Source organism: Pseudophryne corroboree, unplaced genomic scaffold (genome assembly GCF_028390025.1).
Source record: "Pseudophryne corroboree isolate aPseCor3 unplaced genomic scaffold, aPseCor3.hap2 scaffold_909, whole genome shotgun sequence".
Classification (NCBI taxonomy): Eukaryota; Metazoa; Chordata; class Amphibia; order Anura; family Myobatrachidae; genus Pseudophryne; species Pseudophryne corroboree.
Genome location: NW_026970489.1, coordinates 140063 through 211387, shown reverse-complemented (window position 1 = coordinate 211387; position 71325 = coordinate 140063). Strand labels below are relative to the sequence as shown.

Below are 71325 nucleotides of genomic sequence, written 5' to 3'. Positions count from 1 at the left end.
CTTTCGTTTGGGAGAAAAATGCAAAGGTACAACACAGCATTTCCTTGCCGATATCTCTCTTTTGCAAAGAGATAGGCATTGGAAAATTCAGGGCTATTACGTGTAGATGAAGCACTAAAAGGAGGCTTTAAAATTTTCATTCTAGTGTCTTTCGTTTGGGAGAAAAATGTAAAAGTACAAATGCAGCTTTTCCTTGCCGATATCTCTCTTTTGCAAAGAGATAGGCATTGGAAAATTCAGGGCTATAACGTGTAGATGAAGCACTAACAGGAGGCTTTAAAATTTTCATTCTAGTGTCTTTCGTTTGGGAGAAAAATGTAAAAGTACAATGCAGCTTTTCCTTGCCGATATCTCTCTTTTGCAAAGAGATAGGCATTGGAAAATTCAGGGCTATAACGTGTATATGAAGCACTAACAGGAGGCTTTAAAATTTTCATTCTAGTGTCTTTCGTTTGGGAGAAAAATGCAAAGGTACAATACAGCTTTTCCTTGCCGATATCTCTCTTTTGCAAAGAGATAGGCATTGGAAAATTCAGGGCTATAACGTGTAGATGAAGCACTTAACAGGAGGCTTTAAAATTTTCATTCTAGTGTCTTTCGTTTGGGAGAAAAATGCAAAGGTACAATACAGCTTTTCCTTGCCGATATCTCTCTTTTGCAAAGAGCTAGGCATTTGAAAATTCAGGGCTATAACGTGTAGATGAAGCACTAACAGTAGACTTTAAAATTTTCATTCTAGTGTCTTTCGTTTGGGAGAAAAATGCAAAGGTACAATACAGCTTTTCCTTGCCGATATCTCTCTTTTGCTAAGAGATAGGCATTGGAAAATTCAGGGCTATAACGTGTAGATGAAGCACTAAAAGGAGGCTTTAAAATTTTCATTCTAGTGTCCTTCGTTTGGGAGAAAAATGCAAAGGTACAATACAGCTTTTCCTTGCCGATATCTCTCTTTTGCAAAGAGATAGGCATTGGAAAATTCAGGGCTATAACGTGTAGATGAAGCACTAACAGGAGGCTTTAAAATTTTCATTCTAGTGTCCTTCGTTTGGGAGAAAAATGCAAAGGTACAATACAGCTTTTCCTTGCCAATATCTCTCTGTTGCAAAGAGCTAGGCATTGGAAAATTCAGGGCTATAACGTGTAGATGAAGCACTAACAGGAGGCTTTAAAATTTTCATTCTAGTGTCTTTCGTTTGGGAGAAAAATGCAAAGGTACAATACAGCATTTCCTTGCCGATATCTCTCTTTTGCAAAGAGATAGGCATTGGAAAATTCAGGGCTATTACGTGTAGATGAAGCACTAAAAGGAGGCTTTAAAATTTTCATTCTAGTGTCTTTCGTTTGGGAGAAAAATGCAAAGGTACAATACAGCATTTCCTTGCCGATATCTCTCTTTTGCAAAGAGATAGGCATTGGAAAATTCAGGGCTATTACGTGTAGATGAAGCACTAAAAGGAGGCTTTAAAATTTTCATTCTAGTGTCTTTCGTTTGGGAGAAAAATGTAAAAGTACAATGCAGCTTTTCCTTGCCGATATCTCTCTTTTGCAAAGAGATAGGCATTGGAAAATTCAGGGCTATAACGTGTAGATGAAGCACTAACAGGAGGCTTTAAAATTTTCATTCTAGTGTCTTTCGTTTGGGAGAAAAATGCAAAGGTACAATACAGTTTTTCCTTGCCGATATCTCTCTTTTGCAAAGAGATAGGCATTGGAAAATTCAGGGCTATAACGTGTAGATGAAGCACTAACAGGAGGCTTTAAAATTTTCATTCTAGTGTCTTTCGTTTGGGAGAAAAATGTAAAAGTACAATGCAGCTTTTCCTTGCCGATATCTCTCTTTTGCAAAGAGATAGGCATGAGAAAATTCAGGGCTATAACGTGTATATGAAGCACTAACAGGAGGCTTTAAAATTTTCATTCTAGTGTCTTTCGTTTGGGAGAAAAATGCAAAGGTACAATACAGCTTTTCCTTGCCGATATCTCTCTTTTGCTAAGAGATAGGCATTGGAAAATTCAGGGCTATAACGTGTAGATGAAGCACTAACAGGAGGCTTTAAAATTTTCATTCTAGTGTCCTTCGTTTGGGAGAAAAATGCAAAGGTACAATACAGCTTTTCCTTGCCGATATCTCTCTTTTGCAAAGAGATAGGCATTGGAAAATTCAGGGCTATAACGTGTAGATGAAGCACTAATAGGAGGCTTTAAAATTTTCATTCTAGTGTCCTTCGTTTGGGAGAAAAATGCAAAGGTACAATACAGCTTTTCCTTGCCGATATCTCTCTTTTGCAAAGAGATAGGCATTGGAAAATTCAGGGCTATAACGTGTAGATGAAGCACTAACAGGAGGCTTTAAAATTTTCATTCTAGTGTCTTTCGTTTGGGAGAAAAATGCAAAGGTACAATACAGCTTTTCCTTGCCGATATCTCTCTTTTGCAAAGAGCTAGGCATTGGAAAATTCAGGGCTATAACGTGTAGATGAAGCACTAACAGTAGACTTTAAAATTTTCATTCTAGTGTCTTTCGTTTGGGAGAAAAATGCAAAGGTACAATACAGCTTTTCCTTGCCAATATCTCTCTTTTGCAAAGAGCTAGGCATTGGAAAATTCAGGGCTATAACGTGTAGATGAAGCACTAACAGGAGGCTTTAAAATTTTCATTCTAGTGTCTTTCGTTTGGGAGAAAAATGCAAAGGTACAATACAGTTTTTCCTTGCCGATATCTCTCTTTTGCAAAGAGATAGGCATTTGAAAATTCAGGGCTATAACGTGTAGATGAAGCACTAACAGGAGGCTTTAAAATTTTCATTCTAGTGTCTTTCGTTTGGGAGAAAAATGCAAAGGTACAATACAGCTTTTCCTTGCCAATATCTCTCTTTTGCAAAGAGCTAGGCATTGGAAAATTCAGGGCTATAACGTGTAGATGAAGCACTAACAGGAGGCTTTAAAATTTTCATTCTAGTGTCTTTCGTTTGGGAGAAAAATGCAAAGGTACAATACAGCATTTCCTTGCCGATATCTCTCTTTTGCAAAGAGATAGGCATTGGAAAATTCAGGGCTATTACGTGTAGATGAAGCACTAAAAGGAGGCTTTAAAATTTTCATTCTAGTGTCTTTCGTTTGGGAGAAAAATGTAAAAGTACAATGCAGCTTTTCCTTGCCGATATCTCTCTTTTGCAAAGAGATAGGCATTGGAAAATTCAGGGCTATAACGTGTAGATGAAGCACTAACAGGAGGCTTTAAAATTTTCATTCTAGTGTCTTTCGTTTGGGAGAAAAATGCAAAGGTACAATACAGTTTTTCCTTGCCGATATCTCTCTTTTGCAAAGAGATAGGCATTGGAAAATTCAGGGCTATAACGTGTAGATGAAGCACTAATAGGAGGCTTTAAAATTTTCATTCTAGTGTCCTTCGTTTGGGAGAAAAATGCAAAGGTACAATACAGCTTTTCCTTGCCGATATCTCTTTTTTGCAAAAAGATAGGCATTGGAAAATTCAGGGCTATAACGTGTAGATGAAGCACTAACAGGAGGCTTTAAAATTTTCATTCTAGTGTCTTTCGTTTGGGAGAAAAATGCAAAGGTACAATACAGCTTTTCCTTGCCGATATCTCTCTTTTGCAAAGAGATAGGCATTGGAAAATTCAGGGCTATAACGTGTAGATGAAGCACTATCAGGAGGCTTTAAAATTTTCATTCTAGTGTCTTTCGTTTGGGAGAAAAATGCAAAGGTACAATACAGCATTTCCTTGCCGATATCTCTCTTTTGCAAAGAGATAGGCATTGGAAAATTCAGGGCTATTACGTGTAGATGAAGCACTAAAAGGAGGCTTTAAAATTTTCATTCTAGTGTCTTTCGTTTGGGAGAAAAATGTAAAAGTACAATGCAGCTTTTCCTTGCCGATATCTCTCTTTTGCAAAGAGATAGGCATTGGAAAATTCAGGGCTATAACGTGTAGATGAAGCACTAACAGGAGGCTTTAAAATTTTCATTCTAGTGTCTTTCGTTTGGGAGAAAAATGCAAAGGTACAATACAGTTTTTCCTTGCCGATATCTCTCTTTTGCAAAGAGATAGGCATTGGAAAATTCAGGGCTATAACGTGTAGATGAAGCACTAATAGGAGGCTTTAAAATTTTCATTCTAGTGTCCTTCGTTTGGGAGAAAAATGCAAAGGTACAATACAGCTTTTCCTTGCCGATATCTCTCTTTTGCAAAAAGATAGGCATTGGAAAATTCAGGGCTATAACGTGTAGATGAAGCACTAACAGGAGGCTTTAAAATTTTCATTCTAGTGTCTTTCGTTTGGGAGAAAAATGCAAAGGTACAATACAGCTTTTCCTTGCCGATATCTCTCTTTTGCAAAGAGATAGGCATTGGAAAATTCAGGGCTATAACGTGTAGATGAAGCACTAACAGGAGGCTTTAAAATTTTCATTCTAGTGTCTTTCGTTTGGGAGAAAAATGCAAAGGTACAATACAGCTTTTCCTTGCCGATATCTCTCTTTTGCAAAGAGATAGGCATGAGAAAATTCAGGGCTATAACGTGTATATGAAGCACTAACAGGAGGCTTTAAAATTTTCATTCTAGTGTCTTTCGTTTGGGAGAAAAATGCAAAGGTACAATACAGCTTTTCCTTGCCGATATCTCTCTTTTGCTAAGAGAGGCATTGGAAAATTCAGGGCTATAACGTGTAGATGAAGCACTAACAGGAGGCTTTAAAATTTTCATTCTAGTGTCCTTCGTTTGGGAGAAAAATGCAAAGGTACAATACAGCTTTTCCTTGCCGATATCTCTCTTTTGCAAAGAGATAGGCATTGGAAAATTCAGGGCTATAACGTGTAGATGAAGCACTAATAGGAGGCTTTAAAATTTTCATTCTAGTGTCCTTCGTTTGGGAGAAAAATGCAAAGGTACAATACAGCTTTTCCTTGCCGATATCTCTCTTTTGCAAAGAGCTAGGCATTGGAAAATTCAGGGCTATAACGTGTAGATGAAGCACTAACAGTAGACTTTAACATTTTCATTCTAGTGTCTTTCGTTTGGGAGAAAAATGCAAAGGTACAATACAGCTTTTCCTTGCCAATATCTCTCTTTTGCAAAGAGCTAGGCATTGGAAAATTCAGGGATATAACGTGTAGATGAAGCACTAACAGGAGGCTTTAAAATTTTCATTCTAGTGTCTTTCGTTTGGGAGAAAAATGCAAAGGTACAATACAGTTTTTCCTTGCCGATATCTCTCTTTTGCAAAGAGATAGGCATTGGAAAATTCAGGGCTATAACGTTTAGATGAAGCACTAACAGGAGGCTTTAAAATTTTCATTCTAGTGTCTTTCGTTTGGGAGAAAAATGCAAAGGTACAATACAGCTTTTCCTTGCCGATATCTCTCTTTTGCAAAGAGATAGGCATTTGAAAATTCAGGGCTATAACGTGTAGATGAAGCACTAACAGGAGGCTTTAAAATTTTCATTCTAGTGTCCTTCGTTTGGGAGAAAAATGCAAAGGTACATTACAGCTTTTCCTTGCCGATATCTCTCTTTTGCAAAGAGATAGGCATTGGAAAATTCAGGGCTATAACGTGTAGATGAAGCACTAACAGGAGGCTTTAAAATTTTCATTCTAGTGTCTTTCGTTTGGGAGAAAAATGCAAAGGTACAATACAGCTTTTCCTTGCCAATATCTCTCTTTTGCAAAGAGTTAGGCATTGGAAAATTCAGGGCTATAACGTGTAGATGAAGCACTAACAGGAGGCTTTAAAATTTTCATTCTAGTGTCTTTCGTTTGGGAGAAAAATGCAAAGGTACAACACAGCATTTCCTTGCCGATATCTCTCTTTTGCAAAGAGATAGGCATTGGAAAATTCAGGGCTATTACGTGTAGATGAAGCACTAAAAGGAGGCTTTAAAATTTTCATTCTAGTGTCTTTCGTTTGGGAGAAAAATGTAAAAGTACAATGCAGCTTTTCCTTGCCGATATCTCTCTTTTGCAAAGAGATAGGCATTGGAAAATTCAGGGCTATAACGTGTAGATGAAGCACTAACAGGAGGCTTTAAAATTTTCATTCTAGTGTCTTTCGTTTGGGAGAAAAATGTAAAAGTACAATGCAGCTTTTCCTTGCCGATATCTCTCTTTTGCAAAGAGATAGGCATTGGAAAATTCAGGGCTATAACGTGTATATGAAGCACTAACAGGAGGCTTTAAAATTTTCATTCTAGTGTCTTTCGTTTGGGAGAAAAATGCAAAGGTACAATACAGCTTTTCCTTGCCGATATCTCTCTTTTGCAAAGAGCTAGGCATTGGAAAATTCAGGGCTATAACGTGTAGATGAAGCACTAACAGTAGACTTTAAAATTTTCATTCTAGTGTCTTTCGTTTGGGAGAAAAATGCAAAGGTACAATACAGCTTTTCCTTGCCAATATCTCTCTTTTGCAAAGAGCTAGGCATTGGAAAATTCAGGGCTATAACGTGTAGATGAAGCACTAACAGGAGGCTTTAAAATTTTCATTCTAGTGTCTTTCGTTTGGGAGAAAAATGCAAAGGTACAATACAGTTTTTCCTTGCCGATATCTCTCTTTTGCAAAGAGATAGGCATTGGAAAATTCAGGGCTATAACGTTTAGATGAAGCACTAACAGGAGGCTTTAAAATTTTCATTCTAGTGTCTTTCGTTTGGGAGAAAAATGCAAAGGTACAATACAGCTTTTCCTTGCCGATATCTCTCTTTTGCAAAGAGATAGGCATTTGAAAATTCAGGGCTATAACGTGTAGATGAAGCACTAACAGGAGGCTTTAAAATTTTCATTCTAGTGTCCTTCGTTTGGGAGAAAAATGCAAAGGTACATTACAGCTTTTCCTTGCCGATATCTCTCTTTTGCAAAGAGATAGGCATTGGAAAATTCAGGGCTATAACGTGTAGATGAAGCACTAACAGGAGGCTTTAAAATTTTCATTCTAGTGTCTTTCGTTTGGGAGAAAAATGCAAAGGTACAATACAGCTTTTCCTTGCCAATATCTCTCTTTTGCAAAGAGCTAGGCATTGGAAAATTCAGGGCTATAACGTGTAGATGAAGCACTAACAGGAGGCTTTAAAATTTTCATTCTAGTGTCTTTCGTTTGGGAGAAAAATGCAAAGGTACAACACAGCATTTCCTTGCCGATATCTCTCTTTTGCAAAGAGATAGGCATTGGAAAATTCAGGGCTATTACGTGTAGATGAAGCACTAAAAGGAGGCTTTAAAATTTTCATTCTAGTGTCTTTCGTTTGGGAGAAAAATGTAAAAGTACAATGCAGCTTTTCCTTGCCGATATCTCTCTTTTGCAAAGAGATAGGCATTGGAAAATTCAGGGCTATAACGTGTAGATGAAGCACTAACAGGAGGCTTTAAAATTTTCATTCTAGTGTCTTTCGTTTGGGAGAAAAATGTAAAAGTACAATGCAGCTTTTCCTTGCCGATATCTCTCTTTTGCAAAGAGATAGGCATTGGAAAATTCAGGGCTATAACGTGTATATGAAGCACTAACAGGAGGCTTTAAAATTTTCATTCTAGTGTCTTTCGTTTGGGAGAAAAATGCAAAGGTACAATACAGCTTTTCCTTGCCGATATCTCTCTTTTGCAAAGAGATAGGCATTGGAAAATTCAGGGCTATAACGTGTAGATGAAGCACTAACAGGAGGCTTTAAAATTTTCATTCTAGTGTCTTTCGTTTGGGAGAAAAATGCAAAGGTACAATACAGCTTTTCCTTGCCGATATCTCTCTTTTGCAAAGAGCTAGGCATTTGAAAATTCAGGGCTATAACGTGTAGATGAAGCACTAACAGTAGACTTTAAAATTTTCATTCTAGTGTCTTTCGTTTGGGAGAAAAATGCAAAGGTACAATACAGCTTTTCCTTGCCGATATCTCTCTTTTGCTAAGAGATAGGCATTGGAAAATTCAGGGCTATAACGTGTAGATGAAGCACTAAAAGGAGGCTTTAAAATTTTCATTCTAGTGTCCTTCGTTTGGGAGAAAAATGCAAAGGTACAATACAGCTTTTCCTTGCCGATATCTCTCTTTTGCAAAGAGATAGGCATTGGAAAATTCAGGGCTATAACGTGTAGATGAAGCACTAACAGGAGGCTTTAAAATTTTCATTCTAGTGTCCTTCGTTTGGGAGAAAAATGCAAAGGTACAATACAGCTTTTCCTTGCCAATATCTCTCTGTTGCAAAGAGCTAGGCATTGGAAAATTCAGGGCTATAACGTGTAGATGAAGCACTAACAGGAGGCTTTAAAATTTTCATTCTAGTGTCTTTCGTTTGGGAGAAAAATGCAAAGGTACAATACAGCATTTCCTTGCCGATATCTCTCTTTTGCAAAGAGATAGGCATTGGAAAATTCAGGGCTATTACGTGTAGATGAAGCACTAAAAGGAGGCTTTAAAATTTTCATTCTAGTGTCTTTCGTTTGGGAGAAAAATGTAAAAGTACAATGCAGCTTTTCCTTGCCGATATCTCTCTTTTGCAAAGAGATAGGCATTGGAAAATTCAGGGCTATAACGTGTAGATGAAGCACTAACAGGAGGCTTTAAAATTTTCATTCTAGTGTCTTTCGTTTGGGAGAAAAATGTAAAAGTACAATGCAGCTTTTCCTTGCCGATATCTCTCTTTTGCAAAGAGATAGGCATTGGAAAATTCAGGGCTATAACGTGTATATGAAGCACTAACAGGAGGCTTTAAAATTTTCATTCTAGTGTCTTTCGTTTGGGAGAAAAATGCAAAGGTACAATACAGCTTTTCCTTGCCGATATCTCTCTTTTGCTAAGAGATAGGCATTGGAAAATTCAGGGCTATAACGTGTAGATGAAGCACTAAAAGGAGGCTTTAAAATTTTCATTCTAGTGTCCTTCGTTTGGGAGAAAAATGCAAAGGTACAATACAGCTTTTCCTTGCCGATATCTCTCTTTTGCAAAGAGATAGGCATTGGAAAATTCAGGGCTATAACGTGTAGATGAAGCACTAATAGGAGGCTTTAAAATTTTCATTCTAGTGTCCTTCGTTTGGGAGAAAAATGCAAAGGTACAATACAGCTTTTCCTTGCCGATATCTCTCTTTTGCAAAGAGATAGGCATTGGAAAATTCAGGGCTATAACGTGTAGATGAAGCACTAACAGGAGGCTTTAAAATTTTCATTCTAGTGTCTTTCGTTTGGGAGAAAAATGCAAAGGTACAATACAGTTTTTCCTTGCCGATATCTCTCTTTTGCAAAGAGATAGGCATTGGAAAATTCAGGGCTATAACGTGTAGATGAAGCACTAACAGGAGGCTTTAAAATTTTCATTCTAGTGTCTTTCGTTTGGGAGAAAAATGCAAAGGTACAATACAGCTTTTCCTTGCCGATATCTCTCTTTTGCTAAGAGATAGGCATTGGAAAATTCAGGGCTATAACGTGTAGATGAAGCACTAAAAGGAGGCTTTAAAATTTTCATTCTAGTGTCCTTCGTTTGGGAGAAAAATGCAAAGGTACAATACAGCTTTTCCTTGCCGATATCTCTCTTTTGCAAAGAGATAGGCATTGGAAAATTCAGGGCTATAACGTGTAGATGAAGCACTAACAGGAGGCTTTAAAATTTTCATTCTAGTGTCTTTCGTTTGGGAGAAAAATGCAAAGGTACAATACAGCATTTCCTTGCCGATATCTCTCTTTTGCAAAGAGATAGGCATTGGAAAATTCAGGGGTATTACGTGTAGATGAAGCACTAAAAGGAGGCTTTAAAATTTTCATTCTAGTGTCTTTCGTTTGGGAGAAAAATGTAAAAGTACAATGCAGCTTTTCCTTGCCGATATCTCTCTTTTGCAAAGAGATAGGCATTGGAAAATTCAGGGCTATAACGTGTAGATGAAGCACTAACAGGAGGCTTTAAAATTTTCATTCTAGTGTCTTTCGTTTGGGAGAAAAATGTAAAAGTACAATGCAGCTTTTCCTTGCCGATATCTCTCTTTTGCAAAGAGATAGGCATTGGAAAATTCAGGGCTATAACGTGTATATGAAGCACTAACAGGAGGCTTTAAAATTTTTCATTCTAGTGTCTTTCGTTTGGGAGAAAAATGCAAAGGTACAATACAGCTTTTCCTTGCCGATATCTCTCTTTTGCAAAGAGATAGGCATTGGAAAATTCAGGGCTATAACCTGTAGATGAAGCACTAACAGGAGGCTTTAAAATTTTCATTCTAGTGTCTTTCGTTTGGGAGAAAAATGCAAAGGTACAATACAGCTTTTCCTTGCCGATATCTCTCTTTTGCAAAGAGCTAGGCATTTGAAAATTCAGGGCTATAACGTGTAGATGAAGCACTAACAGTAGACTTTAAAATTTTCATTCTAGTGTCTTTCGTTTGGGAGAAAAATGCAAAGGTACAATACAGCTTTTCCTTGCCGATATCTCTCTTTTGCTAAGAGATAGGCATTGGAAAATTCAGGGCTATAACGTGTAGATGAAGCACTAAAAGGAGGCTTTAAAATTTTCATTCTAGTGTCCTTCGTTTGGGAGAAAAATGCAAAGGTACAATACAGCTTTTCCTTGCCGATATCTCTCTTTTGCAAAGAGATAGGCATTGGAAAATTCAGGGCTATAACGTGTAGATGAAGCACTAACAGGAGGCTTTAAAATTTTCATTCTAGTGTCCTTCGTTTGGGAGAAAAATGCAAAGGTACAATACAGCTTTTCCTTGCCAATATCTCTCTGTTGCAAAGAGCTAGGCATTGGAAAATTCAGGGCTATAACGTGTAGATGAAGCACTAACAGGAGGCTTTAAAATTTTCATTCTAGTGTCTTTCGTTTGGGAGAAAAATGCAAAGGTACAATACAGCATTTCCTTGCCGATATCTCTCTTTTGCAAAGAGATAGGCATTGGAAAATTCAGGGCTATTACGTGTAGATGAAGCACTAAAAGGAGGCTTTAAAATTTTCATTCTAGTGTCTTTCGTTTGGGAGAAAAATGTAAAAGTACAATGCAGCTTTTCCTTGCCGATATCTCTCTTTTGCAAAGAGATAGGCATTGGAAAATTCAGGGCTATAACGTGTAGATGAAGCACTAACAGGAGGCTTTAAAATTTTCATTCTAGTGTCTTTCGTTTGGGAGAAAAATGTAAAAGTACAATGCAGCTTTTCCTTGCCGATATCTCTCTTTTGCAAAGAGATAGGCATTGGAAAATTCAGGGCTATAACGTGTATATGAAGCACTAACAGGAGGCTTTAAAATTTTCATTCTAGTGTCTTTCGTTTGGGAGAAAAATGCAAAGGTACAATACAGCTTTTCCTTGCCGATATCTCTCTTTTGCTAAGAGATAGGCATTGGAAAATTCAGGGCTATAACGTGTAGATGAAGCACTAAAAGGAGGCTTTAAAATTTTCATTCTAGTGTCCTTCGTTTGGGAGAAAAATGCAAAGGTACAATACAGCTTTTCCTTGCCGATATCTCTCTTTTGCAAAGAGATAGGCATTGGAAAATTCAGGGCTATAACGTGTAGATGAAGCACTAATAGGAGGCTTTAAAATTTTCATTCTAGTGTCCTTCGTTTGGGAGAAAAATGCAAAGGTACAATACAGCTTTTCCTTGCCGATATCTCTCTTTTGCAAAGAGATAGGCATTGGAAAATTCAGGGCTATAACGTGTAGATGAAGCACTAACAGGAGGCTTTAAAATTTTCATTCTAGTGTCTTTCGTTTGGGAGAAAAATGCAAAGGTACAATACAGTTTTTCCTTGCCGATATCTCTCTTTTGCAAAGAGATAGGCATTGGAAAATTCAGGGCTATAACGTGTAGATGAAGCACTAACAGGAGGCTTTAAAATTTTCATTCTAGTGTCTTTCGTTTGGGAGAAAAATGCAAAGGTACAATACAGCTTTTCCTTGCCGATATCTCTCTTTTGCTAAGAGATAGGCATTGGAAAATTCAGGGCTATAACGTGTAGATGAAGCACTAAAAGGAGGCTTTAAAATTTTCATTCTAGTGTCCTTCGTTTGGGAGAAAAATGCAAAGGTACAATACAGCTTTTCCTTGCCGATATCTCTCTTTTGCAAAGAGATAGGCATTGGAAAATTCAGGGCTATAACGTGTAGATGAAGCACTAACAGGAGGCTTTAAAATTTTCATTCTAGTGTCTTTCGTTTGGGAGAAAAATGCAAAGGTACAATACAGCATTTCCTTGCCGATATCTCTCTTTTGCAAAGAGATAGGCATTGGAAAATTCAGGGGTATTACGTGTAGATGAAGCACTAAAAGGAGGCTTTAAAATTTTCATTCTAGTGTCTTTCGTTTGGGAGAAAAATGTAAAAGTACAATGCAGCTTTTCCTTGCCGATATCTCTCTTTTGCAAAGAGATAGGCATTGGAAAATTCAGGGCTATAACGTGTAGATGAAGCACTAACAGGAGGCTTTAAAATTTTCATTCTAGTGTCTTTCGTTTGGGAGAAAAATGTAAAAGTACAATGCAGCTTTTCCTTGCCGATATCTCTCTTTTGCAAAGAGATAGGCATTGGAAAATTCAGGGCTATAACGTGTATATGAAGCACTAACAGGAGGCTTTAAAATTTTTCATTCTAGTGTCTTTCGTTTGGGAGAAAAATGCAAAGGTACAATACAGCTTTTCCTTGCCGATATCTCTCTTTTGCAAAGAGATAGGCATTGGAAAATTCAGGGCTATAACGTGTAGATGAAGCACTAACAGGAGGCTTTAAAATTTTCATTCTAGTGTCTTTCGTTTGGGAGAAAAATGCAAAGGTACAATACAGCTTTTCCTTGCCGATATCTCTCTTTTGCAAAGAGCTAGGCATTTGAAAATTCAGGGCTATAACGTGTAGATGAAGCACTAACAGTAGACTTTAAAATTTTCATTCTAGTGTCTTTCGTTTGGGAGAAAAATGCAAAGGTACAATACAGCTTTTCCTTGCCGATATCTCTCTTTTGCTAAGAGATAGGCATTGGAAAATTCAGGGCTATAACGTGTAGATGAAGCACTAAAAGGAGGCTTTAAAATTTTCATTCTAGTGTCCTTCGTTTGGGAGAAAAATGCAAAGGTACAATACAGCTTTTCCTTGCCGATATCTCTCTTTTGCAAAGAGATAGGCATTGGAAAATTCAGGGCTATAACGTGTAGATGAAGCACTAACAGGAGGCTTTAAAATTTTCATTCTAGTGTCCTTCGTTTGGGAGAAAAATGCAAAGGTACAATACAGCTTTTCCTTGCCAATATCTCTCTGTTGCAAAGAGCTAGGCATTGGAAAATTCAGGGCTATAACGTGTAGATGAAGCACTAACAGGAGGCTTTAAAATTTTCATTCTAGTGTCTTTCGTTTGGGAGAAAAATGCAAAGGTACAATACAGCATTTCCTTGCCGATATCTCTCTTTTGCAAAGAGATAGGCATTGGAAAATTCAGGGCTATTACGTGTAGATGAAGCACTAAAAGGAGGCTTTAAAATTTTCATTCTAGTGTCTTTCGTTTGGGAGAAAAATGTAAAAGTACAATGCAGCTTTTCCTTGCCGATATCTCTCTTTTGCAAAGAGATAGGCATTGGAAAATTCAGGGCTATAACGTGTAGATGAAGCACTAACAGGAGGCTTTAAAATTTTCATTCTAGTGTCTTTCGTTTGGGAGAAAAATGTAAAAGTACAATGCAGCTTTTCCTTGCCGATATCTCTCTTTTGCAAAGAGATAGGCATTGGAAAATTCAGGGCTATAACGTGTATATGAAGCACTAACAGGAGGCTTTAAAATTTTCATTCTAGTGTCTTTCGTTTGGGAGAAAAATGCAAAGGTACAATACAGCTTTTCCTTGCCGATATCTCTCTTTTGCTAAGAGATAGGCATTGGAAAATTCAGGGCTATAACGTGTAGATGAAGCACTAAAAGGAGGCTTTAAAATTTTCATTCTAGTGTCCTTCGTTTGGGAGAAAAATGCAAAGGTACAATACAGCTTTTCCTTGCCGATATCTCTCTTTTGCAAAGAGATAGGCATTGGAAAATTCAGGGCTATAACGTGTAGATGAAGCACTAATAGGAGGCTTTAAAATTTTCATTCTAGTGTCCTTCGTTTGGGAGAAAAATGCAAAGGTACAATACAGCTTTTCCTTGCCGATATCTCTCTTTTGCAAATAGATAGGCATTGGAAAATTCAGGGCTATAACGTGTAGATGAAGCACTAACAGGAGGCTTAAAAATTTTCATTCTAGTGTCTTTCGTTTGGGAGAAAAATGCAAAGGTACAATACAGCTTTTCCTTGCCGATATCTCTCTTTTGCAAAGAGCTAGGCATTGGAAAATTCAGGGCTATAACGTGTAGATGAAGCACTAACAGTAGACTTTAAAATTTTCATTCTAGTGTCTTTCGTTTGGGAGAAAAATGCAAAGGTACAATACAGCTTTTCCTTGCCAATATCTCTCTTTTGCAAAGAGCTAGGCATTGGAAAATTCAGGGCTATAACGTGTAGATGAAGCACTAACAGGAGGCTTTAAAATTTTCATTCTAGTGTCTTTCGTTTGGGAGAAAAATGCAAAGGTACAATACAGTTTTTCCTTGCCGATATCTCTCTTTTGCAAAGAGATAGGCATTGGAAAATTCAGGGCTATAACGTGTAGATGAAGCACTAACAGGAGGCTTTAAAATTTTCATTCTAGTGTCTTTCGTTTGGGAGAAAAATGCAAAGGTACAATACAGCTTTTCCTTGCCGATATCTCTCTTTTGCAAAGAGATAGGCATTTGAAAATTCAGGGCTATAACGTGTAGATGAAGCACTAACAGAAGGCTTTAAAATTTTCATTCTAGTGTCCTTCGTTTGGGAGAAAAATGCAAAGGTACAATACAGCTTTTCCTTGCCGATATCTCTCTTTTGCAAAGAGATAGGCATTGGAAAATTCAGGGCTATAACGTGTAGATGAAGCACTAATAGGAGGCTTTAAAATTTTCATTCTAGTGTCCTTCGTTTGGGAGAAACATGCAAAGGTACAATACAGCTTTTCCTTGCCGATATCTCTCTTTTGCAAAGAGATAGGCATTGGAAAATTCAGGGCTATAACGTGTAGATGAAGCACTAACAGGAGGCTTTAAAATTTTCATTCTAGTGTCTTTCGTTTGGGAGAAAAATGCAAAGGTACAATACAGCTTTTCCTTGCCGATATCTCTCTTTTGCAAAGAGCTAGGCATTGGAAAATTCAGGGCTATAACGTGTAGATGAAGCACTAATAGGAGGCTTTAAAATTTTCATTCTAGTGTCTTTCGTTTGGGAGAAAAATGCAAAAGTACAATGCTGCTTTTCCTTGCCGATATCTCTCTTTTGCAAAGAGATAGGCATTGGAAAATTCAGAGCTATAACGTGTAGATGAAGCACTAACAGGAGGCTTTAAAATTTTCATTCTAGTGTCCTTCGTTTGGGAGAAAAATGCAAAGGTACAATACAGCTTTTCCTTGCCAATATCTCTCTTTTGCAAAGAGCTAGGCATTGGAAAATTCAGGGCTATAACGTGTAGATGAAGCACTAACAGGAGGCTTTAAAATTTTCATTCTAGTGTCTTTCGTTTGGGAGAAAAATGCAAAGGTACAATACAGCTTTTCCTTGCCGATATCTCTCTTTTGCAAAGAGATAGGCATTTGAAAATTCAGGGCTATAACGTGTAGATGAAGCACTAACAGAAGGCTTTAAAATTTTCATTCTAGTGTCCTTCGTTTGGGAGAAAAATGCAAAGGTACAATACAGCTTTTCCTTGCCGATATCTCTCTTTTGCAAAGAGATAGGCATTGGAAAATTCAGGGCTATAACGTGTAGATGAAGCACTAATAGGAGGCTTTAAAATTTTCATTCTAGTGTCCTTCGTTTGGGAGAAACATGCAAAGGTACAATACAGCTTTTCCTTGCCGATATCTCTCTTTTGCAAAGAGATAGGCATTGGAAAATTCAGGGCTATAACGTGTAGATGAAGCACTAACAGGAGGCTTTAAAATTTTCATTCTAGTGTCTTTCGTTTGGGAGAAAAATGCAAAGGTACAATACAGCTTTTCCTTGCCAATATCTCTCTTTTGCAAAGAGCTAGGCATTGGAAAATTCAGGGCTATAACGTGTAGATGAAGCACTAACAGGAGGCTTTAAAATTTTCATTCTAGTGTCTTTCGTTTGGGAGAAAAATGCAAAGGTACAATACAGCATTTCCTTGCCGATATCTCTCTTTTGCAAAGAGATAGGCTTTGGAAAATTCAGGGCTATTACGTGTAGATGAAGCACTAAAAGGAGGCTTTAAAATTTTCATTCTAGTGTCTTTCGTTTGGGAGAAAAATGTAAAAGTACAATGCAGCTTTTCCTTGCCGATATCTCTCTTTTGCAAAGAGATAGGCATTGGAAAATTCAGGGCTATAACGTGTAGATGAAGCACTAACAGGAGGCTTTAAAATTTTCATTCTAGTGTCTTTCGTTTGGGAGAAAAATGTAAAAGTACAATGCAGCATTTCCTTGCCGATATCTCTCTTTTGCAAAGAGATAGGCATGAGAAAATTCGGGGCTATAACGTGTATATGAAGCACTAACAGGAGGCTTTAAAATTTTCATTCTAGTGTCTTTCGTTTGGGAGAAAAATGCAAAGGTACAATACAGCTTTTCCTTGCCGATATCTCTCTTTTGCTAAGAGATAGGCATTGGAAAATTCAGGGCTATAACGTGTAGATGAAGCACTAACAGGAGGCTTTAAAATTTTCATTCTAGTGTCCTTCGTTTGGGAGAAAAATGCAAAGGTACAATACAGCTTTTCCTTGCCGATATCTCTCTTTTGCAAAGAGATAGGCATTGGAAAATTCAGGGCTATAACGTGTAGATGAAGCACTAATAGGAGGCTTTAAAATTTTCATTCTAGTGTCCTTCGTTTGGGAGAAAAATGCAAAGGTACAATACAGCTTTTCCTTGCCGATATCTCTCTTTTGCAAAGAGATAGGCATTGGAAAATTCAGGGCTATAACGTGTAGATGAAGCACTAACAGGAGGCTTTAAAATTTTCATTCTAGTGTCTTTCGTTTGGGAGAAAAATGCAAAGGTACAATACAGCTTTTCCTTGCCGATATCTCTCTTTTGCAAAGAGCTAGGCATTGGAAAATTCAGGGCTATAACGTGTAGATGAAGCACTAACAGTAGACTTTAAAATTTTCATTCTAGTGTCTTTCGTTTGGGAGAAAACTGCAAAGGTACAATACAGCTTTTCCTTGCCAATATCTCTCTTTTGCAAAGAGCTAGGCATTGGAAAATTCAGGGCTATAACGTGTAGATGAAGCACTAACAGGAGGCTTTAAAATTTTCATTCTAGTGTCTTTCGTTTGGGAGAAAAATGCAAAGGTACAATACAGTTTTTCCTTGCCGATATCTCTCTTTTGCAAAGAGATAGGCATTGGAAAATTCAGGGCTATAACGTTTAGATGAAGCACTAACAGGAGGCTTTAAAATTTTCATTCTAGTGTCTTTCGTTTGGGAGAAAAATGCAAAGGTACAATACAGCTTTTCCTTGCCGATATCTCTCTTTTGCAAAGAGATAGGCATTTGAAAATTCAGGGCTATAACGTGTAGATGAAGCACTAACAGGAGGCTTTAAAATTTTCATTCTAGTGTCCTTCGTTTGGGAGAAAAATGCAAAGGTACATTACAGCTTTTCCTTGCCGATATCTCTCTTTTGCAAAGAGATAGGCATTGGAAAATTCAGGGCTATAACGTGTAGATGAAGCACTAACAGGAGGCTTTAAAATTTTCATTCTAGTGTCTTTCGTTTGGGAGAAAAATGCAAAGGTACAATACAGCTTTTCCTTGCCAATATCTCTCTTTTGCAAAGAGCTAGGCATTGGAAAATTCTGGGCTATAACGTGTAGATGAAGCACTAACAGGAGGCTTTAAAATTTTCATTCTAGTGTCTTTCGTTTGGGAGAAAAATGCAAAAGTACAATGCTGCTTTTCCTTGCCGATATCTCTCTTTTGCAAAGAGATAGGCATTGGAAAATTCAGGGCTATAACGTGTAGATGAAGCACTAACAGGAGGCTTTAAAATTTTCATTCTAGTGTCTTTCGTTTGGGAGAAAAATGCAAAAGTACAATGCTGCTTTTCCTTGCCGATATCTCTCTTTTGCAAAGAGATAGGCATTGGAAAATGCAGGGCTATAACATGTAGATGAAGCACTAACAGGAGGCTTTAAAATTTTCATTCTAGTGTCTTTCGTTTGGGAGAAAAATGCAAAAGTACAATGCTGCTTTTCCTTGCCGATATCTCTCTTTTGCAAAGAGATAGGCATTGGAAAATGCAGGGCTATAACGTGCAGATGAAGCACTAACAGGAGGCTTTAAAATTTTCATTCTAGTGTCTTTCGTTTGGGAGAAAAATGCAAAGGTACAATACAGCTTTTCCTTGCCAATATCTCTCTTTTGCAAAGAGCTAGGCATTGGAAAATGCAGGGCTATAACGTGTAGATGAAGCACTAACAGGAGGCTTTACAATTTTCATTCTAGTGTCTTTCGTTTGGGAGAAAAATGCAAAGGTACAATGCTGCTTTTCTTTGCCGTTATCTCTCTTTTGCAAAGAGATAGGCATTGGAAAATGCAGGGCTATAACGTGTAGATGAAGCACTAACAGGAGGCTTTTAAATTTTCATTCTAGTGTCCTTCGTTTGGGAGAAAAATGCAAAGGTACAATACAGTTTTTCCTTGCCGATATCTCTCTTTTGAAAAGAGATAGGCATTGGAAAATTCAGGGCTATAACGTGTAGATGAAGCACTAACAGGAGGCTTTAAAATTTTCATTCTAGTGTCTTTCGTTTGGGAGAAAAATGCAAAGGTACAATACAGCTTTTCCTTACCAATATCTCTCTTTTGCAAAGAGCTAGGCATTGGAAAATTCAGGGCTATAACGTGTAGATGAAGCACTAACAGGAGGCTTTAAAATTTTCATTCTAGTGTCTTTCGTTTGGGAGAAAAATGCAAAAGTACAATGCAGCTTTTCCTTGCCGATATCTCTCTTTTGCAAAGAGATAGGCATTGGAAAATGCAGGGCTATAACGTGTAGATGAAGCACTAACAGTAGGCTTTAAAAATTTCATTCTAGTGTCTTTCGTTTGGGAGAAAAATGCAAAGGTACAATACAGCTTTTCCTTGCCGATATCTCTCTTTTGCAAAGAGATAGGCATTGGAAAATGCAGGGCTATAACGTGTAGATGAAGCACAAACAGTAGGCTTTAAAAATTTCATTCTAGTGTCTTTCGTTTGGGAGAAAAATGCAAAGGTACAATACAGCTTTTCCTTGCCGATATCTCTCTTTTGCAAAGAGATAGGCATTGGAAAATGCAGGGCTATAACGTGTAGATGAAGCACTAACAGTAGGCTTTAAAAATTTCATTCTAGTGTCTTTCGTTTGGGAGAAAAATGCAAAGGTACAATACAGCTTTTCCTTGCCGATATCTCTCTTTTGCAAAGAGATAGGCATTGGAAAATTCAGGGCTATAACGTGTAGATGAAGCACTAACAGTAGGCTTTAAAAATTTCATTCTAGTGTCTTTCGTTTGGGAGAAAAATGCAAAGGTACAATACAGCTTTTCCTTGCCGATATCTCTCTTTTGCAAAGAGATAGGCATTGGAAAATGCAGGGCTATAACGTGTAGATGAAGCACAAACAGTAGGCTTTAAAAATTTCATTCTAGTGTCTTTCGTTTGGGAGAAAAATGCAAAGGTACAATACAGCTTTTCCTTGCCGATATCTCTCTTTTGCAAAGAGATAGGCATTGGAAAATGCAGGGCTATAACGTGTAGATGAAGCACTAACAGTAGGCTTTAAAAATTTCATTCTAGTGTCTTTCGTTTGGGAGAAAAATGCAAAGGTACAATACAGCTTTTCCTTGCCGATATCTCTCTTTTGCAAAGAGATAGGCATTGGAAAATTCAGGGCTATAACGTGTAGATGAAGCACTAACAGGAGGCTTTAAATTTTTCATTCTAGTGTCTTTCGTTTGGGAGAAAAATGCAAAGGTACAATACAGTTTTTCCTTGCCAATATCTCTCTTTTGCAAAGAGATAGGCATTGGAAAATTCAGGGCTATAACGTGTAGATGAAGCACTAACAGGAGGCTTTAAAATTTTCATTCTAGTGTCTTTCGTTTGGGAGAAAAATGCAAAGGTACAATACAGCATTTCCTTGCCGATATCTCTCTTTTGCAAAGAGATAGGCATTGGAAAATTCAGGGCTATTACGTGTAGATGAAGCACTAAAAGGATGCTTTAAAATTTTCATTCTAGTGTCTTTCGTTTGGGAGAAAAATGTAAAAGTACAATGCAGCTTTTCCTTGCCGATATCTCTCTTTTGCAAAGAGATAGGCATTGGAAAATTCAGGGCTTTAACGTGTAGATGAAGCACAAACAGGAGGCTTTAAAATTTTCATTCTAGTGTCTTTCGTTTGGGAGAAAAATGCAAAAGTACAATGCAGCTTTTCCTTGCCGATATCTCTCTTTTGCAAAGAGATAGGCATTGGAAAATTCAGGGCTATAACGTGTATATGAAGCACTAACAGGAGGCTTTAAAATTTTCATTCTAGTGTCTTTCGTTTGGGAGAAAAATGCAAAGGTACAATACAGCTTTTCCTTGCCGATATCTCTCTTTTGCTAAGAGATAGGCATTGGAAAATTCAGGGCTATAACGTGTAGATGAAGCACTAAAAGGAGGCTTTAAAATTTTCATTCTAGTGTCCTTCGTTTGGGAGAAAAATGCAAAGGTACAATACAGCTTTTCCTTGCCGATATCTCTCTTTTGCAAAGAGATAGGCATTGGAAAATTCAGGGCTATAACGTGTAGATGAAGCACTAACAGGAGGCTTTAAAATTTTCATTCTAGTGTCTTTCGTTTGGGAGAAAAATGCAAAGGTACAATACAGCATTTCCTTGCCGATATCTCTCTTTTGCAAAGAGATAGGCATTGGAAAATTCAGGGGTATTACGTGTAGATGAAGCACTAAAAGGAGGCTTTAAAATTTTCATTCTAGTGTCTTTCGTTTGGGAGAAAAATGTAAAAGTACAATGCAGCTTTTCCTTGCCGATATCTCTCTTTTGCAAAGAGATAGGCATTGGAAAATTCAGGGCTATAACGTGTAGATGAAGCACTAACAGGAGGCTTTAAAATTTTCATTCTAGTGTCTTTCGTTTGGGAGAAAAATGTAAAAGTACAATGCAGCTTTTCCTTGCCGATATCTCTCTTTTGCAAAGAGATAGGCATTGGAAAATTCAGGGCTATAACGTGTATATGAAGCACTAACAGGAGGCTTTAAAATTTTCATTCTAGTGTCTTTCGTTTGGGAGAAAAATGCAAAGGTACAATACAGCTTTTCCTTGCCGATATCTCTCTTTTGCTAAGAGATAGGCATTGGAAAATTCAGGGCTATAACGTGTAGATGAAGCACTAAAAGGAGGCTTTAAAATTTTCATTCTAGTGTCCTTCGTTTGGGAGAAAAATGCAAAGGTACAATACAGCTTTTCCTTGCCGATATCTCTCTTTTGCAAAGAGATAGGCATTGGAAAATTCAGGGCTATAACGTGTAGATGAAGCACTAATAGGAGGCTTTAAAATTTTCATTCTAGTGTCCTTCGTTTGGGAGAAAAATGCAAAGGTACAATACAGCTTTTCCTTGCCGATATCTCTCTTTTGCAAAGAAATAGGCATTGGAAAATTCAGGGCTATAACGTGTAGATGAAGCACTAACAGGAGGCTTTAAAATTTTCATTCTAGTGTCTTTCGTTTGGGAGAAAAATGCAAAGGTACAATACAGCTTTTCCTTGCCGATATCTCTCTTTTGCAAAGAGCTAGGCATTGGAAAATTCAGGGCTATAACGTGTAGATGAAGCACTAACAGTAGACTTTAAAATTTTCATTCTAGTGTCTTTCGTTTGGGAGAAAAATGCAAAGGTACAATACAGCTTTTCCTTGCCAATATCTCTCTTTTGCAAAGAGCTAGGCATTGGAAAATTCAGGGCTATAACGTGTAGATAAAGCACTAACAGGAGGCTTTAAAATTTTCATTCTAGTGTCTTTCGTTTGGGAGAAAAATGCAAAAGTACAATGCTGCTTTTCCTTGCCGATATCTCTCTTTTGCAAAGAGATAGGCATTGGAAAATTCAGGGCTATAACGTGTATATGAAGCACTAACAGGAGGCTTTAAAATTTTCATTCTAGTGTCTTTCGTTTGGGAGAAAAATGCAAAGGTACAATACAGCTTTTCCTTGCCGATATCTCTCTTTTGCTAAGAGATAGGCATTGGAAAATTCAGGGCTATAACGTGTAGATGAAGCACTAAAAGGAGGCTTTAAAATTTTCATTCTAGTGTCCTTCGTTTGGGAGAAAAATGCAAAGGTACAATACAGCTTTTCCTTGCCGATATCTCTCTTTTGCAAAGAGATAGGCATTGGAAAATTCAGGGCTATAACGTGTAGATGAAGCACTAACAGGAGGCTTTAAAATTTTCATTCTAGTGTCTTTCGTTTGGGAGAAAAATGCAAAAGTACAATGCAGCTTTTCCTTGCCGATATCTCTCTTTTGCAAAGAGATAGGCATTGGAAAATGCAGGGCTATAACGTGTAGATGAAGCACTAACAGTAGGCTTTAAAAATTTCATTCTAGTGTCTTTCGTTTGGGAGAAAAATGCAAAAGTACAATGCAGCTTTTCCTTGCCGATATCTCTCTTTTGCAAAGAGATAGGCATTGGAAAATTCAGGGCTATAACGTGTAGATGAAGCACTAATAGGAGGCTTTAAAATTTTCATTCTAATGTCCTTCGTTTGGGAGAAAAATGCAAAGGTACAATACAGCTTTTCCTTGCCGATATCTCTCTTTTGCAAAGAGATAGGCATTGGAAAATTCAGGGCTATAACATGTAGATGAAGCACTAACAGGAGGCTTTAAAATTTTCATTCTAGTGTCTTTCGTTTGGGAGAAAAATGCAAAGGTACAATACAGCTTTTCCTTGCCGATATCTCTCTTTTGCAAAGAGATAGGCATTGGAAAATTCAGGGCTATAACGTGTAGATGAAGCACTAACAGGAGGCTTTAAAATTTTCATTCTAGTGTCCTTCGTTTGGGAGAAAAATGCAAAGGTACAATACAGCTTTTCCTTGCCGATATCTCTCTTTTGCAAAGAGATAGGCATTGGACAAATTCAGGGCTATAACGTGTAGATGAAGCACTAACAGGAGGCTTTAAAATTTTCATTCTAGTGTCTTTCGTTTGGGAGAAAAATGCAAAGGTACAATACAGCTTTTCCTTGCCGATATCTCTCTTTTGCAAAGAGCTAGGCATTGGAAAATTCAGGGCTATAACGTGTAGATGAAGCACTAACAGGAGGCTTTAAAATTTTCATTCTAGTGTCTTTCGTTTGGGAGAAAAATGCAAAGGTACAATACAGCTTTTCCTTGCCAATATCTCTCTTTTGCAAAGAGCTAGGCATTGGAAAATTCAGGGCTATAACGTGTAGATGAAGCACTAACAGGAGGCTTTAAAATTTTCATTCTAGTGTCTTTCGTTTGGGAGAAAAATGCAAAGGTACAATACAGTTTTTCCTTGCCGATATCTCTCTTTTGCAAAGAGATAGGCATTGGAAAATTCAGGGCTATAACGTGTAGATGAAGCACTAACAGGAGGCTTTAAAATTTTCATTCTAGTGTCCTTCGTTTGGGAGAAAAATGCAAAGGTACAATACAGCTTTTCCTTGCCAATATCTCTCTTTTGCAAAGAGCTAGGCATTGGAAAATTCAGGGCTATACCGTGTAGATGAAGCACTAACAGGAGGCTTTTACATTTTCATTCTAGTGTCCTTCGTTTGGGAGAAAAATGCAAAGGTACAATACAGCTTTTCCTTGCCGATATCTCTCTTTTGCAAAGAGCTAGGCATTGGAAAATTCAGGGCTATAACGTGTAGATGAAGCACTAACAGGAGGCTTTAAAATTTTCATTCTAGTGTCTTTCGTTTGGGAGAAAAATGCAAAGGTACAATACAGTTTTTCCTTGCCGATATCTCTCTTTTGCAAAGAGATAGGCATTGGAAAATTCAGGGCTATAACGTGTAGATGAAGCACTAACAGGAGGCTTTAAAATTTTCATTCTAGTGTCCTTCGTTTGGGAGAAAAATGCAAAGGTACAATACAGCTTTTCCTTGCCAATATCTCTCTTTTGCAAAGAGCTAGGCATTGGAAAATTCAGGGCTATACCGTGTAGATGAAGCACTAACAGGAGGCTTTTACATTTTCATTCTAGTGTCCTTCGTTTGGGAGAAAAATGCAAAGGTACAATACAGCTTTTCCTTGCCGATATCTCTCTTTTGCAAAGAGATAGGCATTGGAAAATTCAGGGCTATAACGTGTAGATGAAGCACTAACAGGAGGCTTTAAAATTTTCATTCTAGTGTCTTTCGTTTGGGAGAAAAATGCAAAGGTACAATACAGCTTTTCCTTGCCGATATCTCTCTTTTGCAAAGAGATAGGCATTTGAAAATTCAGGGCTATAACGTATAGATGAAGCACTAACAGGAGGCTTTAAAATTTTCATTCTAGTGTCCTTCGTTTGGGAGAAAAATGCAAAGGTACAATACAGCTTTTCCTTGCCGATATCTCTCTTTTGCAAAGAGATAGGCATTGGAAAATTCAGGGCTATAACGTGTAGATGAAGCACTAATAGGAGGCTTTAAAATTTTCATTCTAGTGTCCTTCGTTTGGGAGAAAAATGCAAAGGTACAATACAGCTTTTCCTTGCCGATATCTCTCTTTTGCAAAGAGATAGGCATTGGAAAATTCAGGGCTATAACGTGTAGATGAAGCACTAACAGGAGGCTTTAAAATTTTCATTCTAGTGTCTTTCGTTTGGGAGAAAAATGCAAAGGTACAATACAGCTTTTCCTTGCCGATATCTCTCTTTTGCAAAGAGCTAGGCATTGGAAAATTCAGGGCTATAACGTGTAGATGAAGCACTAATAGGAGGCTTTAAAATTTTCATTCTAATGTCCTTCGTTTGGGAGAAAAATGCAAAGGTACAATACAGCTTTTCCTTGTCGATATCTCTCTTTTGCAAAGAGATAGGCATTGGAAAATTCAGGGCTATAACGTGTATATGAAGCACTAACAGGAGGCTTTAAAATTTTCATTCTAGTGTCTTTCGTTTGGGAGAAAAATCAGCTTGAATGCTTCAGGGGCTGGGGCATAGCCAACATGAGCCCCACACCGAAGGAGGGTGGAGGTGTTTAATGCAAACTAGGGGTCAGACAAGCGCCGCAAAAGGCCACCATGCCCTGCACGCCCCTTTTCTGTTTTCATATGCAGACGAGGGTTGAAGCCAACTTTGACCCACTGCTTGGATGACATCACCATATGCAAATCCATCTGCGGCAGGCCTTCCCCCAGGAATGCTTGCACTAGTTGTTGCATTTGGTTTGTTGTTTGGGGGTGCTTCAGTATTAGGCAGCCTTCTGCCCTCCCATGTTCATCTGAAAATATGTGTTCTCCCTGCAGTTGTTGTCCCCAGATGAGAGTTCCCTTGTGCTGCCTCAGTTGAATCTCCTTAACTTGACAGAGATGTGCCTGAGCAGCGGCCCTCCCCAGCTCTATCCCAAATCATACTTATTTTGCATAGGAGATACCATGGTCATGAAGATTATTCTCCCAGGGTGAGGTTCATTCATTGCATTCTGGGTATGCTGACCCCTGTGATTTCCCCAAATGTGGGAAACTCGACTGCTTTATTTGTGGTAGTGGGGGACTGTGTTTGTGTTTTCCTCTGGTCAGCTCTGGTAAAAGTCAGATTTCTTTGTTTCAGAGCCTTGTTCTTCTTTTGAGAGTTCCCTTGTGCTAGTTCTTCAGAACGAACAAATCTTTTGCCTTTTACTAAAGATTTCCGTGGAGAGGAGCAAAACTGAGTTTTATCTCAATTTTTGCATGCCCTGTCTTATTGGGGTTTCTTTTATCAGTTTAAAGATAGAACGAGTGTGCTTTAATGTAAGCTCATTTGCGTAGAAATGACAGTAAATGTTTGTTTCTTTTCAAACAGAACTTTCTTGACTATACTAATTGCTTGAAAGATCTGGGAGCACATGGAAAAGAGTACAAACCATGTTTATAGCAAGGGGAAGCCTGGTGAGAAATCTGCTTTCTTTCTTTCAAATTGGGTGCTCACTTTGAGCTGAATGAGGACTGCTGGCATGGCACTCAGGCGACAGGTAGAATCTTGGTCATGCTGTGGTTTCTCTTCAGAACGAACAAATCTTTCGCCTTTTACTAAAGATTTCCGTGGAGAGGAGCAAAACTGAGTTTTATCTCAATTTTTGCATGCCCCATCTTATTGGGGTTTTATTTTATTGGTTTAAAGATAGAACGAGTGTGCTTTAATGTAAGCTCATTTGCATAGAAATGACAGTAAATGTTTGTTTCTTTTCAAACAGAACTTTCTTGACCACACTAATTGTTTGAAAGATCTGGGAGCACATGGAAAAGAGTACAAACCATGTTTATAGCAAGGGGAAGCCTGGTGAGAAATCTGCTTTCTTTCATTCAAATTGGGTGCTCACTTTGAGCTGAATGAGAACTGCTGGCATGGCACTCAGGCGACAGGTGGAATCTTGGTCATGCTCTGGTTTCTCTTCAGAACTAACAAATATTTCGCCTTTTATTAAAGATTTCCGTGGAGAGGAGCAAAACTGAGTTTTATCTCAATTTTTGCATGCCCCATATTATTGGGGTTTCTTTTATCAGTTTAAAGACAGAACGAGTGTGCTTTCTTGTTAGCTTTAATGTAAGTTTATTTGCATAACAATGACAGTAAATGTTTGTTTCTTTTCAAACAGAACTTTCTTGACCATGCTACTTGCTTGAAAGATCTGGGAGCACATGGAAAACAGTACAAACCATGCAGTATCACAAGAGCCTTTATTTGATCTTTCATGAAGATAGAGCAGAATTGAGGACACGTCAACAATTTCTGCCGAAGGTGGTTCATCTTTCCACATGGTGCCTTTGGCCACTGACACCTTCGTTGAGTCAAAGTCTCTGGCTGTGGTCAGAACTTTGAAAATTTATGTCACCAGAACGGTTCAGATTAGGAAAACAGAGGCTCTGTTTGTCCTGTATGCTCCCAACATGATTGGGTGTCCTGCTTCCATGCAGACCATTATGCGCTGGATCTGTGGTAAAATTCAGCATGCTCATTCCACGGCAGGATTGCCGTTACTGAATTAGGTGAAGACCCATTCTACTAGAAAGGTGGGTTCATCCTGGGCAGCTGGTCGGGGAGTCTCGGCATTGCAACTTTGCCGAGCAGCTATTTAGTAAACACTTTTGCTAAGTTTTACAAGTTTGATACCTTGGCTGATGATAACCTCAAGTTGGGTCATTCGGTGCTGCAGAGTCGTACGCACTCTCCCACCCGTTCAAGAGCTTTGGTATAACCCCATGGTTCTTAATGTGACCCCAGCATCCTCTAGGTCGTATGAGAAAATAGGATTTTAATACCTACCGGTAAATCCTTTTCTCTTAGTACGTAGAGGATGCTGGGCACCCGTCCCAGTCCATACTGTGTCTGCAGTTATTACTTGTGGTTATACACATGTTGTGTTACGGTTCTGGTCAGCTTTTTGCTGCAATTGTTCATGCCGTTGGCTTGTGTTCTGTTGAATGCCACGTTCTGCGGCATGCTTAAGGTGTGAGCTGGTAAGATGCTCACCTTAGTTTAACAATAAATCCTTTCCTCGAAATGTCCGTCTCCCTGGGCACAGTTCCTATAACTGGAGTCTGGAGGAGGGGCATAGAGGGAGGAGCCAGTTCACACCCTTTGAAAGTCTTAAAGTGCCCATGTCTCTTGCGGATCCCGTCTATACCCCATGGTTCTTAATGTGACCCCAGCATCCTCTACGGACTAAGAGAAAAGGATGCCCTTGTGTACTATCCTGACTTCTCCTCCCGTCTGCTTACTTTGTGCCTTCCAACACACAATGCGAACTACAGGTGGTGCTGCAGGGCCCACACCCTTTTACTTGCCTTACAGAGCAGCTCTGGAGCTGTTACAGTGCCCAGCTGCTGCAAGAAATCAGCATGAATGCTTCAGGGGATGGGGCATGGCCAACATGAGCCCCACACCAAAGGAGGGTGGGGGTGTTTAATGCGAACTAGGGGTCATCCAAGCACTGCAAAAGGCCGCCATGCCCTGCATGCCCCTTTTCTCTTTTTATATGCAGATGAGGGTTCCAGCCAACTTTGGCCCACTGCTTGGATGACATCACCGTATGCAAATCCGTCTGCTGCAGACCTTCCCCCAGGAATGCTGTTACTAGTTGTTGGATATGGTTTGATATTTGATGGTGCTTCAGTATTAGGCAGCCTTCCGCCATCCCATGTTCATCTGAAAAGATGTGGTCTCCCTGCAGTTGTTGTCCCCAGACGAGAGTTCCCTTGTGCTTCCTCAGTTGAATCTCCTTAACTTGACGGGGGAGGGGCTGCCCGAGCAGCCACCCTCCCCAGCCCTATCCCAACTCATACTTATTTTACATATTAGATCTCTTGATCATGAAGATTGTTCTCACAGGGTGAGGTTCATCCATTATATTTTAAAATAGGAAGGTACAAATTACATATTTGAATTGCATCTATGTGCTGGATTCAAATGTCCCCCCCCCTTCCTTTCTCAATTGTGCCCGTCAGCAGCTATTCTAAGGTTGCTGCCAATGGGTGTGACACATTAATTTCTTCTGTGGGGTACACTGGACTCCACAAGGATTCACATTGGGGTGTAGAGTAGGATCTTGATCTGAGGCACCAACCGGCTCAAAGCTTTTGACTGTTCCCAAGAAGCTCAGTGCATTCTCCTCTATAACCCCGCTTCCATGAACAGGGAGCTCAGTTTGTAGTTGGTGCCTTCAGTAGCAGGCCAATTAACAGGGGCCTGCCTCAGGCAGCCTATTCTTAGCTATTAATTTTGACAAGAAAAGAAGAACTTGTTTTATGAGAATCTACAAGGGCTGCAGCAGGCTAGGTCTAATAGACATCTTTACTGCAGCTTCATCACTCCCAGCGGCGCTATATACTCCCGTGCCCTGGTTGCTGGGTCACTGCAGCGGAGGCTCCGGTTTCATCCTAAGGTCAGTCACACACACACCACCCTTCCGGATCACGAGGCCGCTGATGAAGGGGAGCGAGGCCGTAGGGGGTGGGCCGTGTGCGCACTGCGGTGGACACTGATTACTGGGCAGCCGCTCCACTAGCCACCAGGTACAGTTAAGGAGCACAGGTCTGGGGGTTTTTCTCCTATATTAACCCAATTTTGTACTGCCCGCAGCGCATTGTGATAGGTAATAGGGCCTGATTCAGGTTGGATTGCAATCACAATAAGCGATCCAACTGCAAAAATTGCTAAGAGCATACGCATGTGCCTGCATTTTCTGCGGCACCCCGCAGAGAATGTGATCGCCTCTGCCTGTCAATCGGGGTGGGGAAGGGGGGGAGAGGTGGGTCAGCAACACTCCATTTCCAAGTCAGGGATGGAGCGGTGCGGGGGCAAGGCTTCAAAATGGGGTCTGCAACGGAGGAGACACAGGGGGCGTGGTCACAGCGGCTGTATGACATCACATTCAGCCGCTGTGATCACAAAAATGGTGGCGGCTTCCTGCGCGCACATACAGTCTGCACCAGCAGGAGCCTACACCATTTTTTATGATCACGCTGAACTGCAGTGCGACTGCAATTACAGCATGGTCAAGAAGGGAGGCGTCATGCTGGGTGGCCATGCCCTGTCACTGTGCAGGAGCCAGCACCGCTCACACACTAGTCCCCGGGTGCAGCCCCCAACCCCCGGGACACCCGGAGCAACAAAATGTAGATTCAGGCCACCAGGCCACGCCCCTACCTATGAAACCATGCCTCCTTTTTACCATTGCGCTGCTTATCTGCGCGCACTGCATTACAATCTCCCTCGCCACCTCTCTGTGTGTCACCAGTGATAGTGACACCTCTGCCATGCTTGTAGCAGCTGGTCCTAAGATCTACGCCTCAAACCCTGAGTGTTTGCCCTTGTGACTTGTTGATCATCATAGCGAAGCAGATGCTTACAGAAAACTGCAGGGGCTTAGATTGAAAATAAAAAAATTGATGGGTATAAGGTAGAGAGGAGCGGGTTCGGTTCTCCGAGAACCGAATTCCCCACGAACTCCACGTGGTTTACACTGGTCCGAGGCAGGCTCGGTTGTTCCCGCCTGACTCGGAAAACCTGAACAAGGGAAAATGTCATCATCCCGCTGTCGGATTCTCGCGAGATTCGGATTCCATATAAAGAGCTGCGCGTTGCTGCCATTTTTACTCGTGCATTGAAGAGAGAGCGGAGAGGACGTGGCTATGTTCTCTCAGTGGAAATCTCAATATCAGTGCTCAGTATCAGTGGTTACTTATTGCTGCTCAGTAATACTAGTAGTGTGTCTCTCCTGCTCAGTGTCAGTTCTCAGTAGTATCCTCATCAGTGCTCAGTATCACTGCTCATTGTCTTGTGCTGCATTGTGGTGCTCAGCATACTACAGTACATTACTAATAGTCCAGTGCTGCATCTTGCTGCTCAGTGTCAGTTCTAGTATCCTCATCAGTGCTCACTATCACTGCTCATTGCATTGTGGTGTTCTGTATACTACAATAACATAGTAATATAGTAACATAGTTTTTGAGGTTGAATAGAGGCAAATTGCCCATCGTGTTCAACCTGTTTTAAGTTGTGATGATTCTACATACTTGCTGAATAATGTTTTATGACTAGTTAGCTACTATAACTCATGTTACCCCCGGATTAACCATGTTGATATTTTAAGTATTATAACCTTGGATAGCTTTTTCATTCAGAAATGTATCCATTCCTTTTTTAAATCCAATTACAGAGTCCGCCATTACCACCTTCCCTGGCAGGGAATTCCACATCCTGATTGCCCTAACAGTGAAGAAACCTTTCCTCCATTGCGTTCTGAACTTTCCTCCAGTCGCAGCGAGTGACCACGTGTTCTTTTAATAAATAATTCCTCTGATAACTCTTTGTTATGTATCTTTACATATTTGAAGATATTAATAATATCTCCTCTTAGGCACCTCTTTTCTAGTGTATAAATATTCAGCCTAGTAAGTCTTTCCTTATAGTCCAGTACTTTTAGGCCTTTAATCAATTTAGTCTTCAGGATCTCTTACACTTCCATGAGCAGCAGAGTAGTGCAATGGAAGCATGCTGGGCCCATAACCCAGAGGTCGATTGATCGAAACTATCCTCTGCTATGTGCATTTTTTTTTTTATAATTAAAGTAATCAAAAACTGGGATTGATATTTTGGCTCTTTTATTTTTACTTAAAGTACAATAACTTTTATCATTTTAATTTGTTTTAATAGTATATTGACAGCATTGTTTTCTTTAAAAAATCCACTTAATTTTCTTTACCCTATTACTGAAATGGTAATTGACAAAAACAAACTACATTGTCACCAGAAGAGCAATGCAAAATGTACAAGTGATATATGAAAATCATCTTCCATCTTGAATTTCAATGATGCATTGGGACAACAATTTGTGAGAAACATCTTCACCCACAAAGAAAGATTTTCTTAATTCCTTACCTGTGTGCTGATTAGATATCACCTTGTTTTCACATTAAACAGACTTCCCCGTGAGGAAGCAGCAAGGATGCAGTGACGTTTCCTGGTGTCAACCTGTATTATTTCAGTAGACATTGAAATGAGGATGCATCTTTGATGCCTTTCCAATGAAGCAAGTTTATTTCAGTAATAGGTGAAAAACCATTCCTACAAAGGTGTTAATCAGAGACTTGGCTTTGTGGACACTTTTCAGAGAGCAAATTTGTTAGCATAAACATAAAATCAGAAAATGAAGAGCTGTTTAATCACTCAATTGGACTTTTCTGCCAGCATATTTTTTTTCTCTGCAACCCACTGCTAAATTGTGCTTCCTAGCTGTTTTTTTATAAAATCACTTAATCAAATCTAACTCTGATTACATCAGAGAAGGTCAGGTACCCTACACCATAAGGGGGGTTTTTGAAATTTTGACTTGTCTACTTAAAGATCACCAAAATCTGATTACAAGGTCAATTACATCCCTGGGTGGGATTGAACCACCAACCTTTTGGTTAATAGCCAAACATGCTAACCGATTGCGCCACAGAGACACCTTGCAAAAGTCAATACTGACAAAGGCTAATAATCATTCATCTAGAACGTTTCCTAGAAAAACTTTAAAAAGTCAATAATCTGGAGAATTTTTGTAAGAAACACATTGGTACTTTCCCATGATGAGTGAGTGCTTCAGGATTTCTTGCACTTACATGGGCTATTAACCAAAAGGTTGGTGGTTCAATCCCACCCAGGGATGTAATTGACCTTGTCATCAGATTTTGGTGATCTTTAAGTAGACAAGTCAAAATTTCAAACCCCCTCTTATGGTGTAGGGTACCTGGCCTTCTCTGACGTAATCAGAGTTAGATTTAATTAAGTGATTTTATAAAAAACAGCTAGGAAGCACAATTTAGCAGTGGGTTGCAGAGAAAAAAATAACATTTTAAACCTACCGGTAATTTTTTTTTCTCGTAGTCCGTAGAGGATGATGGGGACTCCGTAAGGACCATGGGGGATAGACGGGCTCCGCAGCAGACATGGGCACTTTAAGAAAGACTTTAGATCTGGGTGTGCACTGGCTCCTCCCTCTATGCCCCTCCTCCATACCTCAGTTAGAGAAACTGTGCCCAGAGGAGACAGACAGTTCGAGGAAAGGATTTTTGTTAATCCAAGGTCAAGATTCATACCAGCCACACCAATCACACCGTATAACTTGTGATATACTACCCAGTTAACAGTATGAATCAAATCTAACTCTGATTACATCAGAGAAGGCCAGGTACCCTACACCATAACAGGGGTTTTCGAAATTTTGACTTGTCTACTTAAAGATCAACAAAATCTGATTACAAGTTCAATTACGTCCCTGGGTGGGATTGAACCACCAACCTTTTGGTTAATAGCCGTACACACTAACTGATTGCGCCACAGCGAAACTTTGCAAAAGTACATACTGACAAAGGCTAATAAGCATTCATCTAGAACGATTCCTAGAAAAACTTTAAAAAGTCAATAATCTGGAGAGTTTTTGTAAGATGTTTCTTCCAGCAACCAATGAAGAAACACATTGGTACTTTCGCATGATGAGTGAGTGCTTCAGGATCTCTTGCACTTACATGTGCAGCAGAGTACTGTAATGGAAGCATGCTGGGTCCATAACCCAGAGGTAGGCAGATTGAAACTATCCTCTGCTATATGACTTGTCTACTTAAATATTACCAAAATTTGATGACAAGGTCAATTACGTCCCTGGATGGGATTGAACCACCAACTTTTTGATTAATAGCTGAACACACTAACCGATTGCGCCACAGAGACACTTTGCAAAAAGTACATACTGACAAAGACTAATAAGCATTCATCTAGAACGTTTCCTAGAAAAACTTTAAAAAGTCAATAATCTGGAGAGTTTTTGTAAGATGTTTCTTCCAGCAACCAATGAAGAAACACATTGGTACTTTCCCATGATGAGTGAGTGCTTCAGGATCTCTTGCACTTACATGTGCAGCAGAGTACTGCAATGGAAGCATGCTGGGCCCATAACCCAGAGGTAGGCAGATTGAAACTATCCTTTGCTATATGCATTTTTTTTTTGTTCATTAAAGTAATCCAAAACTGGGATTGATATTTTAGCTTTTATTTTTACTTAAAGTACAATAACTTTTACCATTTTAATTTGTTTTAATAGTATATTGACAGTGTTGTTTTCTTTCAAAAATCCAATTAATTTTCTTTACCCGATTATTAAAATGGTAATTGACAAAAACAAACTACATTGTCACCAGAAGAGCAATACAAAATGTACAAGTGATATATTAAAATCATCTTTCCAGCTTGAATTTCAATGATGCATTGGGGCAACGATTTTGTGAGAAACATCTTCACCCTTAAATAAAGATTTTCTTTATTCCTTACCTGTGTGCTAATTAGATATCACCTTGTTTTCACATTAAACAGACTTCCACATGAGAAAGCAGCAAGGATGCAGTGGCGTTAATGTTTCCTGGTGTCAACCTGTATTATTTCAGTAGATATTGAAATGAGGATGCATCTTGCTGCCTTTCCAATGAAGCAAGTTTAATTTAGTAATAGGTGAAAAACCATCCCTACAAATATGTTAATCAGATACTTGGCTTTGTGGACACTTTTCAGAGAACAAATTAGTTAGCATAAAAATAAAGCCAGAAAATGAAGAGCTGTTTAATCACTCAATTGGATTTTTCTGCCAGCATATTTCTTTTTCTCTGCAACCCACTGCTAAATTGTGCTTCCTAGCTGTTTTTTTATAAAATCACTGATTCAAATCTAACTCTGATTACATCAGAGTAGGCCAGGTACCCTACACCATAAGAAGGGGGTTTGAAATTTTGACTTGTCTACTTAAAGATCACCAAAATCTGATAACAAGGTCAATTACATCGTTGGGTGGGATTGAACCACCAACCCTTTGATTAATAACCAAACACACTAACCGATTGCGCCACAGAGACACTTTACAAACATACATACTGACAAAGGCTAATAAGCATTCATCTAGAACGTTTCCTAGAAAAACTTTAAAAAGTCAATAATCTGGAGAGTTTTTGTAAGATGTTTCTTCCATCAACCAACGAAGAAACACATTGGTACTTTCCCATGATGAGTGAGTGCTTCAGGATCTCTTGCACTTACATGTGCAGCAGAGTACTGCAATGGAAACATGCTGGGCCCATAACCCAGAGGTAGGCAGATTGAAACTATCCTCTGCTATATGCATTTTTTTTTGTTAATTAAAGTAATCCAAAACTGGGATTGATATTTTTGCTCTTTTATTTTTACTTAAAGTACAATAACTTTTACCATTTTAATTTGTTTTAATAGTATATTGACAGTATTGTTTTCTTTCAAAAATCCACTTAATTTTCTTTACCCTATTATTAAAATGGTAATTGACAAAAACAAACTACATTGTCACCAGAAGAGCAATACAAAATGTACAAGTGATATATTAAAATCATCTTTCCAGCTTGAATTTCAATGATGCATTGGGGCAACGATTTTGTGAGAAACACCTTCACCCTTAAATAAAGATTTTCTTAATTCCTTACCTGTGTGCTAATTAGATATCACCTTGTTTTCACATTAAACAGACTTCCACATGCGAAAGCAGCAAGGATGCAGTGGCGTTTATGTTTCCTGGTGTCAACCTGTATTATTTCAGTAGACATTGAAATGAGGATGCATCTTGCTGCCTTTCCAATGAAGCAAGTTTAATTCAGTAATAGGTGAAAAACCATTCCTACAAAGGTGTTAATCAGAGACTTGGCTTTGTGGACACTTTTCAGAGAGCAAATTTGTTAGCATAAACATAAAATCAGAAAATGAAGAGCTGTTTAAACAGCTACTGCCTGAGGGTCTCTTGACCTGGTGCAATACCTCTGTAGCTTTTTGTTGAGGCGGGACGCCATCATGTCTATCTGGAACAGTCCCCACCGACTTGCAATCTGTGCGAAGACTTCCTGATGGAGTCCCCACTCTCCTGGATGTAGGTCGTGTCTGCTGAGGAAGTCTGCTTCCCAGTTGTCCACTCCCGGAATGAACACTGCTGACAGTGCGCTTACATGATTCTCCGCCCAGCGAAGAATTCTGGTGGCTTCCGCCATCGCCACTCTGCTCCTTGTGCCGCCTTGGCGGTTTACATGAACTACTGCGGTGACGTTGTCTGACTGGATCAGAACTGGTTGGTCGCGAAGTAAGGTCTCCGCTTGACATAGGGCGTTGTATATGGCCCTTAGCTCCAGGATGTTGATGTGAAGACAAGTCTCCTGACTTGACCAAAGACCTTGGAAATTTCTTCCCTGTGTGGCTGCTCCCCAACCTCGGAGGCTCGCGTTCGTGGTCACCAGGATCCAGTCCTGAATGCCGAACCTGCGGCCCTCTAGAAGGTGAGCACTCTGCAGCCACCACAGGAGAGATACCCTGGCCCTGGGGGACAGGGTGATCAACTGATGAATCTGTAGATGTGACCCGGACCACTTGTCCAGTAGGTCCCATTGCAAGATCCTCGCATGGAACCTGCCGAAGGGAATGGCCTCGTATGATGCCACCATCATTCCCAGGACTCGAGTGCAGTGATGCACTGACACCTGTTTTGGTTTCAATAGGTTCCTGACCAGAGTCATGAGTTCCTGGGCCTTTTCTATCGGAAGATAAACCCTTTTCTGGTCCGTATCCAGAATAATGCCCAAGCAAAGTCAGACGAGTCGTAGGAACCAACTGCGACTTCGGGATATTGAGAATCCAGCCGTTTTGCTGTAACACCTTCAATGAAAGTTATACGCTGTTCAGCAACTGCTCTCTTGATCTCGCTTTTATGAGGAGATCGTTCAAGTACGGGATAATTGTGACACCTTGCTTTCGCAGGAGCACCATAATTTCCGTCATTACCTTGGTGAAAATTCTCGGAGAAAATTCTGGAGAGACCAAACGGCAACGTCTGAAATTGGTAATGACAATACTGTACCGCAAATCTTAGGTACGCCTGATGAGGTGGATAAATGAGTACATGAAGGTATGCATCCTTTATGTCCAGAGATATCATAAAATCCCCCCCTTCTAGGCTGGCGATGACCGCTCTTAGCGATTCCATCTTGAACTTGAACCTTTTCAAGTATAGGTTCAGGGATTTTAAATTTAATATGGGTCTGACCAAACCGTCCGGTTTTGGGACTACAAACAGGGTCGAATAATTTCCCTTTCCTTGTTGAAGCAGGGGAACCTTGACCACCACCTGTTGAAGATACAATTTGTGAATTGCATTTAACACTATCTCCCTTTCCTGGGGAGAAGATGGTAGGGCCGATTTGAAAAACCGGCGAGGAGGCACCTCTTCGAATTTCAGCTTGTAACCCTGAGAAACAATTTCTATTGCCTAGGGATCCACCTGCGAATGAACCCAGATGTGGCTGAAAACACGAAGACGTGCCCCCAACTGGGCGGACTCCTTTAGCGGAGCCCCAGCGTCATGCGGTGGATTTTGTAGAGGCCGGGGAGGACTTCTGTTCCTGGGAACTAGCTGTGTTGTGCAGCTTCTTCCCTCTGCCCTTACCTCTGGCAAGAAAGGACGCACCTCGTACTTTCTTGTTTCTCTGTGATCGAAAGGACTGCATTTGATAATGTGGTGCTTTCTTAGGCTGTGAGGGAATATAAGGCAAAAAATTTGATTTACCAGCTGTAGCTGTGGAGACAAGGTCCGAGAGACCTTCCCCAAACAATTCCTCACACCTGTAAGGTAAAACCTCCATATGCCTTTTTGAGTCGGCATCACCTGTCCATTGCCGGGTCCATAGGACTCGTCTAGCAGAAATCGACATAGCGTTTATTCTAGAACCCAGTAGACTAATGTCACTTTGAGCATCTCTCATATATAGGACAGCATCTTTTATATGCCCTATGGTCAATAACATAGCATCCTTATCTAGGGTCTCAATCTCTGCTGATAAGGTATCTGTCCATGCTGCCACCGCGCTACAACCTCGGCCGACGCAATTGCCGGTCTGAGTAAGATACCAGAATGTGTGTAAATGGACTTTAGGGTAACCTCCTGCTTGCGGTCAGCAGGGTCCCTGATGGTAGCCGTATCCTGGGATGGCAGCGCTACCTTTTTGGATAAGCGTGTCAATGCTTTATCCACCCTAGGGGAGGATTCCCACCGTATCCTGTCCATTGGCGGGAAAGGATACGCCATAAGAATCCTTTTGGGAATCTGCAGCTTTTTGTCTGGAGATTCCCAAGCTTTTTCACATAATTCGTTCAACTCATGTGAGGGGGGAAAGGTTATCTCAGGTTTCTTTCCCTTATACATGTGTACCCTCGTGTCAGGGACAGGGGACTCTGTGATGTGCAAAACATCTTTTATTGCAATAATCATATATCGAATACATTTAGCCAATTTTGGTTGTAACTTTGCATCATCGTAGTCGACACTGGAGTCAGAATCTGTGTCGGTATCTGTGTCAACTATTTGGGATAGTGGGCGCTTTTGAGACCCCGAAGGTCCCTGCGACATAGGGACAGGCATGGGTTGACTCCCTGACTGTTCCCTAGCTTCAGCTTTGTCTAATCTCTTGTGTAATAAGTTTACATTAGCACTTAAAACATTCCACATATCCATCCAGTCAGGTGTCGGCGTTGTCGATGGAGACACCACATTAATTTGCTCCTGCTCCTCTCTAGGAGAGCCTTCTACCTCAGACATGTCGACACACGTGTACCGACACACCATACACTCAGGGAATCCTCTTATCTGAGGACAGTTCCCCAACAAGGCCCTTTGGAGAGACAGAGAGAGAAAGTATGCCAGCACACACCCCAGCGCTATATGACCCAGGAAAAAAACACAATCACTTTATGTTTACCCAGTAGCGCTGTATTTCCATATATATATGCGCCTAATTATGTGCCCCCTCTTCTTTAAGACCCTCTTTCTACCGTGGTATAAGCAGGGGAGAGTCCATGGAGCTTCCCCTCAGCGGTGCTGTGGAGAAAATGGCGCTGGGGAGTGCTGAGGGAGAAGCCCCACCCCCTCAGCGACGGGCTTCTGTCCCGCTCAAATAGCCCCCCCCATAAAAAAATGGCGGGGGCTCTTATATATATATACAGTGCCTAGCTGCATATATATTTATTTTGCCAAAGAGAGGTCTATATTGCTGCCCAGGGCGTCCCCCCTGCGCCCTTCACCCTTACACTGACTGCCGTGTGTGAGGTGTATGGGAGCAATGGAGCACAGCTTTACTGCTGTGCGTTACCTCAGTGAAGATCATGAAGTCTTCCGCCGCCTCTGAAGTCTTCTTTTCTTCTCATACTCACCCGGCTTCTATCTTCCGGCTCTGCGAGGGGGACGGCGGCGCGGCTCTGGGACGGACGGCGAGGGTGAGACCTGCGTACCGATCCCTCTGGAGCTAATGCTGTACAGTAGCCTAAGAAGCAGAGCCTATCAACTCACAGAAGTAGGTGTGCATCTCTCCCCTCCGCCCCTCGATGCAGGGAGTCTGTTGCCAGCAGGCTCCCTGAAAATAAAAAAATCTAACAAATATACTTTCTGTCAGGAAACTCAGGAGAGCTCCCTGAAAAGCACCCAGTCTCCTCTGGGCACAGTAGTAAACTGAGGTCTGGAGGAGGGGCATAGAGGGAGGAGCCAGTGCACACCCAGATCTAAAGTCTTTCTTAAAGTGCCCATGTCTCCTGCGGAGCCCGTCTATCCCCCATGGTCCTTACGGAGTCCCCAGCATCCTCTAGGACGTAAGAGAAAAATTATGCTGGCAGAAAAATCCAATTGAGTGATTAAACAGCTCCAGAGCTGCTCTGTAAGGCAAGTAAAAGGGTGTGGGCCCTGCAGCACTACCTGTAGTTTGCATTGTGCATTGGAAGCCTAGTTTGCTGTCTGTTTCCACTTCTTTTTTCTTGATCCCCTCCCGTCTATACCCTTGTGCACTATCCTGACTTCTCCTCCCGTCTGCTTACTTTGTGCCTTCCAATGCACAATGCAAACTACAGGTAGTGCTGCAGGGCCCACACCCTTTTACTTGCCTTACAGAGCAGCTCTTGAGCTGTTACAGTGCCCAGCTGCTGCAAGAAATCAGCGTGAATGCTTCAGGGGCTGGGGCATGGCCAACATGAGCCCCACACCGAAGGAGGGTGGGGGTGTTTAATGCGAACTAGGGGTCTTGCACAATGCGAACTACAGGTAGTGCTGCAGGGCCCACACCCTTTTACTTGCCTTACAGAGCAGCTCTGGAGCTGTTACAGTGCCCAGCTGCTGCAAGAAATCAGCTTGAATCCTTCAGGGGCTGGGGCATAGCCAACATGAGCCCCACACCGACAGAGGGTGGAGGTGTTTAATGCGAACTAGGGGTCATCCAAGTGCCGCAAAAGGCCGCCATGCCCTGCACGCCCCTTTTCTCTTTTCATATGCAGACGAGGGTTGAAGCCAACTTTGACCCACTGCTTGGATGACATCGCCATATGCAAATCCATCTGCTGCAGGCCTTCCCCCAGGAATGCTTGCACTAGTTGTTGCATTTGGTTTGTTGTTTGGGGGTGCTTCAGTATTAGGCAGCCTTCTGCCCTCCCATGTTCATCTGAAAATATGTGTTCTCCCTGCAGTTGTTGTCCCCAGATGAGAGTTCCCTTGTGCTGCCTCAGTTGAATCTCCTTTACTTGACAGAGATGTGCCTGAGCAGCGGCCCTCCCCAGCCCTATCCCAAATCATACTTATTTTGCATAGGAGATACCATGGTCATGAAGACTGTTCTCCCAGGGTGCGGTTCATTCATTGCATTCTGGGTATGCTGACCCCTGTGATTTCCCCAAATGTGGGAAACTCGACTGCATTATTTAATGCGAACTAGGGGTCATCCAAGCACCGCAAAAGGCCGCCATGCCCTGCATACCCCTTTTCTCTTTTCATAAGCAGACGAGGTTTGAAGCCAACCTTGACCCACTGCTTGGATGACATCACTTGCTGCCTTTCCAATGAAGCAAGTTTAATTTAATAATAGGTGAAAAACCATCCCTACAAAGGTGTTAATAAGATACTTGGCTTTGTGGACACTTTTCAGAGCACAAATTTGTTAGCATAAAAATAAAGCCAGAAAATGAAGAGCTGTTTAATCACTCAATTGGATTTTTCTGCCAGCATATTTCTTTTTCTCTGCAACCCACTGCTAAATTGTGCTTCGTGGCTGTTTTTTTTATAAAATCACTTAATCAAATCTAACTCTGATTACATCAGAGAAGGCCAGGTACCCTACACCATAACAGGGGTTTTCGAAATTTTGACTTGTCTACTTAAAGATCACCAAAATCTGATAACAAGGTCAATTACGTCCCTAGGTGGGATTGAACCACCAACCTTTTGGTTAACAACTGAACACGCTAACTGTTTGTGCCTCAGAGACACTTTGCGAAAGTACATACTGACAAAGGCTAATAAGCATTCATCTAGAACGTTTCCTAGAAAAACTTTAAAAAGTCAATAATCTGGAGAGTTTTTGTAAGATGTTTCTTCCATCAACCAATGAAGAAACACATTGGTACTTTCCCATGATGAGTGAGTGCTTCAGGATCTCTTGCACTTACATGTGCAGCAGAGTACTGTAATGGAAGCATGCTGGGTCCATAACCCAGAGGTAGGCAGATTGAAACTATCCTCTGCTATATGCATTGTTTTTTGTTAATTAAAGTAATCCAAAACTGGGATTGATATTTTTGCTCTTTTATTTTTACTTAAAGTACAATAACTTTTACCATTTTAATTTGTTTTAATAGTATATTGACAGTATTGTTTTCTTTCAAAAATCCACTTAATTTTCTTTACCCTATTATTAAAATGGTAATTGACAAAAACAAACTACATTGTCACCAGAAGAGCAGTACAAAATATACAAGTGATATATTAAAATCATCTTTCCAGCTTTAATTTCAATGATGCCTTGGTGCAACAATTTTGTGAGAAACATCTTCACCCATAAAGAAAGATTTTCTTAATTCCTTACCTGTGTGCTGATTAGATATCACCTTGTTTTCACATTAAACAGACTTCCCCATGAGGAAGCAGCAAGGATGCAGTGACGTTTATGTTTCCTGGTGTCAACCTGTATTATTTCAGTAGACATTGAAATGAGGATGCATCTTGCTTCCTTTCCAATGAAGCAAGTTTAATTCAGTAATAGGTGGATAATCATTCCTACAAAGGTGTTAATCAGAGACTTGGCTTTGTGGACACTTTTCAGAGAGCAAATTTGTTAGCATAAACATAAAATCAGAAAATGAAGAGCTGTTTAATCACTCAATTGGACTTTTCTGCCAGCATAATTTTTTTTCTCTGCAACCCACTGCTAAATTGTGCTTCCTAGCTGTTTTTTATAAAATCACTTAATCAAATCTAACTCTGATTACATCAGAGAAGGCCGGGTACCCTACACCATAAGAGGGGGTTTGAAATTTTGACTTGTCTACTTAAAGATCACCAAAATCTGATAACAAGGTCAATTACGTCCCTGGGTGGGATTGAATCACCAACCTTTAGGTTAATAGCCATACACACTGACTGATTGCGCCACAGCGACACTTTGCAAAAGTACATACTGACAAAGGCTAATAAGCATTCATCTAGAACGTTTCCTAGAAAAACTTTAAAAAGTCAATAATCTGGAGAATTTTTGTAAGAAACACATTGGTACTTTCCCATGATGAGTGAGTGCTTCAGGATCTCTTGCACTTACATGGGCTATTAACCAAAAGGTTCCCACCCAGTGATGTAATTGACCTTGTGATCAGATTTTGGTGATCTTTAAGTAGACAAGTCAAAATTTCAAACCCCCTCTTATGGTGTAGGGTACCTGGCCTTCTCTGACGTAATCAGAGTTAGATTTAATTAAGGTGCGCAAGGACATAGAAGGGAGCGGTTTAAGAAAAGAGAAGTGGAAACAGACAGCAAACTAGGCTGGAGAGAGACCTGAGACAAAGAGATCTGAATTATACGAGAGCCGACCAGGGGAAACACAAATTATGCAGTCAAGTTTCCCACATTTGGGGAAATCGCAGGAGCAGCACACCCAGAGTGCAATGGGTGAGCCTTGCCCTGGGAGAAGCACCTTCATGATCATAGTATCTCACCTGGCAGGTAAGTAGGAGTTGGGCTAGTGCTGGGGAGGGTCGCTGCTCGGGTACGCCCCTGTCAAGTGAAGGAGATCCAACTGAGGCAGCACAAGGGAACTCTCGAAAGAAGAACAAGGCTAGAGGAAGATCTGAGACAAAGAAATCTGACTTTTACCAGAGCTGACCAGAGGAAAGCACAAACACAGTCCCCCACTACCACCAGGAAACATTAACGCCACTGCATCCTTGCTGCTTTCTCATGTGGAAGTCTATTTAATGTGAAAACAAGGTGCTATCTAATTAGCACACAGAAAAGAAAATTAAGTGAATTTTTGAAAGAAAACAATACTGTCAATATACTATTAAAACAAATTAAAATGGTAAAAGTTATTGTACTTTAAGTAAAAATAAAAGAGCAAAAATGTCAATCCCAGTTTTGGATTACTTTAATTAACAAAAAAAATGCATATAGCAGAGGATAGTTTCAATCTGCCTACCTCTGGGTTATGGACCCAGCATGCTTCCATTACAGTACTCTGCTGCACATGTAAGTGCAAGAGATCCTGAAGCACTCACTCATCATGGGAAAGTACCAATGTGTTTCTTCATTGGTTGATGGAAGAAACATCTTACAAAAACTCTCCACATTATTGACTTTTTAAAATGTTTCTAGGAAACGTTCTAGATGAATGCTTATTAGCCTTTGTCAGTATATACTTTTGCAAAGTGTCGCTGTGGCGCAATCAGTTAGTGTGTAAGGCTATTAACCAAAAAGTTGGTGGTTCAATCCCACCCAGGGACGTAATTGACCTTGTTATCAGATTTTGGTGATCTTTATGTAGACAAGTAAAAATTTCAAACCCCCTCTTATGGTGTAGGGTACCTGGCCTTCTCTGATGTAATCAGAGTTAGATTTGATTCAGTGATTTTATAAAAAACAGCTAGGAAGCACAATTTAGCAGTGGGTTGCAGAGAAAAAGAAATATGCTGGCAAAAAAATCCAATTGAGTGATTAAACAGCTCTTCATTTTCTGGCTTTATTTTTATGCTAACAAATTTGTTCTGTGAAAAGTGTCCACAAAGCCAAGTCTCTGATTAACACCTTTGTAGGGATGGTTTTTCACCTATTACTAAATTAAACTTGCTTCATTGGAAAGGCAGCAAGATGCATCCTCATTTCAATATCTACAGAAATAATACAGGTTGACACCAGGAAACATTAACGCCACTGCAAACTTGCTGCTTTCTCATGTGGAAGTCTGTTTAATGTGAAAACAAGGTGATATCTAATTAGCACACAGGTAAGGAATTAAGAAAATCTTTATTTAAGGGTGAAGATGTTTCTCACAAAATCGTTGCCCCAATGCATCATTGAAATTCAAGCTGGAAAGATGATTTTAATATATCACTTGTACATTTTGTATTGCTCTTCTGGTGACAATGTAGTTTGTTTTTGTCAATTACCATTTTAATAATCGGGTAAAGAAAATTAATTGGATTTTTGAAAGAAAACAATACTGTCAATATACTATTAAAACAAATTAAAATGGTAAAAGTTATTGTACTTTAAGTAAAAATAAAAGAGCAAAAATATCAATCCCAGTTTTGGATTACTTTAACAAAAAAAAATGCATATAGCAGAGGATAGTTTCAATCTGCCTACCTCTGGGTTATGGACCCAGCATGCTTCCATTACAGTACTCTGCTGCACATGTAAGTGCAAGAGGTCCTGAAGCACTCACTTATCATGGGAAAGTACCAATGTGTTTCTTCATTGGTTGATGGAAGAAACATCTTACAAAAACTCTCCACATTATTGACTTTTTAAAATGTTTCTAGGAAGCGTTCTAGATGAATGCTTATTAGCCTTTGTCAGTATGTACTTTTGCAAAGTGTCGCTGTGGCGCAATCAGTTAGTGTGTATGGTTATTAACCAAAAGGTTGGTGGTTCAATCCCACCCAGGGACGTAATTGACCTTGTTATCAGATTTTGGTGATCTTTAAGTAGACAAGTCAAAATTTCAAACCCCCTGTTATGGTGTAGGGTACCTGGCCTTCTCTGATGTAATCAGAGTTAGATTTGATTCAGTGATTTTATAAAAACAGCTAGGAAGCACAATTTAGCAGTGGGTTGCAGAGAAAAAGAAATATGCTGGCAAAAAAATCCAATTGAGTGATTAAACAGCTCTTCATTTTCTGGCTTTATTTTTATGCTAACAAATTTGTTCTCTGAAAAGTGTCCACAAAGCCAAGTCTCTGATTAACACCTTTGTAGGGATGGTTTTTCACCTATTACTAAATTAAACTTGCGTCATTGGAAAGGCAGCAAGATGCATCCTCATTTCAATGTCTACTGAAATAATACAGGTTGACACCAGGAAACATTAACGCCACTGCATCCTTGCTGCTTTCGCATGTTGAAGTCTGTTTAATGTGAAAACAAGGTGATATCTAATTAGCACACAGGTAAGGAATTAAGAAAATCTTTATTCAAGGGTGAAGGTGTTTCTCACAAAATCGTTACCCCAATGCATCATTGAAATTCAAGCTGGAAAGATGATTTTAATATATCACTTGTACATTTTGTATTGCTCTTCTGGTGACAATGTAGTTTGTTTTTGTCAATTACCATTTTAATAATAGGGTAAAGAAAATTAAGTGGATTTTTGAAAGAAAACAATACTGTCAATATACTATTAAAACAAATTAAAAAGGTAAAAGTTATTGCACTTTAAGTAAAAATAAAAGAGCAAAAATATCAATCCCAGTTTTGGATTACTTTAATTAACAAAAAAAAATGCATATAGCAGAGGATAGTTTCAATCTGCCTACCTCTGGGTTATGGGCCCAGCATTTTTCCATTGCAGTACTCTGCTGCACATGTAAGTGCAAGAGATCCTGAAGCACTCACTCATCATGGGAAAGTACCAATGTGTTTCTTCGTTGGTTGATGGAAGAAACATCTTACAAAAACTCTCCAGATTATTGACTTTTTAAAGTTTTTCTAGGAAACGTTCTAGATGAATGCTTATTAGCCTTTGTCAGTATGTACGTTTGTAAAGTGTCTCTGTGGCGCAATCTGTTGGTGTGTTTGGTTATTAATCACAGGGTTGGTGGTTCAATCCCACGCAGGGATGTAATTGACCTTGTTATCAGATTTTGGTGATCTTTAAGTAGACAAGTCAAAATTTCAAACCCCCTTCTTATGGTGTAGGGTACCTGGCCTACTCTGATGTAATCAGAGTTAGATTTGAATCAGTGATTTTATAAAAAAAACAGCTAGGAAGCACAATTTAGCAGTGGGTTGCAGAGAAAAAGAAATATGCTGGCAGAAAAATCCAATTGAGTGATTAAACAGCTCTTCATTTTCTGGCTTTATTTTTATGCTAACGAATTTGTTCTCTGAAAAGTGTCCACAAAGCCAAGTATCTGATTAACATATTTGTAGGGATGGTTTTTCACCTATTACTAAATTAAACTTGCTTCATTGGAAAGGCAGCAAGATGCATCCTCATTTCAATATCTACTGAAATAATACAGGTTGACACCAGGAAACATTAACGCCACTGCATCCTTGCTGCTTTCTCATGTGGAAGTCTGTTTAATGTGAAAACAAGGTGATATCTAATTAGCACACAGGTAAGGAATTAAGAAAATCTTTATTTAAGGGTGAAGATGTTTCTCACAAAATCGTTGCCCCAATGCATCATTGAAATTCAAGCTGGAAAGATGATTTTAATATATCACTTGTACATTTTGTATTGCTCTTCTGGTGACAATGTAGTTTGTTTTTGTCAATTACCATTTTAATAATCGGGTAAAGAAAATTAATAGGATTTTTGAAAGAAAACAATACTGTCAATATACTATTAAAACAAATTAAAATGGTAAAAGTTATTGTACTTTAAGTAAAAATAAAAGCTAAAATATCAATCCCAGTTTTGGATTACTTTAATGAACAAAAAAAAAATGCATATAGCAAAGGATAGTTTCAATCTGCCTACCTCTGGGTTATGGGCCCAGCATGCTTCCATTGCAGTACTCTGCTGCACATGTAAGTGCAAGAGATCCTGAAGCACTCACTCATCATGCGAAAGTACCAATGTGTTTCTTCATTGGTTGCTGGAAGAAACATCTTACAAAAACTCTCCAGATTATTGACTTTTTAAAGTTTTTCTAGGAAACGTTCTAGATGAATGCTTATTAGTCTTTGTCAGTATGTACTTTTTGCAAAGTGTCTCTGTGGCGCAATCGGTTAGTGTGTTCAGCTATTAATCAAAAGGTTGGTGGTTCAATCCCATCCAGGGACGTAATTGACCTTGTGATCAGATTTTGGTAATATTTAAGTAGACAAGTCAAAATTGCAAACCCCCTCTTATGGTGTAGGGTACCTGGCCTTCTCTGATGTAATCAGAGTTAGATTTGATTAAGTGATTTTATAAAAAAACAGCTAGGAAGCACAATTTAGCAGTGGGTTGCAGAGAAAAAGAAAAATGCTGGCAGAAAAATCCAATTAAGTGATTAAACAGCTCTTCATTTTCTGGCTTTATTTTTATGATTACAAATTTGTTCTCTGAAAAGTGTCCACAAAGCCAAGTATCTGATTAACATCTTTGTAGGGATGGTTTTTCACCTATTACTAAATTAAACTTGCTTCATTGGAAAGGCAGCAAGATGCATCCTCATTTCAATATCTACGGAAATAATACAGGTTGACACCAGGAAACATTAACGCCACTGCATCTTTGCTGTTTTCTCATGTGGAAGTCTGTTTAATGTGAAAACAAGGTGATATCTAATTAGCACACAGGTAAGGAATTAAGAAAATCTTTATTTAAGGGTGAAGATGTTTCTCACAAAATCGTTGCCCCAATGCATCATTGAAATTCAAGCTGGAAAGATGATTTTAATATATCACTTGTACATTTTGTATTGCTCTTCTGGTGACAATGTAGTTTGTTTTTGTCAATTACCATTTTAATAATCGGGTAAAGAAAATTAAGTGGATTTTTGAAAGAAAACAATACTGTCAATATACTCTTAAAACAAATTAAAATGGTAAAAGTTATTGTACTTTAAGTAAAAATAAAAGAGCAAAAATATCAATCCCAGTTTTGGATTACTTTAATTAACAAAAAAAAAATGCATATAGCAGAGGATAGTTTCAATCTGCCTACCTCTGGGTTATGGACCCAGCATGCTTCCATTACAGTACTCTGCTGCACATGTAAGTGCAAGAGGTCCTGAAGCACTCACTTATCATGGGAAAGTACCAATGTGTTTCTTCATTGGTTGATGGAAGAAACATCTTACAAAAACTCTCCACATTATTGACTTTTTAAAATGTTTCTAGGAATCGTTCTAGATGAATGCTTATTAGCCTTTGTCAGTATGTACTTTTGCAAAGTGTAGCTGTGGCGCAATCAGTTAGTGTGTAAGGCTATTAACCAAAAGGTTGGTTGTTCAATCCCACCCAGGGACTTAATTGACCTTGTTATCAGATTTTGGTGATCTTTAAGTAGACAAGTCAAAATTTCAAACCCCCTGTTATGGTGTAGGGTACCTGGCCTTCTCTGATGTAATCAGAGTTAGATTTGATTCAGTGATTTTATAAAAACAGCTAGGAAGCACAATTTGGCAGTGGGTTGCAGAGAAAAAGAAATATGCTGGCAGAAAAATCCAATTGAGTGATTAAACAGCTCTTCATTTTCTGGCTTTATTTTTATACTAACTAATTTGTTCTCTGAAAAGTGTCCACAAAGCCAAGTATCTGATTAACATATTTGTAGGGATGGTTTTTCACCTATTACTAAATTAAACTTGCTTCATTGGAAAGGCAGCAAGATGCATCCTCATTTCAATATCTACTGAAATAATACAGGTTGATACCAGGAAACATTAACGCCACTGCATCCTTGCTGCTTTCTCATGTGGAAGTCTGTTTAATGTGAAAACAAGGTGATATCTAATTAGCACACAGGTAAGGAATTAAGAAAATCTTTATTTAAGGGTGAAGATGTTTCTCACAAAATCGTTGCCCCAATGCATCATTGAAATTCAAGCTGGAAAGATGATTTTAATATATCACTTGTACATTTTGTATTGCTCTTATGGTGACAATGTAGTTTGTTTTTGTCAATTACCATTTTAATAATAGGGTAAAGAAAATTAAGTGGATTTTTGAAAGAAAACAATACTGTCAATATACTATTAAAACAAATTAAAATGGTAAAAGTTATTGTACTTTAAGTAAAAATAAAAGCTAAAATATCAATCCCAGTTTTGGATTACTTTAATGAACAAAAAAAAAATTCATATAGCAAAGGATAGTTTCAATCTGCCTACCTCTGGGTTATGGGCCCAGCATGCTTCCATTGCAGTACTCTGCTGCACATGTAAGTGCAAGAGATCCTGAAGCACTCACTCATCATGCGAAAGTACCAATGTGTTTCTTCATTGGTTGCTGGAAGAAACATCTTACAAAAACTCTCCAGATTATTGACTTTTTAAAGTTTTTCTAGGAAACGTTCTAGATGAATGCTTATTAGTCTTTGTCAGTATGTGCTTTTTGCAAAGTGTCGCTGTGGCGCAATCAGTTAGTGTGTAAGGCTGTTAACCAAAAGGTTGGTGGTTCAATCCCACCCAGGGACTTAATTGACCTTGTTATCAGATTTTGGTGATATTTAAGTAGACAAGTCAAAATTGCAAACCCCCTCTTATGGTATAGGGTACCTGGCCTTCTCTGATGTAATCAGAGTTAGATTTGATTAAGTGATTTTATAAAAAAACAGCTAGGAAGCACAATTTAGCAGTGGGTTGCAGAGAAAAAGAAAAATGCTGGCAGAAAAATCCAATTGAGTGATTAAACAGCTCTTCATTTTCTGGCTTTATTTTTATGATTACAAATTTGTTCTCTGAAAAGTGTCCACAAAGCCAAGTATCTGATTAACATCTTTGTAGGGATGGTTTTTCACCTATTACTAAATTAAACTTGCTTCATTGGAAAGGCAGCAAGATGCATCCTCATTTCAATATCTACGGAAATAATACAGGTTGACACCAGGAAACATTAACGCCACTGCATCTTTGCTGTTTTCTCATGTGGAAGTCTGTTTAATGTGAAAACAAGGTGATATCTAATTAGCACACAGGTAAGGAATTAAGAAAATCTTTATTTAAGGGTGAAGATGTTTCTCACAAAATCGTTGCCCCAATGCATCATTGAAATTCAAGCTGGAAAGATGATTTTAATATATCACTTGTACATTTTGTATTGCTCTTCTGGTGACAATGTAGTTTGTTTTTGTCAATTACCATTTTAATAATCGGGTAAAGAAAATTAATTGGATTTTTGAAAGAAAACAATACTGTCAATATACTATTAAAACAAATTAAAATGGTAAAAGTTATTGTACTTTAAGTAAAAATAAAAGAGCAAAAATATCAATCCCAGTTTTGGATTACTTTAATTAACAAAAAAAAATGCATATAGCAGAGGATAGTTTCAATCTGCCTACCTCTGGGTTATGGACCCAGCATGCTTCCATTACAGTACTCTGCTGCACATGTAAGTGCAAAAGATCCTGAAGCACTCACTCATCATGGGAAAGTACCAATGTGTTTCTTCATTGGTTGATGGAAGAAACATCTTACAAAAACTCTCCACATTATTGACTTTTTAAAATGTTTCTAGGAATCGTTCTAGATGAATGCTTATTAGCCTTTGTCAGTATGTACTTCTGCAAAGTGTCGCTGTGGCGCAATCAGTTAGTGTGTAAGGCTGTTAACCAAAAGGTTGGTGGTTCAATCCCACCCAGGGACTTAATTGACCTTGTTATCAGATTTTGGTGATCTTTAAGTAGACAAGTCAAAATTTCAAACCCCCTGTTATGGTGTAGGGTACCTGGCCTTCTCTGATGTAATCAGAGTTAGATTTGATTCAGTGATTTTATAAAAACAGCTAGGAAGCACAATTTAGCAGTGGGTTGCAGAGAAAAAGAAATATGCTGGCAGAAAAATCCAATTGAGTGATTAAACAGCTCTTCATTTTCTGGCTTTATTTTTATGCTAACAAATTTGTGCTCTGAAAAGTGTCCACAAAGCCAAGTATCTGATTAACACCTTTGTAGGGATGGTTTTTCACCTATTATTAAATTAAACTTGCTTCATTGGAAAGGCAGCAAGTGATGTCATCCAAGCAGTGGGTCAAAGTTGGCTTCAAACCTCGTCTGCTTATGAAAAGAGAAAAGGGGTATGCAGGGCATGGCGGCCTTTTGCGGTGCTTGGATGACCCCTAGTTCGCATTAAATAATGCAGTCGAGTTTCCCACATTTGGGGAAATCACAGGGGTCAGCATACCCAGAATGCAATGAATGAACCGCACCCTGGGAGAACAGTCTTCATGACCATGGTATCTCCTATGCAAAATAAGTATGATTTGGGATAGGGCTGGGGAGGGCCGCTGCTCAGGCACATCTCTGTCAAGTAAAGGAGATTCAACTGAGGCAGCACAAGGGAACTCTCATCTGGGGACAACAACTGCAGGGAGAACACATATTTTCAGATGAACATGGGAGGGCAGAAGGCTGCCTAATACTGAAGCACCCTCAAACAACAAACCAAATGCAACAACTAGTGCAAGTATTCCTGGGGGAAGGCCTGCAGCAGATGGATTTGCATATGGCGATGTCATCCAAGCAGTGGGTCAAAGTTGGCTTCAACCCTCGTCTGCATATGAAAAGAGAAAAGGGGTGTGCAGGGCATGGCGGCCTTTTGCGGCACTTGGATGACCCCTAGTTCGCATTAAACACCTCCACCCTCCGTCGGTGTGGGGCTCATGTTGGCTATGCCCCAGCCCCTGAAGGATTCAAGCTGATTTCTTGCAGCAGCTGGGCACTGTAACAGCTCCAGAGCTGCTCTGTAAGGCAAGTAAAAGGGTGTGGGCCCTGCAGCACTACCTGTAGTTTGCATTGTGCATTGGAAGGCACAAAGTAAGCAGACGGGAGGAGAAGTCAGGATAGTGCACAAGGGTATAGACGGGAGGGGCTCAAGAAAAAAGAAGTGGAAACAGACAGCAAACTAGGCTTCCAATGCACAATGCAAACTACAGGTAGTGCTGCAGGGCCCACACCCTTTTACTTGCCTTACAGAGCAGCTCTGGAGCTGTTTAATCACTCAATTGGATTTTTCTGCCAGCATAATTTTTCTCTTACGTCCTAGAGGATGCTGGGGACTCCGTAAGGACCATGGGGGATAGACGGGCTCCGCAGGAGACATGGGCACTTTAAGAAAGACTTTAGATCTGGGTGTGCACTGGCTCCTCCCTTTATGCCCCTCCTCCAGACCTCAGTTTACTACTGTGCCCAGAGGAGACTGGGTGCTTTTCAGGGAGCTCTCCTGAGTTTCCTGACAGAAAGTATATTTGTTAGATTTTTTTATTTTCAGGGAGCCTGCTGGCAACAGACTCCCTGCATCGAGGGGCGGAGGGGAGAAATGCACACCTACTTCTGTGAGTTGATAGGTTCTGCTTCTTAGGCTACTGTACAGCATTAGCTCCGGAGGGATCGGTACGCAGGTCTCACCCTCGCCGTCCGTCCCAGAGCCGCGCCGCCGTCCCCCTCGCAGAGCCGGAAGATAGAAGCCGGGTGAGTATGAGAAGAAAAGAAGACTTCAGAGGCGGCGGAAGACTTCATGATCTTCACTGAGGTAACGCACAGCAGTAAAGCTGTGCTCCATTGCTCCAATACACCTCACACACGGCAGTCAGTGTAAGGGTGAAGGGCGCAGGGGGGACGCCCTGGGCAGCAATATAGACCACTCTTTGGCAAAATAAATATATATGCAGCTAGGCACTGTATATATATATATAAGAGCCCCCGCCATTTTTTTACTATATTTGAGCGGGACAGAAGCCCATCGCTGAGGGGGTGGGGCTTCTCCCTCAGCACTCACCAGCGCCATTTTCTCCACAGCACCGCTGAGGGGAAGCTCCACGGACTCTCCCCTGCTTATACCACGGTAGAAAGAGGGTCTTAAAGAAGAGGGGGGCACATAATTAGGCGCATATATATATGGAAATACAGCGCTACTGGGTAAACATAAAATTATTGTGTTTTTTTCCTGGGTCATATAGCGCTGGGGTGTGTGCTGGCATACTCTCTCTCTCTGTCTCTCCAAAGGGCCTTGTTGGGGAACTGTCCTCAGATAAGAGGATTCCCTGAGTGTATGGTGTGTCGGTACACGTGTGTCGACATGTCTGAGGTAGAAGGCTCTCCTAGAGAGGAGCAGGAGCAAATTAATGTGGTGTCTCCATCGACAACGCCGACACCTGACTGGATGGATATGTGGAATGTTTTAAGTGCTAATGTAAACTTATTACACAAGAGATTAGACAAAGCTGAAGCTAGGGAACAGTCAGGGAGTCAACCCATGCCTGTCCCTATGTCGCAGGGACCTTCGGGGTCTCAAAAGCGCCCACTATCCCAAATAGTTGACACAGATACCGACATAGTGTCGACTACGATGATGCAAAGTTACAGCCAAAATTGGCTAAATGTATTCGATATATGATTATTGCAATAAAAGATGTTTTGCACATCACAGAGTCCCCTGTCCCTGACACGAGGGTACACATGTATAAGGGAAAGAAACCTGAGATAACCTTTCCCCCCTCACATGAGTTGAACGAATTATGTGAAAAAGCTTGGGAATCTCCAGACAAAAAGCTGCAGATTCCCAAAAGGATTCTTATGGCGTATCCTTTCCCGCCAATGGACAGGATACGGTGGGAATCCTCCCCTAGGGTGGATAAAGCATTGACACGCTTATCCAAAAAGGTAGCGCTGCCATCCCAGGATACGGCTACCATCAGGGACCCTGCTGACCGCAAGCAGGAGGTTACCCTAAAGTCCATTTACACACATTCTGGTACCTTACTCAGACCGGTAATTGCGTCGGCCGGGGTTGTAGCGCAGTGGCAGCATGGACAGATACCTTATCAGCAGAGATTGAGACCCTAGATAAGGATGCTATGTTATTGACCATAGGGCATATAAAAGATGCTGTCCTATATATGAGAGATGCTCAAAGTGACATTAGTCTACTGGGTTCTAGAATAAACGCTATGTCGATTTCTGCTAGACGAGTCCTATGGACCCGGCAATGGACAGGTGATGCCGACTCAAAAAGGCATATGGAGGTTTTACCTTACAGGGGTGAGGAATTGTTTGGGGAAGGTCTCTCGGACCTAGTCTCCACAGCTACAGCTGGTAAATCAAATTTTTTGCCTTATATTCCCTCACAGCCTAAGAAAGCACCACATTATCAAATGCAGTCCTTTCGATCACAGAGAAACAAGAAAGTACGAGGTGCGTCCTTTCTTGCCAGAGGTAAGGGCAGAGGGAAGAAGCTGCACAACACAGCTAGTTCCCAGGAACAGAAGTCCTCCCCGGCCTCTACAAAATCCACCGCATGACGCTGGGGCTCCGCTAAAGGAGTCCGCCCAGTTGGGGGCACGTCTTCGAGTTTTCAGCCACATCTGGGTTCATTCGCAGGTGGATCCCTAGGCAATAGAAATTGTTTCTCAGGGTTACAAGCTGAAATTCGAAGAGGTGCCTCCTCGCCGGTTTTTCAAATCGGCCCTACCATCTTCTCCCCTGGAAAGGGAGATAGTGTTAAATGCAATTCACAAATTGTATCTTCAACATATGCCGCTGTTCGGGCACCCCCCTGTCAAGTGAAAGAGATCCAACTGAGGCAGCACAAGGGAACTCTCGAAAGAAGAACAAGGCTAGAGGAAGATCTGAGACAAAGAAATCAGACTTTTTCCAGAGCTGACCAGAGGAAAGCACAAACACAGTCCCCCACTACCACAAATAATGCAGTCGAGTTTCCCACATTTGGGGAAATCACAGGGGTCAGCATACCCAGAATGCAATGAATGAACCTCACCCTGGGAGAAAAATCTTCATGACCATGGTATCGCCTATGCAAAATAAGTATGATTTGGGATAGGGCTGGGGAGGGCCGCTGCTCAGGCACATCTCTGTCAAGTAAAGGAGATTCAACTGAGGCAGCACAAGGGAACTCTCATCTGGGGACAACAACTGCAGGGAGAACACATATTTTCAGATGAACATGTGAGGGCAGAAGGCTGCCTAATGCTGAAGCACCCCCAAACAACAAACCAAATGCAACAACTAGTGCAAGCATTCCTGGGGGAAGGCCTGCAGCAGATGGATTTGCATATGGTGATGTCATCCAAGCAGTGGGTCAAAGTTGGCTTCAACCCTCGTCTGCATATGAAAAGAGAAAAGGGGCGTGCAGGGCATGGCGGCCTTTTGCAGCGCTTGGATGACCCCTAGTTCGCATTACACACCTCCACCCTCCTTCGGTGTGGGGCTCATGTTGGCTATGCCCCAGCCCCTGAAGCATTCAAGCTGATTTCTTGCAGCAGCTGGGCACTGTAACTGCTCCAGAGCTACTCTGTAAGGCAAGTAAAAGGGTGTGGGCCCTGCAGCACTACCTGTAGTTCGCATTGTGCGTTGGAAGGCACGAAGTAAGCAGACGGGAGAAGTCAGGATAGTGCGCAAGGGCATAGAAGGGAGCGGCTCAAGAAAAGAGAAGTGGAAACAGACAGCAAACTAGGCTGTAGAGAGACCTGAGACAAAGAGATCTGAATTATACGAGAGCCGACGAGGGGAAACACAAATTATGCAGTCAAGTTTCCCACATTTGGGGAAATCGCAGGAGCAGCACACCCAGAGTGCAATGGTTGAGCCTTGCCCTGGGAGAAGCACCTTCATGATCATAGTATCTCACCTGGCAGGTAAGTAGGAGTTGGGCTAGAGCTGGGGAGGGTCGCTGCTCGGGTTCCCCCCTGTGAAGTGAAGGAGATCCAACTGAGGCAGCACCAGGGAACTCTCGAAAGAAGAACAAGGCTAGAGGAAGATCTGAGACAAAGAAATCTGACTTTTACCAGAGCTGACCAGAGGAAAGCACAAACACAGTCCCCCACTACCACAAATAATGCAGTCGAGTTTCCCACATTTGGGAAAATCACAGGGGTCAGCATACCCAGAATGCAATGAATGAACCTCACCCTGGGAGAACAATCTTCATGACCATGGTATCTCCTATGCAAAATAAGTATGATTTGGGATAGGGCTGGTGAGGGCCGCTGCTCAGGCACATCTCTGTCAAGTAAAGGAGATTCAACTGAGGCAGCACAAGGGAACTCTCATCTGGGGACAACAACTGCAGGGAGACCACATCTTTTCAGATGAACATGGGAGGGCGGAAGGCTGCCTAATACTGAAGCACCATCAAATATCAAACCATATGCAACAACTAGTACAAGCACTCCTGGGGGAAGGTCTGCAGCAGACGGATTTGCATACGGTGATGTTATCCAAGCAGTGGGCCAAAGTTGACTGGAACCCTCATCTGCATATGAAAAGAGAAAAGGGGCATGCAGGGCATGGCGGCCTTTTGCAGTGCTTGGATGACCCCTAGTTCGCATTAAACACCCCCACCCTCCTTTGGTGTGGGGCTCATGTTGGCCATGCCCCATCCCCTGAAGCATTCAAGCTGATTTCTTGCAGCAGCTGGGCACTGTAACAGCTCCAGAGCTGTTCTGTAAGGCAAGAAAAAGGGTGTGGGCCCTGCAGCACCACCTGTTGTTCGCATTGTGCGTTGGAAGGCACAAATTAAGCAGACGGGAGGAGAAGTCAGGATAGTGCGCAAGGGCATACTTTTCTCTTAGTCCGGGGGCAAGGCTTCAAAATGGGGTCTGCAACGGAGGAGACACAGGGGGCGTGGTCACAGCAGCTTTTCTCTACAGCCTGCACCAGCAGGAGCCTACACCATTTTTTATGATCACGCTGAACTGCAGTGCGACTGCAATTACAGCATGGTCAAGAAGGGAGGCGTCATGCTGGGTGGCCATGCCCTGTCACTGTGCAGGAGCCAGCACAGCTCACACACTAGTCCCCGGGTGCAGCCCCCAACCCCCGGGACACCCGGAGCAACAAAATGTAGATTCAGGCCACCAGGCCACGCCCCTACCTATGAAACCATGCCTCCTTTTTACCATTGCGCTGTTTATCTGCGCGCACTGCATTACAATCTCCCTCGCCACCTCTCTGGGTGTCACCAGTGATAGTGACACCTCTGCCATGCTTGTAGCAGCTGGTCCTAAGATCTACGCCTCAAGCCCTGAGTGTTTGCCCTTGTGACTTGTTGATCATCATAGCGAAGCAGATGCTTACAGAAAACTGCAGGGGCTTAGATTGAAAATAAAAAAATTGATGGGTATAAGGTAGAGAGGAGCGGGTTCGGTTCTCCGAGAACCGAATTCCCCACGAACTCCACGTGGTTTACACTGGTCCGAGGCAGGCTCGGTTGTTCCCGCCTGACTCGGAAAACCTGAACAAGGGAAAATGTCATCATCCCGCTGTCGGATTCTCGCGAGATTCGGATTCCATATAAAGAGCTGCGCGTTGCTGCCATTTTTACTCGTGCATTGAAGAGAGAGCGGAGAGGACGTGGCTATGTTCTCTCAGTGGAAATCTCAATATCAGTGCTCAGTATCAGTGGTTACTTATTGCTGCTCAGTAATACTAGTAGTGTGTCTCTCCTGCTCAGTGTCAGTTCTCAGTAGTATCCTCATCAGTGCTCAGTATCACTGCTCATTGTCTTGTGCTGCATTGTGGTGCTCAGCATACTACAGTACATTACTAATAGTCCAGTGCTGCATCTTGCTGCTCAGTGTCAGTTCTAGTATCCTCATCAGTGCTCACTATCACTGCTCATTGCATTGTGGTGTTCTGTATACTACAATAACATAGTAATATAGTAACATAGTTTTTGAGGTTGAATAGAGGCAAATTGCCCATCGTGTTCAACCTGTTTTAAGTTGTGATGATTCTACATACTTGCTGAATAATGTTTTATGACTAGTTAGCTACTATAACTCATGTTACCCCCGGATTAACCATGTTGATATTTTAAGTATTATAACCTTGGATAGCTTTTTCATTCAGAAATGTATCCATTCCTTTTTTAAATCCAATTACAGAGTCCGCCATTACCACCTTCCCTGGCAGGGAATTCCACATCCTGATTGCCCTAACAGTGAAGAAACCTTTCCTCCATTGCGTTCTGAACTTTCCTCCAGTCGCAGCGAGTGACCACGTGTTCTTTTAATAAATAATTCCTCTGATAACTCTTTGTTATGTATCTTTACATATTTGAAGATATTAATAATATCTCCTCTTAGGCACCTCTTTTCTAGTGTATAAATATTCAGCCTAGTAAGTCTTTCCTTATAGTCCAGTACTTTTAGGCCTTTAATCAATTTAGTCTTCAGGATCTCTTACACTTCCATGAGCAGCAGAGTAGTGCAATGGAAGCATGCTGGGCCCATAACCCAGAGGTCGATTGATCGAAACTATCCTCTGCTATGTGCATTTTTTTTTTTATAATTAAAGTAATCAAAAACTGGGATTGATATTTTGGCTCTTTTATTTTTACTTAAAGTACAATAACTTTTATCATTTTAATTTGTTTTAATAGTATATTGACAGCATTGTTTTCTTTAAAAAATCCACTTAATTTTCTTTACCCTATTACTGAAATGGTAATTGACAAAAACAAACTACATTGTCACCAGAAGAGCAATGCAAAATGTACAAGTGATATATGAAAATCATCTTCCATCTTGAATTTCAATGATGCATTGGGACAACAATTTGTGAGAAACATCTTCACCCACAAAGAAAGATTTTCTTAATTCCTTACCTGTGTGCTGATTAGATATCACCTTGTTTTCACATTAAACAGACTTCCCCGTGAGGAAGCAGCAAGGATGCAGTGACGTTTCCTGGTGTCAACCTGTATTATTTCAGTAGACATTGAAATGAGGATGCATCTTTGATGCCTTTCCAATGAAGCAAGTTTATTTCAGTAATAGGTGAAAAACCATTCCTACAAAGGTGTTAATCAGAGACTTGGCTTTGTGGACACTTTTCAGAGAGCAAATTTGTTAGCATAAACATAAAATCAGAAAATGAAGAGCTGTTTAATCACTCAATTGGACTTTTCTGCCAGCATATTTTTTTTCTCTGCAACCCACTGCTAAATTGTGCTTCCTAGCTGTTTTTTTATAAAATCACTTAATCAAATCTAACTCTGATTACATCAGAGAAGGCCAGGTACCCTACACCATAAGGGGGGTTTTTGAAATTTTGACTTGTCTACTTAAAGATCACCAAAATCTGATTACAAGGTCAATTACATCCCTGGGTGGGATTGAACCACCAACCTTTTGGTTAATAGCCAAACATGCTAACCGATTGCGCCACAGAGACACCTTGCAAAAGTCAATACTGACAAAGGCTAATAATCATTCATCTAGAACGTTTCCTAGAAAAACTTTAAAAAGTCAATAATCTGGAGAATTTTTGTAAGAAACACATTGGTACTTTCCCATGATGAGTGAGTGCTTCAGGATTTCTTGCACTTACATGGGCTATTAACCAAAAGGTTGGTGGTTCAATCCCACCCAGGGATGTAATTGACCTTGTCATCAGATTTTGGTGATCTTTAAGTAGACAAGTCAAAATTTCAAACCCCCTCTTATGGTGTAGGGTACCTGGCCTTCTCTGACGTAATCAGAGTTAGATTTAATTAAGTGATTTTATAAAAAACAGCTAGGAAGCACAATTTAGCAGTGGGTTGCAGAGAAAAAAATAACATTTTAAACCTACCGGTAATTTTTTTTTCTCGTAGTCCGTAGAGGATGATGGGGACTCCGTAAGGACCATGGGGGATAGATGGGCTCCGCAGCAGACATGGGCACTTTAAGAAAGACTTTAGATCTGGGTGTGCACTGGCTCCTCCCTCTATGCCCCTCCTCCATACCTCAGTTAGAGAAACTGTGCCCAGAGGAGACAGACAGTTCGAGGAAAGGATTTTTGTTAATCCAAGGTCAAGATTCATACCAGCCACACCAATCACACCGTATAACTTGTGATATACTACCCAGTTAACAGTATGAATCAAATCTAACTCTGATTACATCAGAGAAGGCCAGGTACCCTACACCATAACAGGGGTTTTCGAAATTTTGACTTGTCTACTTAAAGATCAACAAAATCTGATTACAAGTTCAACTACGTCCCTGGGTGGGATTGAACCACCAACCTTTTGGTTAATAGCCGTACACACTAACTGATTGCGCCACAGCGAAACTTTGCAAAAGTACATACTGACAAAGGCTAATAAGCATTCATCTAGAACGATTCCTAGAAAAACTTTAAAAAGTCAATAATCTGGAGAGTTTTTGTAAGATGTTTCTTCCAGCAACCAATGAAGAAACACATTGGTACTTTCGCATGATGAGTGAGTGCTTCAGGATCTCTTGCACTTACATGTGCAGCAGAGTACTGTAATGGAAGCATGCTGGGTCCATAACCCAGAGGTAGGCAGATTGAAACTATCCTCTGCTATATGACTTGTCTACTTAAATATTACCAAAATTTGATGACAAGGTCAATTACGTCCCTGGATGGGATTGAACCACCAACCTTTTGATTAATAGCTGAACACACTAACCGATTGCGCCACAGAGACACTTTGCAAAAAGTACATACTGACAAAGACTAATAAGCATTCATCTAGAACGTTTCCTAGAAAAACTTTAAAAAGTCAATAATCTGGAGAGTTTTTGTAAGATGTTTCTTCCAGCAACCAATGAAGAAACACATTGGTACTTTCCCATGATGAGTGAGTGCTTCAGGATCTCTTGCACTTACATGTGCAGCAGAGTACTGCAATGGAAGCATGCTGGGCCCATAACCCAGAGGTAGGCAGATTGAAACTATCCTTTGCTATATGCATTTTTTTTTTGTTCATTAAAGTAATCCAAAACTGGGATTGATATTTTAGCTTTTATTTTTACTTAAAGTACAATAACTTTTACCATTTTAATTTGTTTTAATAGTATATTGACAGTGTTGTTTTCTTTCAAAAATCCAATTAATTTTCTTTACCCGATTATTAAAATGGTAATTGACAAAAACAAACTACATTGTCACCAGAAGAGCAATACAAAATGTACAAGTGATATATTAAAATCATCTTTCCAGCTTGAATTTCAATGATGCATTGGGGCAACGATTTTGTGAGAAACATCTTCACCCTTAAATAAAGATTTTCTTTATTCCTTACCTGTGTGCTAATTAGATATCACCTTGTTTTCACATTAAACAGACTTCCACATGAGAAAGCAGCAAGGATGCAGTGGCGTTAATGTTTCCTGGTGTCAACCTGTATTATTTCAGTAGATATTGAAATGAGGATGCATCTTGCTGCCTTTCCAATGAAGCAAGTTTAATTTAGTAATAGGTGAAAAACCATCCCTACAAATATGTTAATCAGATACTTGGCTTTGTGGACACTTTTCAGAGAACAAATTAGTTAGCATAAAAATAAAGCCAGAAAATGAAGAGCTGTTTAATCACTCAATTGGATTTTTCTGCCAGCATATTTCTTTTTCTCTGCAACCCACTGCTAAATTGTGCTTCCTAGCTGTTTTTTTATAAAATCACTGATTCAAATCTAACTCTGATTACATCAGAGTAGGCCAGGTACCCTACACCATAAGAAGGGGGTTTGAAATTTTGACTTGTCTACTTAAAGATCACCAAAATCTGATAACAAGGTCAATTACATCGTTGGGTGGGATTGAACCACCAACCCTTTGATTAATAACCAAACACACTAACCGATTGCGCCACAGAGACACTTTACAAACATACATACTGACAAAGGCTAATAAGCATTCATCTAGAACGTTTCCTAGAAAAACTTTAAAAAGTCAATAATCTGGAGAGTTTTTGTAAGATGTTTCTTCCATCAACCAACGAAGAAACACATTGGTACTTTCCCATGATGAGTGAGTGCTTCAGGATCTCTTGCACTTACATGTGCAGCAGAGTACTGCAATGGAAACATGCTGGGCCCATAACCCAGAGGTAGGCAGATTGAAACTATCCTCTGCTATATGCATTTTTTTTTGTTAATTAAAGTAATCCAAAACTGGGATTGATATTTTTGCTCTTTTATTTTTACTTAAAGTACAATAACTTTTACCATTTTAATTTGTTTTAATAGTATATTGACAGTATTGTTTTCTTTCAAAAATCCACTTAATTTTCTTTACCCTATTATTAAAATGGTAATTGACAAAAACAAACTACATTGTCACCAGAAGAGCAATACAAAATGTACAAGTGATATATTAAAATCATCTTTCCAGCTTGAATTTCAATGATGCATTGGGGCAACGATTTTGTGAGAAACACCTTCACCCTTAAATAAAGATTTTCTTAATTCCTTACCTGTGTGCTAATTAGATATCACCTTGTTTTCACATTAAACAGACTTCCACATGCGAAAGCAGCAAGGATGCAGTGGCGTTTATGTTTCCTGGTGTCAACCTGTATTATTTCAGTAGACATTGAAATGAGGATGCATCTTGCTGCCTTTCCAATGAAGCAAGTTTAATTCAGTAATAGGTGAAAAACCATTCCTACAAAGGTGTTAATCAGAGACTTGGCTTTGTGGACACTTTTCAGAGAGCAAATTTGTTAGCATAAACATAAAATCAGAAAATGAAGAGCTGTTTAAACAGCTACTGCCTGAGGGTCTCTTGACCTGGTGCAATACCTCTGTAGCTTTTTGTTGAGGCGGGACGCCATCATGTCTATCTGGAACAGTCCCCACCGACTTGCAATCTGTGCGAAGACTTCCTGATGGAGTCCCCACTCTCCTGGATGTAGGTCGTGTCTGCTGAGGAAGTCTGCTTCCCAGTTGTCCACTCCCGGAATGAACACTGCTGACAGTGCGCTTACATGATTCTCCGCCCAGCGAAGAATTCTGGTGGCTTCCGCCATCGCCACTCTGCTCCTTGTGCCGCCTTGGCGGTTTACATGAACTACTGCGGTGACGTTGTCTGACTGGATCAGAACTGGTTGGTCGCGAAGTAAGGTCTCCGCTTGACATAGGGCGTTGTATATGGCCCTTAGCTCCAGGATGTTGATGTGAAGACAAGTCTCCTGACTTGACCAAAGACCTTGGAAATTTCTTCCCTGTGTGGCTGCTCCCCAACCTCGGAGGCTCGCGTTCGTGGTCACCAGGATCCAGTCCTGAATGCCGAACCTGCGGCCCTCTAGAAGGTGAGCACTCTGCAGCCACCACAGGAGAGATACCCTGGCCCTGGGGGACAGGGTGATCAACTGATGAATCTGTAGATGTGACCCGGACCACTTGTCCAGTAGGTCCCATTGCAAGATCCTCGCATGGAACCTGCCGAAGGGAATGGCCTCGTATGATGCCACCATCATTCCCAGGACTCGAGTGCAGTGATGCACTGACACCTGTTTTGGTTTCAATAGGTTCCTGACCAGAGTCATGAGTTCCTGGGCCTTTTCTATCGGAAGATAAACCCTTTTCTGGTCCGTATCCAGAATAATGCCCAAGCAAAGTCAGACGAGTCGTAGGAACCAACTGCGACTTCGGGATATTGAGAATCCAGCCGTTTTGCTGTAACACCTTCAATGAAAGTTATACGCTGTTCAGCAACTGCTCTCTTGATCTCGCTTTTATGAGGAGATCGTTCAAGTACGGGATAATTGTGACACCTTGCTTTCGCAGGAGCACCATAATTTCCGTCATTACCTTGGTGAAAATTCTCGGAGAAAATTCTGGAGAGACCAAACGGCAACGTCTGAAATTGGTAATGACAATACTGTACCGCAAATCTTAGGTACGCCTGATGAGGTGGATAAATGAGTACATGAAGGTATGCATCCTTTATGTCCAGAGATATCATAAAATCCCCCCCTTCTAGGCTGGCGATGACCGCTCTTAGCGATTCCATCTTGAACTTGAACCTTTTCAAGTATAGGTTCAGGGATTTTAAATTTAATATGGGTCTGACCAAACCGTCCGGTTTTGGGACTACAAACAGGGTCGAATAATTTCCCTTTCCTTGTTGAAGCAGGGGAACCTTGACCACCACCTGTTGAAGATACAATTTGTGAATTGCATTTAACACTATCTCCCTTTCCTGGGGAGAAGATGGTAGGGCCGATTTGAAAAACCGGCGAGGAGGCACCTCTTCGAATTTCAGCTTGTAACCCTGAGAAACAATTTCTATTGCCTAGGGATCCACCTGCGAATGAACCCAGATGTGGCTGAAAACACGAAGACGTGCCCCCAACTGGGCGGACTCCTTTAGCGGAGCCCCAGCGTCATGCGGTGGATTTTGTAGAGGCCGGGGAGGACTTCTGTTCCTGGGAACTAGCTGTGTTGTGCAGCTTCTTCCCTCTGCCCTTACCTCTGGCAAGAAAGGACGCACCTCGTACTTTCTTGTTTCTCTGTGATCGAAAGGACTGCATTTGATAATGTGGTGCTTTCTTAGGCTGTGAGGGAATATAAGGCAAAAAATTTGATTTACCAGCTGTAGCTGTGGAGACAAGGTCCGAGAGACCTTCCCCAAACAATTCCTCACACCTGTAAGGTAAAACCTCCATATGCCTTTTTGAGTCGGCATCACCTGTCCATTGCCGGGTCCATAGGACTCGTCTAGCAGAAATCGACATAGCGTTTATTCTAGAACCCAGTAGACTAATGTCACTTTGAGCATCTCTCATATATAGGACAGCATCTTTTATATGCCCTATGGTCAATAACATAGCATCCTTATCTAGGGTCTCAATCTCTGCTGATAAGGTATCTGTCCATGCTGCCACCGCGCTACAACCTCGGCCGACGCAATTGCCGGTCTGAGTAAGGTACCAGAATGTGTGTAAATGGACTTTAGGGTAACCTCCTGCTTGCGGTCAGCAGGGTCCCTGATGGTAGCCGTATCCTGGGATGGCAGCGCTACCTTTTTGGATAAGCGTGTCAATGCTTTATCCACCCTAGGGGAGGATTCCCACCGTATCCTGTCCATTGGCGGGAAAGGATACGCCATAAGAATCCTTTTGGGAATCTGCAGCTTTTTGTCTGGAGATTCCCAAGCTTTTTCACATAATTCGTTCAACTCATGTGAGGGGGGAAAGGTTATCTCAGGTTTCTTTCCCTTATACATGTGTACCCTCGTGTCAGGGACAGGGGACTCTGTGATGTGCAAAACATCTTTTATTGCAATAATCATATATCGAATACATTTAGCCAATTTTGGTTGTAACTTTGCATCATCGTAGTCGACACTGGAGTCAGAATCTGTGTCGGTATCTGTGTCAACTATTTGGGATAGTGGGCGCTTTTGAGACCCCGAAGGTCCCTGCGACATAGGGACAGGCATGGGTTGACTCCCTGACTGTTCCCTAGCTTCAGCTTTGTCTAATCTCTTGTGTAATAAGTTTACATTAGCACTTAAAACATTCCACATATCCATCCAGTCAGGTGTCGGCGTTGTCGATGGAGACACCACATTAATTTGCTCCTGCTCCTCTCTAGGAGAGCCTTCTACCTCAGACATGTCGACACACGTGTACCGACACACCATACACTCAGGGAATCCTCTTATCTGAGGACAGTTCCCCAACAAGGCCCTTTGGAGAGACAGAGAGAGAAAGTATGCCAGCACACACCCCAGCGCTATATGACCCAGGAAAAAAACACAATCATTTTATGTTTACCCAGTAGCGCTGTATTTCCATATATATATGCGCCTAATTATGTGCCCCCTCTTCTTTAAGACCCTCTTTCTACCGTGGTATAAGCAGGGGAGAGTCCATGGAGCTTCCCCTCAGCGGTGCTGTGGAGAAAATGGCGCTGGGGAGTGCTGAGGGAGAAGCCCCACCCCCTCAGCGACGGGCTTCTGTCCCGCTCAAATAGCCCCCCCCATAAAAAAATGGCGGGGGCTCTTATATATATATACAGTGCCTAGCTGCATATATATTTATTTTGCCAAAGAGAGGTCTATATTGCTGCCCAGGGCGTCCCCCCTGCGCCCTTCACCCTTACACTGACTGCCGTGTGTGAGGTGTATGGGAGCAATGGAGCACAGCTTTACTGCTGTGCGTTACCTCAGTGAAGATCATGAAGTCTTCCGCCGCCTCTGAAGTCTTCTTTTCTTCTCATACTCACCCGGCTTCTATCTTCCGGCTCTGCGAGGGGGACGGCGGCGCGGCTCTGGGACGGACGGCGAGGGTGAGACCTGCGTACCGATCCCTCTGGAGCTAATGCTGTACAGTAGCCTAAGAAGCAGAGCCTATCAACTCACAGAAGTAGGTGTGCATCTCTCCCCTCCGCCCCTCGATGCAGGGAGTCTGTTGCCAGCAGGCTCCCTGAAAATAAAAAAATCTAACAAATATACTTTCTGTCAGGAAACTCAGGAGAGCTCCCTGAAAAGCACCCAGTCTCCTCTGGGCACAGTAGTAAACTGAGGTCTGGAGGAGGGGCATAGAGGGAGGAGCCAGTGCACACCCAGATCTAAAGTCTTTCTTAAAGTGCCCATGTCTCCTGCGGAGCCCGTCTATCCCCCATGGTCCTTACGGAGTCCCCAGCATCCTCTAGGACGTAAGAGAAAAATTATGCTGGCAGAAAAATCCAATTGAGTGATTAAACAGCTCCAGAGCTGCTCTGTAAGGCAAGTAAAAGGGTGTGGGCCCTGCAGCACTACCTGTAGTTTGCATTGTGCATTGGAAGCCTAGTTTGCTGTCTGTTTCCACTTCTTTTTTCTTGAGCCCCTCCCGTCTATACCCTTGTGCACTATCCTGACTTCTCCTCCCGTCTGCTTACTTTGTGCCTTCCAATGCACAATGCAAACTACAGGTAGTGCTGCAGGGCCCACACCCTTTTACTTGCCTTACAGAGCAGCTCTTGAGCTGTTACAGTGCCCAGCTGCTGCAAGAAATCAGCGTGAATGCTTCAGGGGCTGGGGCATGGCCAACATGAGCCCCACACCGAAGGAGGGTGGGGGTGTTTAATGCGAACTAGGGGTCTTGCACAATGCGAACTACAGGTAGTGCTGCAGGGCCCACACCCTTTTACTTGCCTTACAGAGCAGCTCTGGAGCTGTTACAGTGCCCAGCTGCTGCAAGAAATCAGCTTGAATCCTTCAGGGGCTGGGGCATAGCCAACATGAGCCCCACACCGACAGAGGGTGGAGGTGTTTAATGCGAACTAGGGGTCATCCAAGTGCCGCAAAAGGCCGCCATGCCCTGCACGCCCCTTTTCTCTTTTCATATGCAGACGAGGGTTGAAGCCAACTTTGACCCACTGCTTGGATGACATCGCCATATGCAAATCCATCTGCTGCAGGCCTTCCCCCAGGAATGCTTGCACTAGTTGTTGCATTTGGTTTGTTGTTTGGGGGTGCTTCAGTATTAGGCAGCCTTCTGCCCTCCCATGTTCATCTGAAAATATGTGTTCTCCCTGCAGTTGTTGTCCCCAGATGAGAGTTCCCTTGTGCTGCCTCAGTTGAATCTCCTTTACTTGACAGAGATGTGCCTGAGCAGCGGCCCTCCCCAGCCCTATCCCAAATCATACTTATTTTGCATAGGAGATACCATGGTCATGAAGACTGTTCTCCCAGGGTGCGGTTCATTCATTGCATTCTGGGTATGCTGACCCCTGTGATTTCCCCAAATGTGGGAAACTCGACTGCATTATTTAATGCGAACTAGGGGTCATCCAAGCACCGCAAAAGGCCGCCATGCCCTGCATACCCCTTTTCTCTTTTCATAAGCAGACGAGGTTTGAAGCCAACCTTGACCCACTGCTTGGATGACATCACTTGCTGCCTTTCCAATGAAGCAAGTTTAATTTAATAATAGGTGAAAAACCATCCCTACAAAGGTGTTAATAAGATACTTGGCTTTGTGGACACTTTTCAGAGCACAAATTTGTTAGCATAAAAATAAAGCCAGAAAATGAAGAGCTGTTTAATCACTCAATTGGATTTTTCTGCCAGCATATTTCTTTTTCTCTGCAACCCACTGCTAAATTGTGCTTCGTGGCTGTTTTTTTTATAAAATCACTTAATCAAATCTAACTCTGATTACATCAGAGAAGGCCAGGTACCCTACACCATAACAGGGGTTTTCGAAATTTTGACTTGTCTACTTAAAGATCACCAAAATCTGATAACAAGGTCAATTACGTCCCTAGGTGGGATTGAACCACCAACCTTTTGGTTAACAACTGAACACGCTAACTGTTTGTGCCTCAGAGACACTTTGCGAAAGTACATACTGACAAAGGCTAATAAGCATTCATCTAGAACGTTTCCTAGAAAAACTTTAAAAAGTCAATAATCTGGAGAGTTTTTGTAAGATGTTTCTTCCATCAACCAATGAAGAAACACATTGGTACTTTCCCATGATGAGTGAGTGCTTCAGGATCTCTTGCACTTACATGTGCAGCAGAGTACTGTAATGGAAGCATGCTGGGTCCATAACCCAGAGGTAGGCAGATTGAAACTATCCTCTGCTATATGCATTGTTTTTTGTTAATTAAAGTAATCCAAAACTGGGATTGATATTTTTGCTCTTTTATTTTTACTTAAAGTACAATAACTTTTACCATTTTAATTTGTTTTAATAGTATATTGACAGTATTGTTTTCTTTCAAAAATCCACTTAATTTTCTTTACCCTATTATTAAAATGGTAATTGACAAAAACAAACTACATTGTCACCAGAAGAGCAGTACAAAATATACAAGTGATATATTAAAATCATCTTTCCAGCTTTAATTTCAATGATGCCTTGGTGCAACAATTTTGTGAGAAACATCTTCACCCATAAAGAAAGATTTTCTTAATTCCTTACCTGTGTGCTGATTAGATATCACCTTGTTTTCACATTAAACAGACTTCCCCATGAGGAAGCAGCAAGGATGCAGTGACGTTTATGTTTCCTGGTGTCAACCTGTATTATTTCAGTAGACATTGAAATGAGGATGCATCTTGCTTCCTTTCCAATGAAGCAAGTTTAATTCAGTAATAGGTGGATAATCATTCCTACAAAGGTGTTAATCAGAGACTTGGCTTTGTGGACACTTTTCAGAGAGCAAATTTGTTAGCATAAACATAAAATCAGAAAATGAAGAGCTGTTTAATCACTCAATTGGACTTTTCTGCCAGCATAATTTTTTTTCTCTGCAACCCACTGCTAAATTGTGCTTCCTAGCTGTTTTTTATAAAATCACTTAATCAAATCTAACTCTGATTACATCAGAGAAGGCCGGGTACCCTACACCATAAGAGGGGGTTTGAAATTTTGACTTGTCTACTTAAAGATCACCAAAATCTGATAACAAGGTCAATTACGTCCCTGGGTGGGATTGAATCACCAACCTTTAGGTTAATAGCCATACACACTGACTGATTGCGCCACAGCGACACTTTGCAAAAGTACATACTGACAAAGGCTAATAAGCATTCATCTAGAACGTTTCCTAGAAAAACTTTAAAAAGTCAATAATCTGGAGAATTTTTGTAAGAAACACATTGGTACTTTCCCATGATGAGTGAGTGCTTCAGGATCTCTTGCACTTACATGGGCTATTAACCAAAAGGTTCCCACCCAGTGATGTAATTGACCTTGTGATCAGATTTTGGTGATCTTTAAGTAGACAAGTCAAAATTTCAAACCCCCTCTTATGGTGTAGGGTACCTGGCCTTCTCTGACGTAATCAGAGTTAGATTTAATTAAGGTGCGCAAGGACATAGAAGGGAGCGGTTTAAGAAAAGAGAAGTGGAAACAGACAGCAAACTAGGCTGGAGAGAGACCTGAGACAAAGAGATCTGAATTATACGAGAGCCGACCAGGGGAAACACAAATTATGCAGTCAAGTTTCCCACATTTGGGGAAATCGCAGGAGCAGCACACCCAGAGTGCAATGGGTGAGCCTTGCCCTGGGAGAAGCACCTTCATGATCATAGTATCTCACCTGGCAGGTAAGTAGGAGTTGGGCTAGTGCTGGGGAGGGTCGCTGCTCGGGTACGCCCCTGTCAAGTGAAGGAGATCCAACTGAGGCAGCACAAGGGAACTCTCGAAAGAAGAACAAGGCTAGAGGAAGATCTGAGACAAAGAAATCTGACTTTTACCAGAGCTGACCAGAGGAAAGCACAAACACAGTCCCCCACTACCACCAGGAAACATTAACGCCACTGCATCCTTGCTGCTTTCTCATGTGGAAGTCTATTTAATGTGAAAACAAGGTGCTATCTAATTAGCACACAGAAAAGAAAATTAAGTGAATTTTTGAAAGAAAACAATACTGTCAATATACTATTAAAACAAATTAAAATGGTAAAAGTTATTGTACTTTAAGTAAAAATAAAAGAGCAAAAATGTCAATCCCAGTTTTGGATTACTTTAATTAACAAAAAAAATGCATATAGCAGAGGATAGTTTCAATCTGCCTACCTCTGGGTTATGGACCCAGCATGCTTCCATTACAGTACTCTGCTGCACATGTAAGTGCAAGAGATCCTGAAGCACTCACTCATCATGGGAAAGTACCAATGTGTTTCTTCATTGGTTGATGGAAGAAACATCTTACAAAAACTCTCCACATTATTGACTTTTTAAAATGTTTCTAGGAAACGTTCTAGATGAATGCTTATTAGCCTTTTTCAGTATATGTTTTTGCAAAGTGTCGCTGTGGCGCAATCAGTTAGTGTGTAAGGCTATTAACCAAAAAGTTGGTGGTTCAATCCCACCCAGGGACGTAATTGACCTTGTTATCAGATTTTGGTGATCTTTATGTAGACAAGTAAAAATTTCATACCCCCTCTTATGGTGTAGGGTACCTGGCCTTCTCTGATGTAATCAGAGTTAGATTTGATTCAGTGATTTTATAAAAAACAGCTAGGAAGCACAATTTAGCAGTGGGTTGCAGAGAAAAAGAAATATGCTGGCAAAAAAATCCAATTGAGTGATTAAACAGCTCTTCATTTTCTGGCTTTATTTTTATGCTAACAAATTTGTTCTGTGAAAAGTGTCCACAAAGCCAAGTCTCTGATTAACACCTTTGTAGGGATGGTTTTTCACCTATTACTAAATTAAACTTGCTTCATTGGAAAGGCAGCAAGATGCATCCTCATTTCAATATCTACAGAAATAATACAGGTTGACACCAGGAAACATTAACGCCACTGCAAACTTGCTGCTTTCTCATGTGGAAGTCTGTTTAATGTGAAAACAAGGTGATATCTAATTAGCACACAGGTAAGGAATTAAGAAAATCTTTATTTAAGGGTGAAGATGTTTCTCACAAAATCGTTGCCCCAATGCATCATTGAAATTCAAGCTGGAAAGATGATTTTAATATATCACTTGTACATTTTGTATTGCTCTTCTGGTGACAATGTAGTTTGTTTTTGTCAATTACCATTTTAATAATCGGGTAAAGAAAATTAATTGGATTTTTGAAAGAAAACAATACTGTCAATATACTATTAAAACAAATTAAAATGGTAAAAGTTATTGTACTTTAAGTAAAAATAAAAGAGCAA

The 71325-nt window shown here is 40.7% G+C and overlaps 8 non-coding genes and 4 pseudogenes across 8 annotated transcripts; 6 read left to right on the top strand and 6 right to left on the bottom strand.

Annotated features, from left to right (window-relative positions):
- The first annotated feature begins 25623 nt into the window (after positions 1-25623).
- Positions 25624-25787, top strand: LOC135045511 (U1 spliceosomal RNA). Its single transcript, XR_010237951.1, has one exon. It is a non-coding gene; the product is annotated as a U1 spliceosomal RNA (small nuclear RNA).
- A 59-nt stretch (positions 25788-25846) lies between these two features.
- LOC135045488 (U5 spliceosomal RNA) lies at positions 25847-25963 on the top strand. Its single transcript, XR_010237929.1, has one exon. It is a non-coding gene; the product is annotated as a U5 spliceosomal RNA (small nuclear RNA).
- Positions 25964-26237: 274 nt separating this feature from the next.
- Positions 26238-26353, top strand: LOC135045484 (U5 spliceosomal RNA). The gene has a single exon (XR_010237925.1). It is a non-coding gene; the product is annotated as a U5 spliceosomal RNA (small nuclear RNA).
- A 275-nt stretch (positions 26354-26628) lies between these two features.
- On the top strand, positions 26629-26744 carry LOC135045486 (U5 spliceosomal RNA). Its single transcript, XR_010237927.1, has one exon. It is a non-coding gene; the product is annotated as a U5 spliceosomal RNA (small nuclear RNA).
- A 13649-nt stretch (positions 26745-40393) lies between these two features.
- LOC135045481 (U1 spliceosomal RNA) lies at positions 40394-40572 on the top strand (annotated as a pseudogene).
- A 2083-nt stretch (positions 40573-42655) lies between these two features.
- On the bottom strand, positions 42656-42818 carry LOC135045448 (U1 spliceosomal RNA). Its single transcript, XR_010237904.1, has one exon. It is a non-coding gene; the product is annotated as a U1 spliceosomal RNA (small nuclear RNA).
- An 8222-nt stretch (positions 42819-51040) lies between these two features.
- On the bottom strand, positions 51041-51219 carry LOC135045480 (U1 spliceosomal RNA; annotated as a pseudogene).
- Positions 51220-54621: 3402 nt separating this feature from the next.
- On the bottom strand, positions 54622-54785 carry LOC135045508 (U1 spliceosomal RNA). Its single transcript, XR_010237948.1, has one exon. It is a non-coding gene; the product is annotated as a U1 spliceosomal RNA (small nuclear RNA).
- Positions 54786-55483: 698 nt separating this feature from the next.
- LOC135045466 (U1 spliceosomal RNA) lies at positions 55484-55619 on the bottom strand (annotated as a pseudogene).
- A 152-nt stretch (positions 55620-55771) lies between these two features.
- Positions 55772-55935, bottom strand: LOC135045479 (U1 spliceosomal RNA). The gene has a single exon (XR_010237922.1). It is a non-coding gene; the product is annotated as a U1 spliceosomal RNA (small nuclear RNA).
- Positions 55936-67345: 11410 nt separating this feature from the next.
- LOC135045478 (U1 spliceosomal RNA) lies at positions 67346-67524 on the top strand (annotated as a pseudogene).
- A 2083-nt stretch (positions 67525-69607) lies between these two features.
- Positions 69608-69770, bottom strand: LOC135045447 (U1 spliceosomal RNA). The gene has a single exon (XR_010237903.1). It is a non-coding gene; the product is annotated as a U1 spliceosomal RNA (small nuclear RNA).
- Between the last annotated feature and the right edge of the window lie 1555 nt (positions 69771-71325).